The sequence below is a fragment of the Balaenoptera ricei genome, chromosome 5, assembly GCF_028023285.1.
Source record: "Balaenoptera ricei isolate mBalRic1 chromosome 5, mBalRic1.hap2, whole genome shotgun sequence".
Taxonomy (NCBI): Eukaryota; Metazoa; Chordata; class Mammalia; order Artiodactyla; family Balaenopteridae; genus Balaenoptera; species Balaenoptera ricei.
The window spans coordinates 66207522-66279610 of NC_082643.1; the positions used below are offsets into that span (position 1 = coordinate 66207522).

General features: G+C 42.1%; 1 protein-coding gene across 1 annotated transcript; it reads left to right on the top strand.

Moving 5' to 3' along the window:
- Positions 1-29375: 29375 nt before the first annotated feature.
- HOPX (HOP homeobox) lies at positions 29376-36695 on the top strand. The gene is made up of 2 exons (XM_059924084.1): positions 29376-29705; positions 35900-36695. Exons 1-2 carry the CDS (start codon positions 29562-29564, stop codon positions 35975-35977), a joined length of 222 nt encoding a protein of 73 aa, XP_059780067.1. The 5' UTR covers positions 29376-29561; the 3' UTR covers positions 35978-36695.
- Positions 36696-72089: the final 35394 nt, after the last annotated feature.

The window sequence follows — 72089 nt, forward strand, 5'->3', positions numbered from 1 at the left end:
TCCTCACAGCAAACCTGTGAGATAAGTGTCATTATTCCCATTTTACAGCTGGGGAAACTGAGTCTGAGAGAAGTTACACAACGTTCCCTGGATCACATGCATGGTAAATGGCAGGGGTGGGGCTTGAATCCAAGTCTAAATGATTCAGAAGCCCATACTCTTTCCTTTCCACCATTCTTCCAGTCACTCGGCAAAAACTTATTTTTTTTTACCAACTCCCAGACATTGTTATTTCCTTGTGGAGCGTAACATCTAGCTCACCTCATCCTTCATTCTAATTCTCTTGATTGTAACAATTGAGAAGAGAATTCCTGAAGCTCACCACAAGGAAAAGGTCTAGAACAGCGAAGAGAAGAAAGTAATTACCTATCTGCAGGTGTTAATTGGAAGTTTGTTAACCACCAGGAGAAAAAGAACTATGTGAGAATTACTGTATCAATCATATATTTCTAGTTCACACATCCCAGGCAGTAGCTGGAGCTCTCAGGCAGAGACAGATGCAAACATGTAGGATTATGTTATCCACCGAAATATAATAGACAAGAGGAGGAGCAGGAAAATGAACCTTAAGCCCCTATAGCCTGTTTTGCAATCTTTTATAATTAGTTGCAGTATTAGACTTGATGTTTCTAAGAAGTCAACAGCATCATCAATCCCATTTGACGCAGGAGAAGAGGAGAGGCTGATAGATTGTGTGCTATTCCTTGGATATGCAGAAAATCAGTGGTCATATAAAGACCTCAGATCTAAACCTATAGAAAAAAATCACTGTGGCCAGCTACTTCCCTTATTTGTGGGTTGATGAAATAGTTTTAATTTTGCTGAGAGCCAAAGCGCTTTCGCACTTAAAAAAAAAAAAAAAGCACACAGAAATTGAGAACTGATATTGTGAAACCCAATTTTTGAGACCTGGATTGGTGCCTAAGCACTAAAGCTGTTTAGGTTATCATACTTTAAAGGATTTCTTGGATTGGCAGAACTGTTGGTAGCACTTCTCAACTACCTCCCTATTAACTGAACCCTGATTTTGTTTAGATATCAGGGAAATTTGTCTGGGGAATGTGGAACCTTTTCCTGGGCCCATGAGATGAACCTTGATCAGTGTGATTCGTTTTCTCTTTGCAGATGATGGATTTAGCCAATGTGGTGGTCATTTGATCCACTTCTCGGTAAGGAGACATAACTGGAAAACTGCTAATGTCTTCTGGATAGATTTTCCTCTCTAACAAAGAGAGATACTAAGGAGAAGGCCTACATCCCTTCCTACCTGTCTTTGAATGTTCCTTTTTAAGGATGTAATGTACTGAGCTACTGCAGCAACCTTGCCACCATGAGGAGAGGCAACACTGCCACTCTGGGGGCTACAAAGTGAAAGATAGAAAAAGCCTGGGTTCTTGGTGACCTCATTACACCACTGGACAACCTGAAACCACATACCTGCAGAGTTCTTAATTGATGTAAAACTGCTCTATGGTTCTAGCCACTTTTAGTTTCATATCCATGATACATGGATAAAGAGAAACAGCTTGAAGCCAATGCATTATACAAGAGCAAAAGAAATGTGTCTGAAGCAAGATGAGACTCTGCTGATGTCAGACCCTCTGTCTGTTGGTTTGCACAGCCTTCAAAGGAATTTAGAAACTGAGCAAATAGCACATATTTATTGAGCAAACCCTTACTATGTGCCATACACTGTGCTGGGTGCTGGGGTTACAAGAGTGGACAAGTAGGCAAGGTCATTAAGGTCATGGAAATCACATTCTGGGAGACCGATGATAAACAAGTAAGCAAATAAGAATAGGTGAAAACATTCTTAGGCAACTTTCAAAATATTTCTTCAAATCAGTCCTGAGTATAAACCTAGACTCTGGAACCAGATAGATCTGGATTCAAATTCTACCCCTACCACTTGCTGTGACCTTGGGAAAGTCATTTAATTTTTCTGAGTATCAGTTCCCTCATCTGTAAAACTAACTCATAGGGTTGTGAGGATTAAATAAGCAATAAGAAGCTAACTCATAGAGTTATGAGGATTAAATAAGCAAACTCTGTAAAGTGTTTTACACAGAACCTGGCGCGTAGTCAGTTTCTCTAGATTCTAGATCATCATTATCATCGTCATCCTCACCGTCATTGTCATAATAATTTGTGCCAGGCACTGTGGGTGTCAAAAGATGAACAAGACATAGACCCTGCATTCAGGAAGTCTGGGAGGCAAGAATCCAGATTTGGAAGTCCAAAGTTAGGCAATGAATTAGGCAGAAACAAAAGAATTCCTCTGGTAACCAGGGTTGGGGTAGGCTAAGCCCCCTGTCTCTGCTTTTCTCCCACACATGTTTTATAACCATTATCCCCTTTTCCAAGAGAGAAAGAAATATTCTGAATGATTGCTGCTCTTCTTTCACATACAGCTGCTGTTCCCAAGAGAATCAAGTGGGCCTTTTCTAGCTCCAGTGAAGTGAAAAATATAGGATGTGTATATCTGGGTGGCACTTACCAGTTTGTGCTGTGTACCAGCAAACACACCCAGATACTCCCATAAATGATCTCACCAAACCCTCTCTCCCTTCCTTCATCCTCTTAAAATCAAACCCACTTAATGTGTTTAGTGTCGTACAATTGACTGTTGACTGATGTATCTAGCTGTAAAATCCAGATAAACACTGACTAACCGGTCCCCACGCCCACACACATACCCTCACCCTTAGGAACACTTCCTTTGATGATCATACAAGCCACTGAACACTTACCCTGAGAGTGCATCTTCCCACAGCCTTGCTCACACACTGGCTTTTTATTTGAGCTCTCTTGGGGAATCTTGCAACTCTCAGATAGGAGTTTCATTAACAAAGGAAGGGGAGGGGCAATTGGGAGGAAAGTCCAGATGCAGAGGGAAAGAAATTAAAATTGCTTTCTAAGGGGACCTAAAATTGTATCATCCTAGCCTGATCCTCCCTTATAACTATTTGTACGTTCTGTGCCTGGAAAAAAAAAAAAAACAACTTTTCATTGATTGGACAGTTGTCCAGGCTCTTAGCTTGGCATCCAGCCCACAGAGCTGTGAAATCAACCTCACCAAGCCTATGCTTTGAAATGAGGCAACATCTAACTGGAAGCCCACTCAAAATAAGGAGCACAGCGCAAGGGTCCAGGGCCCGGCGTTTCTTCCTTCTCTTAGCCGCACATCGCTCATCCGATCTTGGTGAAGAGATCTACTCGGCTAAGAAAGAGATCAGGGACAAGAAGGCAGTGCCAAGAAAGTTCCATGAGACTCTCAGAAGTCTCCGCCTGAATACTAAACCTGAATAACCAGGAGAGATGGAACTCTCAGGTGCTCTCCTCTTGCCCATGCTGCAGGTTTTTCAGGTCCCTGCTTAAGTGTGAACTCACAGGCATAAAAAAACGTGCTACCCACAGCCTGCATCAGCCAACCCAGCTATTTAAGCAGGCTGGCTTCAGTCAATTTAGCTTCCAAATCCAGGGCTTGCTGTTGCCACTTCCACGTAAGTAACTTTCAGAGGTTTGTTTTCATGCAGAGGAATTAACTTATATAGAGATTGGACTGAAATGCTGTCATTACCATGTTTGCTATTCTGATGGGAAAAGGTAGAGGTGAAAGGGAGAATGAAAGTTAAGAGCCGGCCCCAAGCGGGGAGCCAGAGAATGCTGCGGGGTGTAAGGCATCAGAAGCTTGAGAACCTGCATGGGGTGGATTTGGAGCAGGGGGGGGAGTCCATGTTGGCCTTTGGGCCAGGAGGTGAGATGTCTTTCTTGCTCTCTCCTATCTGAAAGACACAGTGAAACCAGCGCTTATATGACTGTGCCAGATGCATATGAATTTCTGTCATTTAGAAGTCGATATTGCTATTCTACTTCTTACTGTAAAATCAGACATAGTATCATTTTAAAATATTTTTTGACCCAGAAGGAGTCAAAACTCCCAGAAGGGGAGGTGTCTCTGGATTGATTAGAGGTGGCTCGACTGAATTTGCAGTGCTATTTGTTGTTACTTCTGGTTCCCATAATGCTTAACAGTTATAACAACGAAAACATTGGTCTTGTTTAAGGTGAAAAGGAATCCCATGCTCTGGGGTTTTGAGGAAATATAGGTTTGTGATATTTGAGCACCAGGTATCCAGGTAAGTTGTTAAGTAAAGTGGAATAAGAATTAAAGGCACAACACGCTGCAAAGCTTAGGTGAGAACATCTAAAAGGTAAGAGGAATGCAAAAAATTCCCAGGTAGCACTGACAATCAACAGGGCCCTGGAGTGTATTTAGTTAGTAGGGTTAAGTATAGCCAGAGCCCAGAGAACAAAACAAAGGTACTGGGGACTGAGGAAGGAAAGAGTTGGGGGAGCAGATAGTAGAAGGTTTATAATTAGACATCATATTCATAAAATGTAGGACTAGAATAAGGAATAAAGCATGGCATGAATTCTATAGTTCCTCCCTTTGGGTCAAGAATCTGGCAATTAAGAATCTGGGGAAATCCGAGAGCTTTTCCCAGGTTGTTCCCCCGCCCCCTGCCCCCAACACTCATGTTGATGCTCATTTTCTGAACCCCTAGCAGTCCATGATGCTAAATGAAGACCTCTGGTTTAAACAAATGCATTATGTTTTGACTGAGCTGAAACTGCTGACTAGGAAGCTACAGAGAAGTGGGGAGTTGAGACCATTAACACAGGAGGCACTTCTTGCCACCAAACTGAAGCTCAGTTGTGAGGTCATAAAGGTCTGATTTCCATTAAGCAAATAATGATTAAGGGGCTTCTCTGAGCAAAGATAAGTTGGGGGCCAGGAGGAAGAGAAAAGAAATAAAAGGTGGCTCTTGCTCTTAAAGAACTTGAAATCTCAAGTACAAGGACATCAGTAATAAGAAGCCAGGCAAAAAAATAGTACATACTGTATGGTATAAAATGATAGAAAATGCAAACTAATCTATAGTAACAGCAAGCGGGTCAGTGGTTACCTGGGGAAGGGGAGCGGGAGAAGAGGGTTATATGGATTAGGAGGGTTTGGGGGTGATGGGTATATTCACGATCATGACTGGGCAACCACTTCTCATACGTGAAAAGTTATCAGATTGTACACTTTAAACGTGCAGTATTAGATGCCAATTATACTCAACAAGCAATACTTTAACAATCCATCTTTTTTAAACAATTAAAAGCATTTCTAAGAATTCGCCTATGCAACAGACTGAAAATGAAAAATGAGTATTTTTTGGGAAAAAAAAATCCATTCAAAAAATAAAGTGGAGGATCAGACCATCAGGACTGTGGACTTTTATAGAATTGGAAGGGTCCCAGAGATCATCTAATGCAGTGGTTGCACACCTGGAGAACTGTTTTTAAAAATACTGAGCTCCGCCCCAACTAATTAAATAAGAACGCCTGGGCGGGTGGCCCCCAGCACTGCTTTTTAAAGCTCCGCAGGTGATTCTAATGTGCAGCTGGGGATGAGAACCGGTGACAGCCAAACCCCTCACTTGACACAGAGAGAGGGCAGGGTCTGCCCTTAGCCACACGACCACACAACCCCCGACCGACCGCCCTGTCCCAGGGCCCAGGGAGGACAGCAACAGGACCTCAGAGGACGAGGGATCCCCAAGACCATTACTTCTAGGTCCTCAACACCACATTTCCAACTCTAGCTAGGATAGGGTATCCGGCGCATCTCCAGCAAATCCTTAGAACCCAGACATGCTCCCGGCGGCAGGCGGGAGGAATTAGAGCCTCAACGGTACATCATATAAGGATTGTGCTAACGTGTGAGAAGGGATGTTTCAAAACTAAAGCTTCCTTTTGTTTCCTACATAATATCTGGTCTAAGCCAGAAGATTATAATTGTTGAAAAGAACCGCAGCGGACGCACCAGGCGCCCTCCTCCGGGGGACTCAGCCAGGTGGTTCTTGGCGGAGCCAGCCCGGGGTTCTCAGCACTGGGATGGGTTGATTCGGCACCACAAGGTTTTTTCATCGTGATTTCCGGGTCAGCACAGGCAGAAGCATGAGTGGAGTGAAGTTTGTGGTTTCTGTTCTTCCTGCCTGTCCCTCACCTTGGCGCGTGTGCCCCTGCAGGTGTGGCTGTAGGGCTGCCCCTGGGGCCACAGCGCCTCACCTGCTCTGCCTGGGCCAGCTGGTCATGTTTCAAGTGACTTCCCATCTCTCCTCCAAGTCCGATAATTTCTAGTGTCTCATCCCCTTAGGGCTATTCTTACCCAGCTCTGGAAAACTAATTAAAGTTATAATGTTAATAGACAATAATTGTTTAATGAGTTATGTCCCTCCCTGGTATATTACATAGGTTCCAGCAAGATAATGTTTATCTGGGAGTTCTTTGAAATGTTATATAAATATCATTACCATTTGGAGTAATCAGGAGAATCAGTTTTAGGCAAAATTTATAATCCCTACTAGTCAGAATCCCAAGCAGCTTGCTGGGGGAAAATATACCAAAATTGGAAGTTTTCAATAGAAATCCTCAAATCACATCCCATAGGGAACTCCCTGCACACTGTGGGCCCTGAGAGATTTCTTTTGCTGAATCAGTCTATTCTTTGTTAAATGCATTCGTCCTCATCGGAGATGGCTGCATTTCATTTATTTTTCTGAGAAATGGAAAGTCACATTAAGGTCACTACAGTAGAGATAAAAAGTCAATACATTCTGCTCACAGGGCTTTATAAATATTACCTGCTTCCTTCTGCAGGGCAGAAGGCTGGCACTGGCAGAACAGCTTGCCCAGGCTTCGTGACAAGGGGCTTCTTTCCTTGAGGACCGAGTCCTGCAGCTTGGGTCCCCTTAGTTCCTGTGACTCCGACGGCCCTTTCTTCCATACGGAAAGCTCAGATTGCTGCAGCTCTTGTTGGCAAGTGGCAGCTGTACTAGGTAGGTCCAGCCTCTGAAGAGGGGTGTGGTCAGGGGTGTACTTAACCTCCCTCTGGGGAAGTAGAGTCTGCAGGCTGCGGGGAGCCAGGTGGCACAGAGACCTCATTGGTGAGAACAGCAGTGAGGAGGGGAGGGGGAAGGTGAGCATTGTCCTGGGTCCCGGGGGACCAGGAGATGGGGACCCAAGTTCTGGGGGAAAGGATTAGGCTGTTGCCACCAGGGCGACACCCCAAAATTGGTTTAATGCTGCTGTTCAGAAGCCAAATGTTCCTTCTTCTTGCCATTCAGAGTTTCACCAAAAAAAAATATTTTTTAATGAGTAAATTTAAAAAAATTTTTTTTTGCACCGCTGGTGAAATAGGGTTGTAAAACAGCGACAGAATTTCTGCCTTCTTTGGATGACTTTTTAAAAAACATTTTCCCCTAATCTTTGTTTCCAAATTCTCTTAGTGTGGAATGGCTTATTTCCCTTGGGCACATTTTTTTAAGATTGTGTCATGACCTAACACGGATTAGTTTTTTGATGTTGTTGATGGCTTCCTCCAACTTTAAAAAAGCCAGGTGAACAGGGCTATGCAATGATGAAATTGTTAGAACGATGGCCTGTGGCCCAGAGTGATTTATGAAGTACTAACCTGCCCATTAAAAACCAACACCTGAGGAGGGACTTCCCTGGCAGTCCAGCAGTTAAGACTCCACGATGCCACTGCAGGGGGTGAGGGTTCGATCCCTGGTCGGGGAACTAAGATCCCTCATGCCACGTGGTGAGGCCAAAAAAAAAAAAAAAAAAAACCCAACACCTGAGCATCCCAAGGCAGCCCCTGGATCACCCCATCCTGTCCCCAGGCCTTGGGCCAGTGGAGAACAGGTTTGAGGCTGCAAATAAAAGGGGCTGTCCTGACACAGGGGCTGCCTGCATCTGCCCTCTTCCTGGCCCTGGCTCCCTTGGCCTCCCCTGCCTTTCAGTGACCTTGATGTGGATTTGGTGTTCCACTGCTGTTGATTCTGAACACAGGTGGGGTTTGGGATGTATGAGTGCCTGACCAAGCAGGTGCAGGTCAGGCTGTCCTTTTTAATTGCTGGGAAAAATGCCTTCATTGATTTTTAGGTGATATGGTGAACACTCTTCCAGAGAACTCCAGTATAGACAGGTCCTGGCAGTGTAGACAGGTCTACAGTCCCATGTAGACAGCCTAGCCTGGGAAGCAGAGTAGGGGGTCTGGTGGTCAGGAACCCAGTCCTATTTTCAGCTCTACTCCAGCTATAATGGAATTTTAAAGCAGGAGGTAAAAGCCTAAAACATCACTTGTCCCAGTGGATTATTAATAGTGCCCCTTTTCATTCCCAACAATTCCTGGCCATGAGCAATATACTCTATGGTCACCTGTGATTACAGTATATGAAGGTACAAGAGAGTAAAGAGAGTTGCCCTGTATCTTAGGACTAGTTGGAGGCTGAGCTGACTCTGAGCCCAGGCCTCCCCATGCCTCATTCTGGTCTCTCTGCCGAGTCACTCACTCCTGCTGTGACTCAGGTTCCCTGTGGGAAGCACTGTATCCCTCCTGCCCAGACAGAGAGCTGTTTATTTATATTGGCTCACCAAAAAGAAGTTCAGTATGAATGCTGGGCATTCAAGGATTCAAGGAATCGTTAATCACAAGGTCAGCTTACTCAGATATTTGCTTTAGGCTGTTGTTAGCTTATGGCCATGTTTAGGTCATGATAGAAGCTCTTTTGAAAGTAGGGAAGTTAACTTTTACCCACCCTCATATAATTTCTTGTAATTTACTTCTGGTGGTTTTGATAAAATGTGACCAAACATAAAAATCCTGTCAGATCTTTCATGAATGAACTATTCTATCTTTACATGTTAAAACAAAAACAAAGTCATAAACAACGTAAGGCAGACATTGATCAGCTCTAATCTCTTAGAGTACACTGGGCAGAAAACTAATGGTGGTCATTCCAGCCATTAGATCTAGATGGATCATGATGGAAATTTCCTGTAATTCTTAAGGGCATGACAGATCTGCTTAGATAGTCTAGTCTTTGTTGATGTCTTTTCATTTCCTTCCTGTGAGGTTTCTCCCTGAGGAAATTTACATAAACAATTTTCCCTAGGGTTTATATTCCCTGCCTCCTTTCCAAATTTCTAGTCTATTGGTTCAGGAGTAGAATCTGTTTTATAAAAATCTTTAATTCAATAATTTATGCCCAGAAATGTCTATCACTTTATTGTGTATTCTTCACACTCTTTGTGGATAGTATTGGGTTGGCCAAAAAGTTCATTTGGGTTTTTCCATACGATCTTATGGAAAACCCAAAATGAACTTTTTGGCCAGCCCCAATAGACTAGCATCCTTTGGAAATGACTAGAACTGAGGTTTTTGAAGCAGGAGTGAAGAAAGAGGGAGGCCTCTTCTGCCTTCATTAGCATGGTACCCGGTTCAGGGTTCCACAATTTAAAAGGGAGGAGAGTCCTTGGAACTAGCTAAAAAGAGCTCCTAGATGACTAACTAATTTTTTCAAAGTCTATAAAGAGTGGCAAAAGGACCTGGTGTTATTTAAATTGGATAAGAGAAGGCTAGAAAGCTATTTGATGATGGTGTTGAAAAGCATGGAGTACGGTCATGCAGGACAATGAGCTATTCACCTTGCCCTTCGGGGAAAAAAACAAGCCCAGGGGTTGGTGTAGGCTGCAGCATGAAGGGTATTAGGTGAGCCATGAAGTATTCCCTCATTATGCAAAAAATACCCTGGAAAGAATTATACAGACAAGCTCTGAAAGATGGGGCAGTCCAACAGTGTTCTAATTTTTAAAGTCTTTTTTTTGGTCTTCAGGCTCACGTTGAGTTAACACATTCCTTAATTCATAGTGCACACAAGACCTTTCTTAGGTTTTACATCTCATTCTATTTCTTCTGCTCTCCCACTCTCCCTCTTTCTTGCTCTCTCTTTTAACTCAACACCGTATTTTTATGGTCTACCTACATTGCTGATTATATTTCTAATGTTTCCAATGCATTACTTCTAACTCCATATATACAGTAACTTTGCTACTTATATACACTATTGGCTTATCTAATCCTCTAGTGTTGGGCATTTCTTCTGCCCCCAGTTCTCACCAATGATGCCATAATGAATACACTCACACGTATACTCAACCACCCTTTAGATCTGGTTGGTGGGAGACAGGGGAAGGGAGAGGTGTGGGCTAGATGGCCTACGCTTTCTTTAAGCAATATGGAATATTGAACTGTCCATAAGAAATGGAGACACATGACATCATAAGTTCTAGTCTAGTATTTCTAACATTTAGGAGCTTCTCTGTGTTCCTTTACTAAGACTTTAAAAAGTGACCGAAATAATTTTCTGGAACTTAAAGAGTGTGATCTTCAGCAATCTCTCCTTCTCAATGTCATCTTCTTAAACTTGGCTGGTCAGTTTTAGAAGCATTTAATTTCTCCGTATTGGTGACTGATTACTGGACAAAGCAAATGAAATGTTCTAAGAAATCTTTTTAGGCATAATAAGTTTGATGAAGTTTCTACAATGTTTTGCTACACTAATGGTTACAAAACCGAATGTTTTTAGTTGCCCAACATTATGTCCTGAATCACTGGGAAAGCTGGATTAGAACCTTAATAATGGTATCTTGTATCTATATACTGTTTATAATTTATAATGCTATTCATAAACTTAATCCATCTCACTGAATCCTCCTACAACCCTGTGGGACAGGTGGAGTAGGATTACAGCTTCAGTTATAGATGAAGAAATGGAGATTCAAAGCAATTAAGTGAGTTGTCCACAGTCACTTGGGGATTTAAGTGCTACTGCTGGAAGGAGAGTGTGGGTCTTTTGAGGCTCCATGCAGCCTCTTTCTGCAACATTATGTCTGATGCTCAGAGAAAGGATCTACTGTAGGTTCAGAGGTAGCTTTCTGGTGTTATCTGTCCTTTTCAATTATTTTGTGATGTTAATGATTAGGCTAGAGCAGCACGCCCTCTGTTTATCCCATTAGTTGAACACCTGTTCATAAAAACCACTCAATGGCGGAAAAAATAAGGTCCATATAACTGAGTATCATGGCAACAAGCAGCATGCATGGCTGGACTTTGGCATAACTTGGAGCTCTACAAAGAACCAGTTGTGTGTTATTTTATCCATTACTTAAAGTACAGTCATAAAATAAGAATGGTAGTTGGACCATAAAAAATAATAATTGATTCAAGTGTATTTGTGCAAAGAGAGAATTCCATTCTATCAAAGAGTCTTTTCTGCAAATGCACAAACAACCCGAGGAAGTTATGCCTGCTTGCACTGGGCAGGTTTCAAAGGCCTATGAATGGGCACCCTAAACATCTACTGATCATGCATGTACCATCCCATGAAGGTCCCCAACTGCTGTTCCTTACTAGGTAATTAGGGCTCAGGCAAAAATATTGTAGAACCCAGAATACATTTTCAAAAACAATAAATCATGATGACATGTCCCCAGAATTACAAATGAACAGCCCTTTTCAGAGTCAGGCACTGGAATGAGAACATTTTCAGAAAGAAACTAATTTTTTAACATTCTACAGTGACTGAATGGTCACAGAGAAATATGACAATTCTACTTGATTCTCAATTATCTGTGTGTGGCTTATAGGGACTAAATTTTTAAAATATCAGACTGATTTCCATCATCAGCATTTAAGTTTTTGAGCATCCCTCCTTTTCTATGCAACAAACACACACACCTCCCTAATGACTTAATTAATATAATTAATGTTCTCCTAAATAAAACATAATTAGGAAGCTAACTGGGTCACACAAAAATTAATAACATACTCTAAAACATAAAAAGAATATTTATTTGCCATTTTGACTTATTTGTGCCACTTTTCTTCTCCACAAACTCTTTAGAAATTTGATCTTTTTGTTACTTGCTTCTAGGTTTAGTAGTGCAAATTTCCCTTTATGTTTAATGGTTTTCTTTAGAAATATTGAGACACCGCCTATGCCCCAACCCCCCCCCCCCCAATAACAGAACTCCGTCTAATTTCTTGGTGTATTAGGGAATCAGAGATTTTCAAAGAGGAGAGCTGATGATTCAATTTACTTCACAAGTCTCATGCTTCCTGTGTTATCTGGTTTGAAAAGCCCTGGCTCTGCATCATGGAAATCTCTAGTACAAGCCGGTTTTGTTCCTTTGTTTATATTTGATCATAGGCCCAAACTCTGTTTGATATGTAATGGGTATTCACACTTACTAAGCCTTAGTACAACTATACTAACAATACCCAAAGCAGGCAGAAGCCCAAGCATTATTCACCCTACCAGATAAATTTCTATTCTATGTATTCAAACTGCAATAAAAATGAAAGGTCAGGAAATTTGAAGCTATAGTATATCCTCTTACCTTCAACCACAGAGCTGCAACAAGTATGCTTCCTTAAGAGCAAAAAGCAGCCTCCTGTTCATTACTTTGGATAGGTGTATGTCGTTCTGTCCTCTAAGAGCCTAATAGACCTGCATCTTACTAACAGCAGCTCAGATGCCTAAATTCAACACGTGCATTTTTACTCTCCCACACCTAAGTGAAAAATTTAACCTTTTACATATAATAAGGGGACCAGATATCAAGGTTTGCCTGGGACATTTCTGATGTATGCCTGTTGTTCTGGTGTAATTATTCACAGCACCTCTTTTACACTTAAGTGTCCTCACTTAAGTGATGACAAATTATATGTCATGTTAATTTAACAGATAGGCTGAATATTAAAAAGCACCTTGGTTCAAAATATTTTATGGGCCCCTCAGTTGTTCTTTGAAGTACAAACTAGGCACAAAGTGTTCAGCAAATCAGGGACATAGGCTAAAATAGGCCACTGTACTCCCCTTTCTCAGGTCAATGACATCAGTAAACTGTTGATGAAGAATAACATGATGATTTGAAACCCAGACCATTCTGATCATCAGAATAATAAAAGAGAAATGATCTCAGAGGTCATGTGGCCCAATAGCTTCACTTTTCTGGCTGAAGAAATAATCATAACACTTCCGGAAATGTGTATGTTATTTTACAGTTTTCTAAATTGTTTCATGAGCATAATAATCTCACTGGTTCACAAGTGGAGTAAATAGGCAAGGAAGGAAGTTTTTAGTCACATTTTACAGAGAATAAAACTAAGCTTCAAATAAGTAAAAAACAAACAAACCGTGGATTGGTTCAAGATGGCGGAGCAGAAGGACATGCTCTCACTCCCTCTTTCGAGAACACCAGAATCACAACTAACTACTGACAAAAATCATCGACAGGAAGACACTGGAACTCACCAAAAAAGATACCCCACGTGCAAAGACAAAGGAGAAGCCGCAATGAGACAGTAGGAGGGGCGCTATCACAATAAAATCAAATCCCATAACTGCTGGGTGGGTGACTCACAAACTGGAGAACACTTATACCACAGAAGTCCACCCACTGGAGTGAAGGTTCTGAGCCCCAGGTCAGGCTTCCCAACCTGGGGGTCTGGCAATGGGAGGAGGAATTCCTAGAGAACCAGTCTTTGAAGGCTAGCAGGATTTGATTGCAGGACTTTGGCAGGACTGGGGGAAACAGAGACTCCACACTTGGAGGGCACACACAAAGTAGTGTGTGCACTGGCACCCAGGGGAAGGAGCAGTGACCCCATAGGAGAATGAACCAGACCTACCTGCTAGTGTTGGAGGGTCTCCTGCAGAGGCGGGGGGCAGCTGTGGCTCACCAAGGGACAAGGACACTGGCAGCAGAAGTTCTGGGAAGTACTCCTTGGCGTGAGCCCTCCCAGAGTCCGCCATTAGCCCCACCAAAGAGCCTGGGTAGGCTCCAGTGTTGGGTTGCCTCAGGCCAAACAACCAACAGGGAGGGAACCCAGCCCCACCCATCAGCAGACAAGCACATTAAAGTTTTACTGAGCTGTGCCCACCAGAGCAACAGCCAGCTCTACCCACCACCAGTCCCTCCCATCAGGAAACTTGCACAAGCCTCTTAGATAGCCTCATCCACCAGAGGGCAGACAGCAGAAGCAAGAACTACAATCCTCCAGCCTGTGGAACAAAAACCACATTCACAGAAAGATAGACAAGATGAAAAGGCAGAGGGTTATGTACCAGATGAAGGAACAAGATAAGACCCCACAAAAACAACTAAATGAAATGGAGATAGGCAATCTTCCAGAAAAAGAATTCAGAATAATGATAGTGAAGATGATCCAGGACCTCAGAAAAAGAATGGAGGCAAAGATCGAGAAGATGCAAGAAATGTTTAACAAAGGTCTAGAAGAATTAAAGAACAAACAAACAGAGATGAACAATACAATAACTGAAATTAAAAATACACTGGAAGGAATCAATAGCAGAATAACTGAAGCAGAAGAATGGAAAGTGACCTGGAAGACAGAATGGTGGAATTCACTGCTGCGGAACAGAATAAAAAAAAGAATGAAAAGAAATGAAGACAGCCTAAGAGACCTCTGGGACAACATTAAACGCAACAACATTGGCATTATAGGGGTCCCAGAAGGAGAAGAGAGAGAGAAAGGACCTGAGAAAATATTTGAAGAGATTATAGTCAAAAACCTCCCTAACATGGGAAAGGAAATAGCCACCCAAGTCCAGGAAGCACAGAGAGTCCCATACAGGATAAACCCAAGGAGAAACACGCCGAGACACATAGTAATCAAATTGGCAAAAATTAAAGACAAAGCAAAATTATTAAAAGCAGCAAGGGAAAAACGACAAATAACATAAAGGGAACTTCCATAAGGTTAACAGCTGATTTCTCAGCAGAAACTCTACAAGCCAGAAGGTAGTGGCATGATATACTTAAAGTGATGAAAGGGAAGAACCTACAACCAAGATTACTCTACCCAGCAAGGATCTCATTCAGATTCGAGGGAGAAATCAAAACCTTTACAGACAAGCAAAAGCTAAGAGAATTCGGCACCACCAAACCAGCTCTACAACAAATGCTAAAGGAACTTTTCTAAGTGGGAAACACAAGAGAAGAAAAGGACCTACAAAAACAAACCCAAAACAATTAAGAAAATGGTAACAGGAAAATACATATTCATAACTACCTTAAACGTGAATGGATTAAATGCTCCAACCAAGAGACACGGACTTGCTGAATGGATACAAAAACAGGACCCATCTATATGCTGTCTACAAGAGACCCACTTCAGACCTAGGGACACATACAGACTGAAAGTGAGGGGATGGAAAAAGATTTTCCATGCAAATGGAAATCAAAAGAAAGCTGGAGTAGCAATACTCATATCAGATAAAATAGACTTTAAAATAAAGAATGTTACAAGAGACAAGGAAGGACACTACATAATGATCAAGGGATCAATCCAAGAAGAAGATATAACAATTATAAATATATATGCACCCAACATAGGAGCACCTCAATACATAAGGCAACTGCTAACAGCCATAAAAGAGGAAATTGACAGTAACACAATAATAGTGGCAGACATTAACACCTCACTTACACCGATGAACAGATCATCCAAACAGTAATACTAAGGAAAAACAAGCTTTAAATGACACAACAGACCAGATAGATTTAACTGATATTTATAGGTCATTCCATCCAAAAACAGCAGACTACACTTTCTTCTCAAGTGCACATGGAACATTCTCCAGGATAGATCACATCTTGGGTCACAAATCAAGCCTCAGTAAATTTAAGAAAATTGAAATCATATCAAGCATCTTTTCTGACCACAACGCTATGAGATTAGAAATCAATTACATGGAAAAAAACGTAAAAAACACAAACACATGGAGGCTAAACAATACATTACTAAATAACCAAGAGATCACTGAAGAAATCAAAGAGGAAATCAAAAAATACCTAGAGACAAATGACAATGAAAACACGACTATCCACAACTATGGGATGCAGCAAAAGCAGTTCTAAGAGGGAAGCGTATAGCTATACAAGCCTACCTCAAGAAACAAGAAACATCTCAAATAAACAATCTAATGTTATATCTAAAGGAACTAGAGAAAGAAGAACACACAAAACCCAAAGTTAGTAGAAGGAAAGACGTCATAAAGATCAGAGCAGAAATAAATGAAATAGAAACAAAGAAAACAATAGCAAAGATCAAGAAAACTAAAAGCTGGTTCTTTGAGAAGATAAACAAAATTGATAAACCATTAGCCAGACTCATCAAGAAAAAGAGGGAGAGGACTCAAATCAATAAAATTAGAAATGAAAAAGGAGAAGTTACAACAGACACGGCAGAAGTACAAAGCATACTAAGAGACTACGACAAGCAACTCTATGCCAATAAACTGGACAACCGGGAAGAAATGGATAAATTTTATACTTTCCAAGGTTATACCTTGGAAGGTATAACCTTCCAAGACTGAACCAGGAAGAAACAGAAAACATGAACAGACAAATCACAAGTACTGAAATTGAAACTGTGATTAAAAACCTTCCAACAAACAAAAGTCCAGGACCAGATGGCTTCACAGGTGAATTCTATCAAACATTTAGAGAAGAGCTAACACCCATCCTTCTCAAACTCTTCCAAAAATTGCAGAGGAAGGAACACTCCCAAACTCATTCTATGAGGCCACCATCACCCTGATACCAATACCAGACAAAGATGCTACAAAAAAAGAAAATTACAGACCAATATCACTGATGAATATAGATGCAAAAGTCCTCAACAAAATACTAGCAAACAGAATCCAACAACACATTAAAAGGATCATACACCATGATCAAGTGGGAGTTATCCCAGGGATGCAAGGACTCTTCAATATACGCAAATCAATCAATGTGATACACCATTTTAACAAGTTGAAGAATAAAAACCATATGATCCTCTCAATAAATGCAGAAAAAGCTTTTCACAAAATTCAACACCCATTTATGATAAAAAACTCTCCAGAAAATGGGCATAGAGGGAACCTACCTCAACATAATAAAGGCCATATATGACAAACCCACAGCAAACATCATTCTCAATGGTGAAAAACTGAAAGCATTTCCTCTAAGATCAGGAACAAGACAGGGATGCCCACTCTCACCACTATTATTCAACATAGTTTTGGAAGTCCTAGCCATGGCAATCAGAGAAGAAAAAGGAATAAAATGAATACAAATTGGAAAAGAAAAAGTAAAACTGTCCCTGTTTGCAGATGACATGATACTATACATAGAGAAGCCTAAAAATGCCACCAGAAAACTACTAGAGCTAATCAATGAATTTGGTAAAGTTGCAGGATACAAAATTAATGCACAGAAATCTCTTGCATTCCTATACACTAATGATGAAAAATCTGAAAGAGAAATGAAGGAAACACTCCCATTTACCACTGCAACAAAAAGAATAAAATACCTAGGAATAAACCTACCTAGGGAGACAAAAGACCTGTATGCAGAAAACTATAAGACACTGATGAAAGAAATTAAAGATGATACCAACAGATGGAGAGATATACCATGTGTTTGGATTGGAAGAATCAATATTGTGAAAATGACTATACTACCCAAAGCAGTCTACAGATTCACTGCAATCCCTATCAAATTAGCAATGGCATTTTTTACAGAACTAGAACAAAAAAATCTTAAAATTTACACGGAGACACAAAAGACCCTGAATAGCCAAAGCGGTCTAGAAGGAAAAAAACGGAGCTGGAAGAATCAGACTCCCTGACTTCAGACTATACTACAAAGGTACAGTAATAATACAGTATGGTACTGGCACAAAAACAGAAATATAGATCAACGGAACAGGATAGAAAGCCCAGAGATAAACCCACACACCTATGGTCAACTAAGCTATGACAAAGGAGGCAAGGATATACAATGGAGCAAAGACAGTCTCCTCAATAAGTGGTGCTGGGAAAACTGGACAGCTACCTGTAAAAGAATGAAATTAGAACACTCCCTAACACCATACACAAAAATAAACTCAAAATGGATTAGAGACCTAAATGTAAGACCAGGCACTATAAAACTCTTAGAGGAAAACATAGGAAGAACACTCCTTGACATAAATCACAGCAAGATCTTTTTTGATCCACCTCCTGGAGTAATGGAAATAAAAACAAAAATAAACAAATGGGACCTAATGAAACTTCAAAGCTTTTGCACAGCAAAGGAAACCATAAACAAGACGAAAAGACAACCCTCAGAATGCGAGAAAATATTTGCAAATGAATCATCGGACAAAGGATTAATCTCCAAAATATATAAACAGCTCATGCAGCTCAATATTAAAAAAACAAACAACCCAATCCCAAAATGGGCAGAAGACCTAAATAGACATTTCTCCATAGAAGACATACAGATGGCCAAGAAGCACATGGAAAGCTGATCAACATCACTAATTATTAGAGAAATGCAAATCAAAACTACAATGAGGGATCACGTCACACCAGTTAGAATGGGCATCATCAGAAAATCTACAAACAACAAATGCTGGAGAGGGTGTGGAGAAAAGGGAACCCTCTTGCACTGTTGGTGGGAATGTAAATTGATACAGCCACTATGGAGAACAGTATGGAGATTCCTTAAAGAACTAAAAATAGAATTACCATATGACCCAGCAACCCCACTACTGGGCATATACCCAGAGAAAACCATAATTCAAAAAGACACATGCACCCCAATGTTCATTGCAACACTATTTACAATAGCCAGGTCAGGAAGCCAGGAAGCAACCTAAATGCCCATCGACAGACAAGTGGATAAAGAAGTTGTGGTACATATATACAATGGAATATTACTCAGCCATAAACAGGAACGAAATTGGGTCATTTGTAGAGCCGTGGATGCATCTAGACACTGTCATACAGAGTGAAGTAAGTCAGAAAGAGAAAAACAAATATCATATATTAACAGATATGTGGAACCTAGAAAATGGTACAGATGAACCGGTTTGCAGGGCAGAAATTGAGACACAGATGTAGAGAACAAACGTATGGACACCAACGGGGGAAAGTGGCGGGGGCTGGCGGTGGTGGTGTGATGTATTGGGAGATTGGGACTGACATGTATACACTGACGTGTATAAAATGGATGACTAATAAGAAAAAATAAGTAAATAAAAAATAAACATAAAAAATAAAGTAGGCATTTACAGTTAGAAAAACAAAACAAAACAAACAAACCAAAAAACCCCCAAAAAACTACCTCAGCCAAGGTCATGTGACTATTAAATGGAGAAGTTAAAGTTGAAATCCAGGTCTGACTCCTTTCCCAGTGCTCTTTCCATTATTCCATACCAGTGTAGTGATTTCACTCATTAATGAGTGCAGAATAGTTCCTACATATAATTTATCTATTAAAGATACATAAACATTCCCTCTGTAATTAATGCTATATACTCAAAAGAACTTTATTTCTGCTTCTCTTTCCCCTTCCACCTACAAAGAGCTCTGGCCAGCAACTAAACTGTTCTTGTCTGACAGCGCCACTTAGGGGCTGGCTCAGGAAACATGAGGCACAAAATCTTTCCTACCCTCTTCTTCCTTATCCCTTGGGTAGAAGGATGAGGAGAAGACCATGCAAAGTAACCTCTGGCTTTTTCTTTATCATTCACATTCACATCATTAATCATATCTCAGACGACCTACTTTTCACATCAGTACTTCTCAGCATTCCCCTTCTTTCCTTCTTCCTCTTTCCACCTCCTTATTTCATCTATGACACACAAAAACTACAGCTCTAATTATTATGCCTTTATATCAAGATAAAGAAAAGTCATACTTCTTGAAGTGAAAATAAAGTTCAGTCAACATGCATTCAGTAAGTAGGCACTGCACACCCAACAGTGTGCCAGGGACTATTGTGCATACTTGGCATATATCGTAGCTGTGCTATAAGCCTCTAATATTCTCAAAAGCGCCCTGAAAACCCCTTTAGTATCTGCACCAAAACCTCACCTCTCTAAGTCAAATTTTAATTATTGGGCTGGCCAAAAAGTTTGTTCGGTTTTAAGTAAAACTAAAAGACCCATTTTTCATTTTCACCAAGAACTTTATTGAACACCATATTCATTAACCGAAACAAACATTTTGGCCAACCCAATAAAACTGCTTTTTCTTAAGCATTACTTTCAAAATAAAGAAACAATTTCTTATTACATTTCACTAGGATATTTCATCAGGATTATTTTCTACTTTTTTCCAGTTATGAATACATAGCATTTCAGTTACACTCCCTTTTGTGGGTTAGCCTGGGATTCTATCTACAATTTACAATGTTCTTTCTAAAGGAAAGATTTTCTGAATTCTTAACAATCATGTGGAGACAGACCTTTGGAAAAGCGACCTGTTTACAAGATGGAGATCTCCTCTAAGGAGATTGTAGAAATGGGATTGCTCACTTTCATTTGCCCATTTATTTCTAAGAAGGTAGACTAAATGCTCCACTTATTTCACAGAAGAAGTCTAAGGTTTTATTATTGGCTTTCGTCATTTTTCCATGTTTCCACATACAAATCTTTGGATTAGAACATGAGCTGGGTTATCAGTGAAAACAACTCAGTGTGCACGCAAAGAATTTTATGTCCAGGGTTAATTAATGATTAATTCACTGCTGGAAGTCAGTCACGGACACCCTCCCTTCCAATAGCTTTTCATAATATCTTGCTATTTTCTGTAAGTGGCTGTAAAAAGACTAAACCACTGACGGGTTTGTTCCAACAATAGTTTTAGGAGGTTCCCTAATCAAGTCAACAAAACTTTGTACATGTAGGGATTAAAACAGCAGCAGTAGTCACTAAGATCCAGCTGGTTTGGTTGAAGCCAACTCTTCTATTCCATTCTGTCAGATGCTGTAACTTTTTCTCATTTGTGTACTGTATTATTCACATAATGTCATCTTTCACTTACGTCTGTACCAATTAAAGAAGAGCATGTGGGGAAAAGAGAGCCAGCCTGGCTGGTGGTGCTGGTGGTATTAACTGAAATCACTAGCTAATCCATTTAGCTGGGTCAGAGCCATGTCTGGTCACCAAGGTTGAGAATCATGTCACAGGGAGGGAAGCTCTGCTCCCAGACTAGCCCTGCCCCACAAGGAAGCCGGAGCAGACAGAGGACACTGCCTGATCCTGTCCCAGGTGCACCACTCAGCTTTACTGCCCCTTTTCCACTACCACCCATCAAGGCTCTTCTGTCTACATAGCTACTTGGTACACAGAGGAAATGCAGTGTAGTAGTTAAGAACATGGATGCAGAAGTTAGACTTTCTGGGTTTTAATGCCTACTCTGCCACTCACTTGATTTGTGATCTGGGGCAAGTTATATACATCTCCTTGGGGAAGGTATATGTTTCCATCAGTTTACACATGTGTAAAATGGAGACAATAGGCATGCCTAACACAGTGTTACTGTTCCTCTAACGATTAAATGAGTTAATATGTCTAAGACATTTAGGACTGTGCCTGGCACATAGCAATTAATAAATATATGTTGTTATTGTTATAACAGGTGAGGTTTCTGTATCTGATTCAAAAGTAGGAATCAGTTCTGTGTTATTTGAGGCAGTGAGGACCAAAGGGTATTAGGAGGCAAGAACGTTATTTTTTCCAATGTTATGTTTTGGTTTTGAATATGGCAGTTCCTGGGTGTTGAAAACACAGAGCACTGTCTTCCAAACTTTTGTCCTAAATCAAGTCATGCCAGATGCCACTGGTTACATTCAGTTCAACAGACATACAATGAGCACCTATTAAGTGGTGGAACTCTTAATGAATGCTGGGGAGATGGAAATGTATAAGAGACGACACATCTACCACAGGACAGCATATAATTTGGTAGGGAAGACAAGCCCATGAACAAATTATTTCAAAACAATTAGGTCATTATTCTCATAGGCCAAGGTGGCCTCAAAAAATCTACTCACCAATTCATAGAATAATTGTTCCTGCTTATTATTAACTTCCTCACTATTCATCTTCTGTCCTAGTGATGCTTCCTCAGTAGTAGATGAGAGGAAAGTATAAGTTAGGGAGTGATGCTGAGGAGTGAGCAAAGAAACAAATATTTTAGTGAAAATGTCAACAACTAAGTTCAAATCAACATACAATGTGTAGAATTTTGCTAATGAGAAAACCTGCCACCCCCATGTGTTAGGCTTGAGAAGCTCCATCCAGAGACACATCTTTCAATGAAGCAGTATATACAGCATTTGATTTTTTTAAAAAGGTTCTGATTTCAATCATTGTGCGTTACCGTTCCAGAAAGATAAAAAAAGGGATTGAAACCCAGAAAGAGTGAAACTTACAAACGATTCTTACCAGTTTGCCACCCAGAAGACGCCCTACTGCACTCCTTGCTCATGGTCATTTAAAGAACAATAGTATCAGTATCTTCCACAAGCAAGCACTTTACAGTTTAGAAACACTTTCCCTACAGTGGTATCATATGAACTTTACAACAGAGCTGTGAGCTAGACTCAGGTGTGTATTATTATACCCCTTCTTCGCATGAAAGAAATGGAGGCTCAGCAAAGTGATATTTCAAAGGATTAGTATTCAGGATTTCTAATTATTTAACCTTTTAACTACATTAACTCAAACTTCATCTTACTCTTAATTCTGCTGAGTTTCCTAAAACAGAGCGGCTTCTAAGCCAAGAGGAAAGCAAGTCTAAAGAGGAGGACCTGGAAAGTACTAAGCTGAATTGGTAATTACACAGAGCACATATAAAAGCGCACGTCAGATATGCAAACCTTAAAAGAAGGCAGCACTTCATATATTTTTTTTTTTTTTAGAAGGAGGGAGCTAGTATTTTTTTTTTAATAAAGTCTCTTTATTCTTTTTTTTTAAAATTAATTAATTAATTAATTTATGGTTGTGTTGGGTCTTCGTTTCTGTGCGAGGGCTTCCTCTAGTTGTGGCAAGTGGGGTCCACTCTTCATCGCGGTGCGCGGGCCTCTCACTATCGCGGCCTCTCTTGTTGGGGAGCACAGGCTCCAGACGCGCAGGCTCAGCAATTGTGGCTCACGGGCCTAGTCGCTCCATGGCATGTGGGATCTTCCCAGACCAGGGCTCGAACCCGTGTCCCCTGCATTGGCAGGCAGATTCTCAACCACTGCGCCACCAGGGAAGCCCAGCACTTCATATTTTTAAGCCTTGACTTAACTACTAAGAGATATGCAACCCCTGAGCAGGGCTGAAACACTGAAAACCAAATTGATGACACCTGTGCCTGACAAAACTGGGGGAATGAGAGGTACTTGGGATGGTATGGTCACTGGCGACCAGTTGGAATGGCATGAATTCAAGCACTAGTTGGCATCTCAGCCTTCCTGCCCCATGGAGTCAAGTGCAGCATGTTCTGGGAGAACAGCGTGCTTGTCATTGTGAGATGGCGGGTGGTTCTGTGTGTGCCTGTAGCTGTTACACTGGGTCAAAAGTTAGGAGCTCAGATCTTACCAAACTTGAACAAATTTCCCCAATGTATCTGCACCTCAAAATGTGGAGTCAGAACAAAACTTGAAAGGGGCCATCCCATTCTCTCTGTTGCCTTGGGGTCAAGTAGATACTAGGGCTTTCCCAGGAGATGTGAGGAGGTCTGCAAGAGTGCTGGGCTGTGGCAGCCGCTAAGGGAATGAGGCTGGAGACCCCACGGTTGGTCAGCAATGGCCTGGCTGCCCCAGCCCCAGTTATTCACTAAAGTGACAGACTATGACTAAAATTAGAGCTCAAAGATCCAAGTAGGGCATTCAGTGATATCTTAGAATTTCTGACATCAAGAGAGCATAAGGAGACTACATTTTGGAAGTAGGCATCAATCTTGATGCTCATGACATCAAGAGCTGCCTTTACAGCTGTGGCCAGAATAAAAGAATTCAGAGTCTTCCTTTGATGCTGTAGATAAGTTAGTTAACCTTTCTCCACCACAAAACAGGACTAATTCCATTCCGATTCCTAAGAGAGAACTGTGAACGAAACTGAAAGAACTAACGGCGACCTGCTTTTGAACTAGAACTCAGCACCCCCATGATCACGGTCTTGCAGTTCAAACACTGAGCACATTATTTGACTTCACATGTTTATATCCTATTTTAAGCTCACAGCCGAATAATCTCTCTCTTTTACACTTCCTGTCTATCCCTGCATCCTTTCTTCTTCCTTATTCAGTCATTTTAAATCCATCTCTGTGGTTTTCATCTGGAGACTTTGATATTCGCTTTAAGGGCGGGGGACAATAAATTGATATGGTTACACATTTTTTAAGTGCAGATTCAAGTCCTGACTCCCAGGAGCTCTGTAGAAGGGAAGAGAGTAACATCTTTAGCATTATACAGACAAAAGGTCTGCTGTACTTAGTTTTACATATATCTTCCGTATGGCTCTTGGTGACCAGTGGAAATAACAAGCTAGCCTGGAGACAGAGTCTAAACCCTCCAAAAATACCTCAAATCTCCTTCTGGGCTGGAACAGGAAATACGTTTTTACAGTAAATAGTAAACATATGGAACCTTTTAGCCTCAAGAAGTTAATCAGGATGGAAACATAAATAGCTTCAAGTAGGTTTAAATATTATTCATGGACAAAAAGAATATATAACAATTTTGGAAAAAAATTAAGAAGTTTGACAATCCATGCGTTGATGAGAATGTAGAGCAAAGGAAATGCTATATACTGCTGATAGGAGTATAGTTTTGTTCAACAATTTTGGAAAAGAAGTTGGTATAATGTTGTAAAGCTACTAGTCACATACGTTATGACCAGTTCCACGCCTAGAGAAGCCTTCCTAGATGTGCTTCAGAGGATATATACAAAAATATTCAGAGAAAATTGTTCATAATAGCAAAACACTGGAAACAATCCAAATATCCACCAACAGGAAAAGACATAAATACATTGCAATATATTCACTAAATGGAAATAGCACAGAATATGAATGAAGTTCTCTGCATGCTGAGATATGAATGAATCTTGGAAACATGCTGATGAACAAAGCAATAACAAAAGAATTATATACAGTACAATATAATTTTTATGTATCTCAAAAATACAAAAACTAAAAAAAAAGGTCTTTTAGGGATCCATACATATGTGATGGAACTAATCTAAAAAAGGAATAATTTTTTAAGAAAAAAGTTTTAATTTCTAACTTCAGGGTAGTAAATGTGAAAAAACAGAACAATAAAAGAAGAAAAATTTTAGGTCATCTGTAGTCTCACTATCTAGATATAAACACTGTTAACATTTTGTTGTATTTTCCTCCAGTTTTTTTAATATGTAAAACTGGAATCAATATAGCATTAAAAAATGTTTTTTCCTATTTAAATTTGGAATCTTGTTTCTCTGAAGACAGCAATGACACTATGTGTATATGGTGTATTCATAATCTAATGTTCATTTTTAAGTTGTATTATATAAATTGTCTATATAAATAATAACTTAAACTTTAGCATTTCCCTCACTGGAAAATTTAAGAATTTAGAGGACAATCATTTGTCAAGGTTGGCAAGTCTCTTCCACTGTAATTTTTAGCTTCTAAATCAATTATGAAAATTTGTATGATAAGGTAGAAGGAATTTTTCTTTTGATGACCTGCTTTCTTAAACTCTGATCTCAACAAAAGAATGGGTTTTTCTGAAAAAACATTTAAAGAGTTTTATATTATTTCTGAATTTTTGAAAGCATGGGGAAATTTCTCTTAATAATTCATAATTTTAAAGACAATTTCCACATTCCTGACCATATATACAAAAGGTAAATAGCATAACGTCTAAATTTCCTCTCCAATGTATATTTTTAAAAGCTTATTCTTTTAAAACTACCTCAACATACTGTCTACTCAAGTGTTGAGATGATATACAGCATCAGAGTTAGAAGATATTTTAAAGCATCCTAACGGTATAAGGTATAAGAAGCTCTAAACATTTACAGTTGATTTTAATGATTAAGTTGCAAACTCTTGTGAGAGCTGAGATACTTTTTGTGTCTCCCCCATGCTGGATTCCTACAATGTGGTTTTGGTTCAGGAGGTCAACAGTGTGCTTGCACATTTCTACAGGTGAATCTGAGGCCCAGCCATGGCATGAGAACTATCCTAAGCTTAAGGATATTAACCACCAGGTTCATATTTAAAGAACAAACAAAAACAAAAAAATCCTTTCTTTTAAAACCAGCCTTGTTGTTAACCTGGGGAAGCAGATCAGTATTCCACTCCCATTTGTCAATTTCTGAGAGACACTGACAGCTTGGGTGATCCCCCCCTCAAACCCCATCCAGAGTAGTTCAGTCAGTGACAAGTGAGGAAACTCTATCCACTTCCAAAGACCCACCACTTCTCTTGGGGAAATGGTGCTATATTATTTTTCTCACTTAAGAAAACACAGAATACTTCAAGAGCCCACTGCTTCCAGAAAGTCCACAGTGAGCATAAAGGAGATTCAGGCTAAAGTAAATTGGGAGACACCCCTAAAGAATGATCCATCTGCTTTCTTTGCTTTTGGGCAGCTCACCATGGGATTGTTTATGAGGAGTATCTGCCACTGATAATCTTCTTGTCTCGGTTTGGAATTAGCGGCATTACAAAGAGGTCAGAATGGCTGGGTTGGGGAGGAGAAGATGGTAAATGTGAGCCCAAAGAGAGTTCTGCAGGTTCCAGTTTGTAGCACTCTTCGTGAGCTGGTTCATATAGGTAGATACTTTTAAAATAAATGACTACAGGATTAGGGGACAAAGGTAAAGCTGTCATATTGGCACACATTATCTACCCAGGCATTGGAATTTAGAAAAAAGCCAGCAGTTTTCATTTAATCTCTCGAAAATGTTTACGCATTGTCTTCCCCCAATCACAAAAGAAAACACAACCACAGGACAAATTACTCTTTGAATGTTTCATAAGATATTAATAACTACAGCAACAATAGAGCTTGTGCTCAGATTGAAGTTTAAGAAGCTTTGAAATATTTCTAGTTCTTTTCATCTGACATTGTTTAGACTACCTTCAGAGATACTTTTCAACAGTTTCCTTACTGGAAAGAGTTGAGAAGTTTTATAAGGCCAAGGTTACTAGGGTGATTTGATTTGTAAGTTTCCTTTGAAAGAAAGAGAGGGAGGGAAGAAATGAAGCAGCAGCAGCAAACACATGTCAACCAAAGAGGGCTGAAATAACAGAAGCTGAGTTTTGTGGAGAAATAACAGGTAGATATCTCTATCGTGGTTAGATCTTCCATCCTCATTTCTAGAAGTCAAGTTTGTTTGTTTAGTGTACCTTAGAGAAGTAGGTACTTTCAAATGGTCCTCCCACAAGTCTCCTTAGCAGCCAACCAAGTCCAATGGCCCTCAGCCAACTAACCCAAGGAGTACTTTAAAGTCAAGTGGACCTTTCCATGAAACCTCATACAAAGAGAGCTGCAAAAATGTAAGAGAAAATGCACCTGATTAAATGTAAGAACATGAGTCACCCATGAATTATATAATAGCAATTAAAAAACCGAAAGAGGGAAAGAAGTACATGTAGAACAGTCCTTGAATCTGAGTCCAGTTTAGAAATCTGTGCATGTGATGAACACTTCTGAAGGACTGGGGAGTCTACAAAGCAGTGGCAAAAATTTTCCTGGAAGAGCCAGCATAACTGTGTAACTGGAATTAGATGGAACCTTTCTAGGGCAAGGAATAAAATCAGAGGCAGCAGTTTCCCCTCTCCTTTGTTTTTTCAGGCAAAATGCGCAGCGGTGGGTGGTTCCAGTGGGCAGCTTTGGCTGGAACTGGTATCCTACGAGGGCAGTCAAAGCCCATTCAAAACAGCAACAAGCCCCTGCCTGCATTTACACGGTTGCCCTCCTGATTTTTTTGTGCCAAACTAAAGACAGAATGGCCCGCTGAGAAGGGTCTAGAAGAGCACAGGACTGAAACTGAAGCCAAGGCTTTCCATTCTCAGTTGCTGGTCACCAAGGTTCTTTCCAGCTCTGAAGTTCTGTGTCAGAGAAAGGGGGAGATGGTGCCAACAGGAGAAGAGGCATTTACGACCTGGCTTGACCCCGTCCTTCCTCAGCGCTGTGACAGGAATCACGGGGACAGATTAAGCGGGGATGCACAGAACTCCCTAAAATCACGAAGATTTCACTATGACCTGACAGCTGGCTTAAGCCCAGAATCTCTCACAGTAGAATGGCTTCTTGTCTCACCTGAGAAGCCTCTTCAGGTGACCAAGAGGAGAGGGAAAGACATTTATTTAGGGAGCCCAGGGTGCAGGTCACATTTGAAAAGGTTGCCACGGCATCGGGGACATTATGCAGGCAGATCAGTGGAGTGTGGCTCATCCCCAGGCACAAACCACATCAAAACCTACTCAGGATTGCGCTGGATGATTTTGCAATTGTTTGCTAAAACAACAAACCAACGTGATTCCCACACTTGTGCTTGTCTTTTACCGTCAGCAATGGCAAGAGCTGACCTGTCTCTACCAAGTGCTCAGCCAAGAACTTGAAGACTCTAACTTCCTATACCTCAATACATCTTAAATTGGGGGGAGGGGAGGGGTGCACATCTGCCATTTTTTGGTCCCATTTCAGAGGCTACTTAGGTATGAGAGATGTAGCAGGAAGTCATGTTGCCCCAGATCTGCTAGAGTAATGTTTGGCTCTAAAGCAAGGAAATACAAGAGACCTTGAAGCTGGTAACCGGCCAATTCTCTTGACTTTACAGTTAATTTTAATACAGCTAGAGGGGATGTCTGATTTCAGAGACAGCTGCTGTAGATCCTCAGTTGGGTTTTGGCTCTATCTTGGAAGGCCTCTTCTAGCGAGGAACATAGTGAAGTGGACTCTGGTGGACCCTGTGGAACAATGTCCAGGCCACGCTGGGAAGTGAACAGCTGAGTTGGCTGGAGGCCTCTGACTCATGGCTTTAGTTAGAAAAATCGGGGGTGAAGGGATGGAGGAGGAGGTTGCAGATCTTAGAGTGACTCACACAAGCCCTCAGGTGGAACTTTCTCCTGATGCTCAGTTCCCGGCCTTAGGAACTGCAGGGGTAAATCACTGCGGACCTATCTTCACCTCTGTAAAAGGAAGAGATTAAAAGCGCCGCCCCCATTTCCCCAACTTTGAGAAGTAACTTCTGTCCTGTGGGTCATTTCCTTGAAGGAGGTGTAGGGGTGTGCGGCCCTCCCTGGCGAGGGCTGCAAAGTGCTAAACTGCTTTAGAGGCGGCAGGGCGCGCACGGGTGAGGCGTCCCCGCCGCGGACTCGGGGCTGCCCAGCCACGCCATCTGTCAGCACTGTACCCAGGGCAGCTCCTCCCAGGAGGAAGCTTTGACGACGGCTTTTCAAAATCACCGCCGCGCTTCCTCCACTCCTTTCTTAAAGGCTCACGGCCGGGAGGGCGCGGCGTCAGCTTCTTCCCACCACCCCAGACCACTGACCCCGGAGAAACTTGTAAAAATTCGGGGCAGGAGCGCAGCCCAAGGACGCGCAGCTCAGCGGCGGGACCCCTAGGCGCGCGCCCCTGGAAGGAGCCCGGGCAGGCTCCCGCAGCAGCCTGCAGCGCCGGGGACCCGCGCGCCGTGCGACCGCGGGCGGGGACAGCCCCGGGGGCTGAAGGTGCCCGGCAGCGCCCCGGATCGCCGTTCCTCCCTGCGTCCCGCCCGCCCGGGGCCTCGCTCACCCCGCCGCTTCTCCCTCTCCCGCAGCCGTGTCGGGACCATGTCTGCGGAGACCGCGAGCGGCCCCACTGAGGACCAGGTGGAGATCCTGGAGTACAACTTCAACAAGGTCAACAAGCACCCGGACCCCACCACTCTGTGCCTGATCGCGGCCGAGGCCGGCCTTTCCGAGGAGGAGACCCAGGTAAGCCCCCGCGCGCGCCGGACTCCTGCCCGCGGGGACCCGCCGCGCCCACCCTCGCCTGGGCGATCTCGAGAAGGTGGGGGGTCGCCCTTGCCCTCGGCTCCCTCTTGGCCTCCTTCCCCCGGCTCTTTCGTCGCTTCTGCCCGCACCCCGGGAGCCCAGACCTGCATCGCTCCCACCGCAGCATCCCAGCTTCCCGGCTCCACGGGCGCCAGGTCTGTCCCTCCACCCCAGCCCGGTGGCTCCCGCGGGAGCTGCTTAGAAGCCCCACGCCCACCCTCCCTTCTCCTTGCTTTCCCACTCTCCCCTACAGCTCGGGATAAACGCTCTCTCCTCCCTCCGGGCTGGGAGCAGCGTCCCTTGGCCCACTTTTGTCTCGCTTTCCCGGGTTTATTTTCTCCTCTGGGCTGGAAGCGAAACCTTCCAGGAGAGGTGCAGTGTGCGCCCTCTGAGCCCAACGCCCTCAAATCTATTCTCAGCGGGAGTGTCAGAGCTGGAAGGGATCTTAGTGATCAGCTATAAATTCAGCCCTCAGGTTTGGTAAACGAGGAAACTGAGGTTCAGAGGGAGAGACTTGCCGTGATGGCACAGGTCATTATGCACGCTCTTTGCATCACATCGCGCTGCAGCTTCCGGTTAGCTGCAGAGCTAAAATTGCACGCAGCCAGGGAGATTTGGTTCCGGTTTTTAAAAATTCCACGGCTCTAAGGTTTAGGGTCCTTTTCTGGAGTTTTCTGAGAAGGTAGACATCTGACATTACAACTGAAGGAAGTGGAAAAAGATGTCACCATAAGTGCATTGATTTATTTATCTATTTTAAAAGCTCCTCTATTATCCTGAAAATTGTTTAGGGTAGAGAATGCAACACTGCCCATGATTTTTAACCACTAGGTGCAGAAGGTGCAGTATTGGCTCCTTCACCTTTTTTTTTTTTCTTAAACCCCTGTCTAAACTCTGACTTCTATTTCCCCTTTGGTCATGGAAAGACAAATAGTTCTGCATGACTATGCCACTTGGAACTCCTCTAGCACCTCTCCTCCCATGGGAGCCCAAAGCAATTCACACCTCTAGCCGCAGGTCTAAAGCAGAGACTTTCTTATTCTTCCCATCTTATAGACCAGAGCATTCAGATATTTTGTTCTCTCCTCACCATGAATCATACTTAGCTGAGGCTTAAAAGCTTGTAATGGGAGCTCCAGTGAATGCTAGAACCAAGACCCCAAGATCCATTTTGGATACCAAGTCCAAAATGATTTTTACTAATTAAGCCTTTGGAGAACTTGCCCAGAGAAAATCCTCCCTCTCCTAGGTCAAACAGAAAGTCCAGCATATCAGTCTTTTGCAAAGGGAACAGATATCTGGCTAGGCAGAACCAGAACTTAATGGAAGGTGATGTACTTTAACCCAAGTCTAACAGCTCATGTTTCTCAGAACCCCAGCTCTCCCCAGGAGGCAGCCTGCTGAACTGTTGTCATTTACAATCCCACACTATATTTAGAAAAGAGGAGTGATCACAGAGACAGTAACTCAACTTTAAGGCTGTGGGTTTACCATGGGCCCCGTATTAGCCTGATTCTCCCTTGGCAAGTGACTGTCATTCCCTTACCTGTAAAGCAGAATGATTATGCTGGCCTTTGTAACAGATGACACTTGCCGCCTATTGCTCCAGGTACTCTCCGAGTATTAAATCATTTATTTGCCACAACAATGCTATGAGATGGGCACTCTTGGCCCCATTGTACAGAAAGCTTAAATAACTTGCTGAAGACCACCATTGGGGAGTAGCAGCGCTGGGATCTGAACCCCGGCAGTCTGGCCCCCTGGCCCAGACGCTTCACTACCATGCTGTTTTGTCTCCACAGAAAAGGAATGGAAACAACTGGGTGGGGTGGGAGGGAAGCACTGAAAATTCAATTTATGTTCTATTTCTTCCTGAAAAAAAATCCATGCAGTAAATGAGTCATCTCAGCCTATATTCAATCTTTCCTCAAGATTCACCTTATACGAGAGAACTGAACTGAGATCAGGTTAGGGGCAGGAAGAAAGAGAGGGCACCCTTCTATAATTGAGGTCAGCCAATTCAGACCCCTAGAGAGCAGGTTCCTCTGCCCCATTCAGGCAGCCCTTCTCCCATCCCCCCCTCTTCTCCCATCCTCAAATGAGCAAATGGTAGACTCAGCCCTGAAGTAAGCATTCGGGGGAGTGAGTCAGCCTCAGAGCAGGGCTCCTCGCTTCCTTTTCCTGCCGCGAGGCTAACACCTTCTTCTTCCCTGAGATTGCCACGGCTCGGCTTGCCCCTCTGTCTTCTGGCATCAACCACAGGGAAGCATCTGAGACCCAAGAGCTCAGAGAGAGGCAGAATTTAGCAGTTTCAGGGAAAGAGGCTTCCTAGGTAACCCTCCGTCATCCCTTACCAGATTGGATCTCATCTTCCAACTTCCCATCCTTCCCTCCCATCCCCTTAACCCCTTCCCAACCCTCTCACCCCCATGTCACTGGTGGGTGAGAATGGTTTCCCCGTAGGGACCCTTTAAATAACTGATGGAGGCCAGGTTTGTTGGGCCTAAACATAAGCAGTGTCTGGTATCAGCACTTCCCCTGTTTCTTTTACTTGTTAGCATTGCCCTTTTCCATGAGAAAAGGTCATCAAAGCCAAAATAATATTTATTTCCTATGCTTGGTCCCTTATGCCTAATACCACCCACTTCCAGAATTGGATTCGTATTCATTTTCCTAGAACAAGTAACACTAGGAGAAGAAAAATAAGCATGTGATGCTCCTATGAGATAGTTAACTCAAGCTGATTCACACTGCTGATACTTTGGCAAAGGCAAGAGGGACTAAAATGTTGACATATTCTCTGACTGGGGGCTTTGACCTCTTTATAACTGTCCCACTGTAGGACAATGTTCTCTACTTGGGGTGGTCGGGGGAGGGACACCTATAGGAACCCAGAAAGAGGTGAAGGATGCTCTAATGGAAATAACTTTTTAAGGTGCATTTACTGGGATCCTAGAATGGGTTTTTTCTCATGACAGTAATTAGATATCTCCTATATTTAAATTAGAGAAACCTTACAGAATCCCGATCCCTGTGTCTTTTATCATTTTGAAGTCAGTGTGAGAAGGGGCTGGGAAAGCTCTTATCAGCCCCTTGGGAGGTTAGAATGATCTTCCATTTTCTATTATCACTGATTCAATCCCAGTGTAGTTGGCGTTGGTTCTTAGATTGGTTTCCAGGATTTTTATCCCCTCTTGATGTCCTGGGACTCTTTCTAGAACCCTGGTTTTAGTTGTTAGATGTCTTATCAGTGGAATAAAGACCTCTAAAGGTCTCCTCCTAAAAAGAATGAAATGTTAGTTACTAGAGAAAAGGACAGGAACAATATTATTTTGCCTCACCCCTTCCCCATCACAGTGTCTAATTATCATCTGTTCTCTCAGAGTAAATAAATCTCCATCAATGGGCAAGGCTAATGAGGGCATCCATTCATAAGCAAGCAAGGGATGAATGTCTTTCCCAGGGGATGACTGAAACAAAGAAGAGAAGGAGAAAGCCAGGTGGAAAATTAGTATTGATGTGAGTGAGATGTGATAAGATTCAGCTCCGGAGGTGAAAAAAGCAAGCAAGGTGTTTAATGATTTTTGTTGGAGAGCAACTGGTTTGCTAAATTATTATATACATATGTGATTTAAAAAATATATATCTGTGGAAAATAGTTGAGCTTTTCTTGAACTTCCTCCCATCCCCCAATGCTAGGGTTCAATTTATTAAGCATTTGGATGCCAACTCACCGATTCACAGATTTGGTCATTGCTGAAGTTATTTTCAGTAACTGTACGTTAATATTTTGCTTCATTACTAGTATAAAGATGTGGGTGGCTCTTCTGAATGAAGCCAGCTCAATCATTTTGTCTTAAATGAATCCTGATAGAAAATGAGCCTTTCCCCCTCCAAGTTTTAATTAGTCAGTCTGTAAAACTCTGCCATTTATTCAGCTCTAGAAACTGGAAATTCTGTTTAATCAGACCTTGTAGCCTTGAAACCCCTGCAGAGCTACCTCATTAATGAAACTGGAACTATGCTGCTCTCACACCAGATTCCAGAGTTAACTAAATACACACATGGATCACAGAAGCAAATATGCCCACCTTTAGCAGTAGAACGTTGGTTAAAGCCACCAAAGATACATGAGCTCTGTATTCTCCTTAAGGTTGGAGATCCCCAGGAGTGAACTATGGCACCCAGAGAGCAACCCCCAAAGAGAAGGCTTCCCTACGAGTAGTCTGCTGCCCCTGGCTTTAGATTACTTTTCTCTGCTGCCACCCCACAGTACAAAGGTATATAAGACAACTGATCTTGACAGCTGTTAGGCACTTCAGTGTGTAAACTGTTGAACAGTTAGGGAGAGTTATAGGCATGGTCCCTTGCTGTTCAGCCAGGTGAGCATTGGTGCAGAGCCCTAGACCGTGCTGTGGGCTCGCTCCCTTCTAGCTCTACAGACCTTGAGCCTTAGAAGCACTCCTTCCCCTGTGGTTCTCCCCCTTTCTTCTCATGTTGGGCTTATGCTGAAATGCCTTTTGACTCCCTAGATCTCCGCAGAGATGAGGTCTTCCCACGCATGGCCCTAGAACCCACCCGGTTTGTTCAGAGGTTGAATCTGCATCTGGCTGTGCTAAGTCAGAGCCCTCTAGGTGTTTCTCACCATACCATCTCCATCAGCACATTCCAGGTCTGGCATCTATCCCACAGCTGTGTTCTTTTTGCTTCCTTTCTGTCCCCTCATCTACTGACCCCTAGAACAGGTAAATTTTAGAAACACTACAAGGGATGGTAGGAAGCCCCTAAGTTTACCTCTTCATTTACAGTTGAGCTGACTGGCGCTCTAACTTCCTCAAGTTCTCAGAGCCAGTTGGTTACAATAGAGCTTCCTGTTGGCAGGGCCCAGGAAGCCCCCAGTGGTCACCTACAGTATGACATGAAAACGTCTTCATTCTCAAAGTGGGCCATGATGTGTGAAAGGTTGGGAAGCACAGGAGAATAAAGCCTGGAGGTCCTGCCTTCCCACACAGCCCTCTACTCATCCTCTCCCATGTGGATTAATGCTTGCTGCTTCTATTTCTTCACTATTGCCTCTTCAATGTTGTTGTTTAAAAATCCAGATTCCTCCTGGCCAACCTGGTTCATACCCCAGACTATTCCCCAGCATGGGTCTCCTTATCTCCACTTTGCAGAATCCCCTGCCCTTCAGGGGTATAATAAAGGCAGATCTATATGCCTTTACATACATTTTAAAATGCATAAAATATGTTTTAGCCCTCACATGGTACCTTGTCTAGAAGTATCCCATCTGGGGCTTTTCCTAAATCCATGGTCACTTTTGCAAGGTGTGAATATTTGGGTCACACAGAGCTAGATTTTGAGTAAACTGGGAATCCCACTTGCTCTTTTCTCACTGTTCAGTGGCCCTGGAGCAGGAACGATTGGTCTAGACTACTCCATGGATCCTCAAAAAGGAGTGCCCCAAGGTTGTTCAGTGCTTAGTTTTTCATTCATTTTATTCAACAAATTCTTACTAAGTGCTACTGATGACCAAGGCCCTTGAGATTATCACACATTGATGGGGTATAGCAGCCATACAGATTTATCTGGGGCATCAAGGAGATGCTTCAATTTCTTTTATTCATTCAACAAACATTTATTAATCTCTGTTAAGCCCTTATGCTAGGGGCTAATGATGGTAAGATATGCAGACTCTGCTTTCATGGATCTCATATTCTAGAAGGAAATGTAGATTAAAAACAAGTGAATACACAAATAAATTAATTACAGATATTAAAAGTTCTGTGAAGGTAACAAAGTATTAACATAGAGAATAGGAGATGGATGGAGAATCTACTTTAGATAAAATGGTTAGGGAAGGCTTCATTGAGAAGGTTCTATTTAAGCTGAGCCCTGAGGATTATTTATCATCAGATAAATAATGAAGGTCAGATATTCTAAGCATAGAAAACAGTATGTACAAAGGTCCTGAGGCAGAAATATAAGTATCACAATGAGAAGAACCATCCCCAGGGACTCAGTTCTTGCTTTCCTCTTTTCCAGCTGGGCCACAGAAGCTACTTTTAGAAAGGGAATGGACATTTCAGTTTTTCAGTATGTGACAGGTAATTTTGCACATTTCCCTCCTCCAGAAATGGTTCAAGCAGCGCCTGGCCCAGTGGCGGCTATCAGAAGGCCTACCCTCAGAGTGCAGATCCGTCACAGACTGAGGAGACGGTGGTCATTGGCGGCTTCCCTCCATGAAGACCATCTGCTGTTTCTCTCCTTGGCTTAATCAAGCTCTTTTGGTTTTTCAGTGTAGTGTCATATGCTCCTCTGTTAGCTGTCCTGCTATTTAACACAACGTTGGATTTTTTTTTTAATGTACATAACTAGAAAAGAAAATAACAATAGGAAGCTATGGGCAGCTTCTGTGTAAAGCAGTGGCTTGGCTGGAAGTGGTGTGGCTTGCATTTCCTTTGGGTCATGATGACAGATGGTGTGAAAACCATCTAAGTTTATTTTTTGACCATCACCTCCCAGTAACAATTTACTTTCACCATCCATTTCAGAACAGACAAGGCCTCTGTTGAAAAGATAGCATGACCAAGAGGGAGAAACATTCCTTCTAATTCTACTTCCCTAAGTCATTTTCCTTGTGTTTCATTTAATACATTGAGATTGAGTGAGAATGCAGAGGGAATTTGAGTTATTCAGATTCCATAAAGCAGTTCCTTGGATTATAGCTGAATTAACTTGGAAAGCACTCAGGCTGGAAGACAGAAACTTCCACTGGCAGAAAATCAAGTAACTAAGGAAAAAAATCCACAAAAGTCTTGAATTTACCTTATTTAAATGCATTTGTTAAATTCATTTTGCTAAACAAAATGAACTGCTTTTTGTCTCTAAAATGATATTCTAAATAAAACCTTAACATTTTGTTGAAAATGCACTGAGTCCTCTGCAGATTTTTAACTGAATAATAAGCATATCAAAGAAAAACAGAATAGCTCAACATAGAAGCCACCTGACAAAAGAGCTGTCATCTTCTAAATCCTTGCTACTCAAAGAGTCGTCCAGGACTGGCGTCATCAGCATTAGCTGCAAGCTTGTGAGAGGTGAAGAATCTCAGACTCCAATCCAGACCTACTGAATCAGAATCTGCATTTTCAACAAGCTCTCCAGGTGGTGTCTATGCACGTGAAAGCTTAAGCAGCACTGCTCTAAAGGACTCTACAGTCGATTTGCATCCATTTTCTATCAGAGCACATTAAACATCTTAGCAGTCCATTGGTTAAGATTGTGTTTGATTGCATGGAGCAGTAACTTGATTACAATGGATTAACCAAATAGGCTTTTTGTATGTTTGTTTAATTGATTAATTATTTTTACATAAGAAATCAGCAGGTAGGTTGCTCCCTAAGATTGCCAAGAACTTGCAGACATTTTATCTTCCTACTTTCCTATCTTTAGCATGTGGCTCTTGTGTTTATGGAGACAAGATGGATGCATTTCAAGTAAAAAAGGAAAAAGCAAAGGGAAATGCCAGCTAAGACTTTTCCCTGTAAAAAAGGTTCCTGGAGGCCCCCATCTAGGGACTTCCCCCTACATCTCATTGGCCAGAACTGGGTCACATGGCTACTCCCAACTGCAAGGGAGTTGGGAAGGTGAGTCTTTTTAATTGGACATAGTACTGCCTTGAGAAAAATTAGGGTTCTGTTGGTAAGAAAGAAGGGGAGGATGGATATTGGAAAAGCCACTAGCAGTGTCTGCCAGCCCAGCCCAGAATGATGCCGGTGTGCACTTCTGAACTCTTACCTACAATGCAGGCACAGTCTTTTCAGTTCTTTAAAATAAAGAGCCCAGAATAAGAAATACTAGTGGTTATGCAGAATACAAATGTTTACAAGACCCCATTAAACATCCTTGGCACGCTTCCTCGTCCTCTACCTTAAAACATTTCTTCTCTAAACAGTACACAGTGAACCAGGGTCTGAGCAGCACAGCCTCATCTGGCTTGCTCCTCTGCAACCTAATTGATGGTGGTCTGAGAATCTGTCAGCACAGGGCTGGATACTGACATCACTTTCTGGAAAGAAGGAAGGGAGGAGGTGGGGACAATACAGGAATGTGAGCACATCATACATACCCGCATAGAGAGAGTATTCTTTACCTTTCAAAGCACTTTCATAGACACAGACTAACAGAGAGAAAAAAAAAAGTGCTGTTAATATGACTGTGGGCAAAGCAGATCCAGACAGAGCATGGAGATTTGCCCATGTCAGGCAATGAGAGAGATGCTAAACCAGGTCTAAGCCCCAGCACAGAAGTCTTTCCAGCACACCAGAGACATGATTCTAGAATAAGCCATTCGGGACAAGAAGAGTTAACCAGCTGGGCAGAGAGTGTGCCTTTAGCTGGGAGCTGAGAAGCATGTTTAGGACAGAAGGATCACTTCCTGTGTTTATCAGGCCCAAGAGTCAACAGTCCTTAAATAGCAGGTGCTGGAAGGGAATGAGGATCAGGTATCCTTTAACTAATTAATTATTCAATTAATATATATGTTTAACTAGAGCCAAGTTTTTTATTTGTTCATTTCTTGCATTTGAAGTACTCCTGATGATACCATAGTCCTTAACCACCACTCAACTTCAACCAACCACTTTGCCACATTTTCCTCTGTCAGTTTTTCAGAGGCCTACCCATTGCCCTAGTTTCTCATTGTCATCAACCTTAATTAGGTTGATTTAGTGTTCAGCAGGTGGAGTGAAATCTTAAATGTACCTGAACCTCCACCTCTGCACTGCTGGGCGGCCTCAGGGAAAGAGTCAGTGCCCTTTTAAATGTAAATTTGTTACCAATATTAACCTCCGTGAGTTTACTTTTTCAACTGTAATACAAAGATAGCAATACTCTACTAAAAGAAAAAAAGCACTTTGTAAATAGTAATAATAATTACTATTGCTAGTACTCTAGAGCTCTCTAACTCTAGATCAAAATCTTTTTTTTTTTAATAAAGTCTCTTTATTCTTTTTTTTTTAAAATTAATTAATTAATTAATTTATGGTTGTGTTGGGTCTTCGTTTCTGTGCGAGGGCTTCCTCTAGTTGTGGCAAGCGGGGTCCACTCTTCATCGCGGTGCGCGGGCCTCTCACTATCGCGGCCTCTCTTGTTGCGGAGCACAGGCTCCTGACGCGCAGGCTCAGTAATTGTGGCTCACGGGCCTAGTTGCTCCGCGGCATGTGGGATCTTCCCAGACCAGGGCCCGAACCCATGTCCCCTGCATTGGCAGGCGGATTCTCAACCACTGCGCCACCAGGGAAGCCCTCAAAATCTTTTTAGAGCCCCTCTAACTCTAGATCAGCTCTCTTTAGAGCTTGCTGTGCAGTCCAGTTTGGTAGCCACTAGCCACATGTGGCTATTGAACACTTGAAATGTGGCTAATCCAAATTGAGATGTGCTGTAAAGTGCCCACCAGATATCAGAGCCTGAGTATGAAAAAAGAAAATGTAAAATATCTCATTAATAATTTTTCTCTTGGTTACATGTTGAAATCATAGTGTTTTGGATACACTGGGTCAGATGAAATAAATTATTGAAATTTGAAAAAAAAAAAATTACTACTGCTACAAAGTACTAATGAGGACAGGGAAAGGTTCATTTTGATGCCTGAGGTAAGTCTTAACCAGAACCCAGAGCTCTAACTAACTTTTAATATCAGGAGTCTCTTCTGGACACCCAGGGTCACACACCAAAGTGGTAATACCCACCCCAGGCTGAGAAAAACTGCACAATCCCCTCTTTCTTTGCTGTGTGTCCTAGTTCTGTTGCTGACACTGTTGGTTACTTAGCCTGATAATTATTCCCAACCCCTCTCTCTGTTACCTCCTTTCTCTACCAAGGCTGCTGAGGCTGGAAAACCAAAATACAATACTACTCCTGTTTTCATCCTCACGCGGAGCTGTGGTCATGTGACACAGTCTGGCCAATGAGGTTTAGGTTTAAGCGCGCGGTGGGGGGAGGCGGGGAGGCAGTGTTAAAAGGCTTTGGGGAAGAGTTTTTTTGTTTTTTTTTTTTTGCCTGTGTAGGTCTTTGTTGCTGTGCGTGGGCTTCCTCTAGTTGCGGCGAGTGGAGGCTACTCTTCGTTGTGGTGCGTGTGCTTCTCATTGCAGTGGCTTCTCTTGTTGCAGAGCACGGGCTCTAGGCGCGTGGGCTTCAGCAGTTGTGGTGCGTGGGCTCAGTACTTGTGGCTCGCGGCTCTAGAGCACAGGCTCAGTAGTTGTGGTGCACGGGCTTAGTTGCTCCGCGGCATGTGGGATCTTCCCGGACCAGGGCTCTAACCCGTGTTCCCTGCATTGGCAGGCGGATTCTTAACCACTGCGCCACCAGAGAAGTTCTGGTGGGGAAGAGTTTTGTGTTTCCTGCTAAAAGGTACAGAAGCAGCAGGCTCTGTCCTCTTCTCTTGTCTTGAATGGCACCAGTTTCATTTGTTAATTGTAGAAACAGATAAGCAAAACAAACCCCAAACAAACATACAATAAAACAAACAAACCCCATAAAAATTAACCATGATCTCACCATGCAGAGGTAACCCTAATATTAACCTTAATATTCTTGAGGGTAGGCATGTTTCCAGTGCATAAATACACAGGGAGCTGGGAGAAGAAACCATTTTAGGAGGTAGCTGCTGCTTGAACCACTGCTCTGAGAGGATGTATAAATGAAAAACGCTTGTTTTTCTCTGCTACAACACTCTACTCAGAATATTTCAGTTCTGACACCAGATAGGTGGGGTTTTTTCCCCCCCACATGCAGCGATTCTGTGACACCAATTGGATGTCTTGCAATTCAATTCGGTCTGACACTGTCTACCTGGACTTAGCCTCAGATCCCACAGGTTAAGGGCTCAGTCCCACAAGACTGCCCCCCACTTCAGATGCCAGTCGCAAGCCCAGGTTGTTACCTGTGCTTCTGATCGATTGGCTGTAAATTGGAGGTTTCCAAGACCCCCTCCTCGGATTGGATTGATTTGCTAGAGCAGCTCACGGAACTCAGGAAAAGTTTTCTTACCAGATTGCCAGTTTATTATAAAGGATATAACTCAGGACCAGCTAGATGGAAGAGGTGCAAAGAGCAAGGTGTGCGGGGGAAGGATGTGGGGCTCCCAGGTCCTCTCTGGGCACAGCACTCTCCCAGCACCTCCACCTATTCACCAACCCAGAAGCTCTCTGAACACTGTACTTCAGGGGGTTTTTATGGAGGTTTTTGATTGATAAAATCATTGGCCATTCACTATTAAATTCAAATCCCAGCCCCTCTCCCCCCCCTGGAGGTCAGAGGTGGAGGGGTGGGGCTGAAAGTTCCAACCCTCTAATCACCTGATTGGTTCTCCCGGTGACCAGTCCCCATCCTGTGGTTATCCAGGGGCTTTCCAAAAATCACCTCCATGACATAAATTCAGGTGTGGTTGAAAGGGGCTTGTTATGAATAACAAGATGCTCCCTTCACCTTTCTCACTCTGGAGCTACTTCAGAAATTGGAGCTATTTGAGGGCAAAAGACCAGATACTATAACAAAAGATGCTCAAGTTACCCTTATCACTTAGGAAACTACAAGGGTTTTAGGAGCTGTGTGCCAGGAGTAAGATGAAGAGCAACATATGTATTTCTTATTATTGATTGCAATATCCTTAGAAAGATTCTTCCTAAGGGAGAATTTGCTCTTTTGTTTATGAAAGCGTCCTGATGAGTGTTTTTGGCTATAAAACATAGGTCTAGAAGGAGAAAAAAAAAAATGAAGAATTCAGTGGCTGTGCACAATAAAGTAGCAGGAACTTAGGACTGTGTCCCATGGATGCTCAGGTAGGAGGCTAGCTGGGGCCCTCAGGCACTGAGAGGAGAGATGGAGAAGAATGATCTGGTATTGGAGTGCAGGCTCCAGCAACGAGTTGGCTGACCCAGAAGGCTGGTGGAGTTGGCTCAGAGACTTCAAAATGTCAAATATTCATTTTAAATTAACACCTGTACAATGCTGGTCCACTGCTGCCATTCTGTCACTGCTGTTTGTTATCTTCTACCTTTAGGAAAGCACTATTGCACAAAATAGCCGTGCATTGGTGATGCTTTGGGAGCCGGGAAAGGAGCTGCTTGGGCCACATTTGTGGCCCACAGTGGACGGCAGAAGCTCTGTTTCTGCCTGCTCTCTTCTTATAAAGGGGTTAACACCACTCCTTTACATTTGGGGAACACCTCCCACTTCATGTGGTCCTGGTAGAGCAGTCAATCACAGTGTCCCAGGTTCCCCACTCTACTCAGAATTAGACACACGACCCAGACTGGCCAATCACAAAGCCACCTCCCTTCACACACGGGGACTGAACCAAGGTATGGGCACTTGACCTAAGCTGAGCCAATCAAAATCCCTCACCAGAGTTTTCCCAACTGGACCGGGAGGGGCAGTTCTCTATTAACCTCGTGCATGGAGGGTTGTGAGGGTGGAGGCCTGGGGTTGCAGGCAGCCATCTACCCAGCCACGTAGAGAAGGTTACACTGTAATGAGAGACAATGGAGGCAGGTAGAGATGGAAGTTAGAAAAAGAGAGAGAGAGACAGACAGACAGAAGCTAGGTCCACTCTTCCCTCAGGCCATCCCAGCCTTCCTAGCTCTGTGAACCAGTGAATTCCCTTCTTGGTGTGTCTGTCATTTGCAGCAAAAAGAATCCTAACTAATGGGAGAGTGAAGAAAGGAAGAGAGGAGTGCGTGGAAGGAGGAATATTGGCCACTAGGGGAATTATGAATCCAGGAGAAGCAGGAGCTTAGAGTAGAAAAGAGCCAGGAATACATAGGCCAACAAACCCTGAAAGTAATTGGACAGAGTACCAGACATTTCTCAATCGCTGCGGACTTGAGAAAAAAGATTATTTTTCCATATTAATGGAAAAGATTACTAACAGGTAGATAATATTTGGATAATAAGTACATACTTTTTTGAATTAAGTGCAAATATATGGTAGATATGATTTTGTTACCTTCCTGGGGACATCTGGCTACTCTCCCTCAACCCTGGCCATCTCCATGTAGAAATCTTGTTCCACATATTCCACTGTCCACTAAAGGGCCATTTTAAAACCTCACACTGTTTCAAATGTATACCTGCCCAAATTCAATGTCAAAGTCACTAGCAATAATAATGGTATAATTTAAAACTTCATATTCTCATCCCATGATGGAAGTACTAGGGGGCAGTGGAGCACACGTAAGTCAGGCAGGGATGCAGGACATGAGCCACTGTTTATGTCGACAAGGAAGGACAATAAGATTTCTTGGTTTTCAGAAGGCTGGTGCTTTGATGGTGTGGGCTCTGTGAACAATTATAGGCATGAAGAAGCAAAGGTTTCTAGAGAGCTTCTCTCTTCAGCTTCACCATCTGCTGTATTCTGACAAATATTTCAGCACTGCTGCACTGGGGATGTACTCCTGTAAACATAAATTTCAATGTGGCTCCTTGTAAGAGTTTACCACCTAAACTTAGAAAAATATGAGAAACACTGGACTTGAATCTCAATTTATGTAAGTCATCCAACTACCTAGATACAATGACCAACTGACTCATAGTTTCTATGACTCATCCTTGGAGTTCCAGATGAGCAATGCAGAAGGATTTTCTTTCTCTTTCTCCCAGATGGAGGCTCCCTCTCCCCACCCCTTTTTTAAAAGAAGCTTTCTACTTTGGAATTTGGCACTGCCTGGGAGTGAAGAAGGCAAGTCTCTGGGGGTAGTGATGCTGAGGATAAGAATCCTCAGGGCATAGCATAGGAACCATAATCCAGAAGCTTAGAACCTTTTCAAGATATAGAATGTGTGTTCATGTATGAGAAAAACTGTATATATATATACAGCTATATATATATATATATATATATATATATATATATATATATATATATATATATATATATATCCCCTTTCTCCAGAGGGGGAGAGCTGAGGCAGAGAATTCTGGTTGTCCCGTTAGCCCTTCTCTCTTTCTTTTTGTAATTTTTATCTGAGGAGAACGGCTGCCCAGCTAAAGACTAAATTTGCTCACTTCCCATATAGTTATAGCCAGCCTCCAATGAGCTCTGCCTTCTGGTATTCACACATTTGCATAGGCCCTTCCCACACTGAACAGGGGTTGGTCTGTGTGACCCAGTAAAAAAAAGCAGAAATGATGATGTGTCACTTCTGAGATTAGTTTCTAAAAGACACTGCAGCTTCTCTCTCTCTCTCCCTCTCTCTCTCTCTCTCTCTCTGGGATTAGTTGCTCCAGGGAAAGGCAGCTGCCATGTGGAGAGGTCCACGTGGCAAGGTACTAAGGCCCCTGAAAACAGCCAGTGAGGAAAGAGGTCTGCCAAGAACCCTGTGAGCGAGCTTGGAAGTGCGTCCTCCAGCCCCTGTCTAGCTTTCAGACAACTGCAGCCCCTGAGCCACAAACCACTCAACTAAGCTGCTCCTGAAATGGCTTGATAGAATAAAGGTCTGTTGTTTTAATCTGCTAAGCTTTGGGATAATGTGTTAGGCAGCAATAGATAACTAAAGCTCTGGATGTGGTCCGTGAAGTGATGTGTGCTACTTCCGTGTCATGCCCCTAAAAAACCAAGTGTGTTCTCTTGTTTCTCCTTCCCACTTCCCATGAGCTAGAATGTGACTATGGTAATTGGCTGTCTCATATCATGCAGATGACCGCAATCCCTTAGGTGCTGGAGGGCAACAAAACAGAAAAAGCCTGGGTCTCTGTATTAGTCAGGAAATAGCAGGTTTAGCTGCACTAACAACCAACTTCTGATCTCAGTGGCCTAAAAGCAATGCTTTATTTCTCACTTCCACAAATCTGCTGCAGCTCTGAGAAACTCTTCAGGATGGCTGTCCTTCATATCAATAGTGCTTCCACAAATTTCAGTGAACAGGGAAAGGAGTGCGAAAGCCTTGCGTTGGCAACTAAGTGCTTCTCTGACACACCTCACACTCACTCACTCACATTTCACTGGCCAAAGCAAGTTGCATGACCACAACTAACCCCAAGGGGGCAGAAGAGCACATTTCTTCCTTATTTCCAGAGGAAGAAGACTGGAAATACTTTTTTCAGCAGAACTAATAATCTACCAAAGCACTCAGCACCATCAAGTCATTGCACCAACCCTGGACTTCTATATAGGACTATACCTGATAGAGAATAAAGTTACATCTTGATTAAGTCACAGTGTTGGGGATCTCTTATTATAGAGCCTAGCCTTTACCCTAAGCAATAAAGGCATATAGATTAAAGAATGGATCTAGGATCTGCCTACCTACTAACTGATTCTAAAGTTATTGACAAGGAAAATGAAGGCACACAAATGGATAGTCCTACTTGTCCTTCCACATCCACTCGGCATCCTTTTCTACCTGACTCTGTGGCCAAGGAGGGTGACATTACAGATACCTCAACCAGGCTCCCTTGCTCCCTGACTTCTGCTGGGGTTTAGCCAATGATAGTCACTAGCAGGAGATCAGAGGATAAGAGTAGAGTAAGATCAGGGTATTTTTTCCCAGTCTACGTCCATCCAGAGTCATGGTTTGACAGTGACTATGTTCTTCTAGCCAAGGCCACAGCCTCTGTCAGGGGGCCCTTTCCACAGCTATAAGTCTCTCCAGCTTTCAGTAACCTCTTCCTCTCCTTGACCTATTCTAATCCTAGAGGTAGTAACGCTTATTAGCCCCAGTGTTTCACTACCCTTCTTGATTTCCCTTAAAACTCAAATCTTTGTAGAGTCCTTTCATTAAATTGTCTTAATTACTTCCGCCATCTATTTCCTGTCAGTACCCTAACCAATGCAACACTTCTCCCTTGACTGATAGCTATTAGTCAAAACAACCAATGACATAAGAAATAGGCAGACATGATAATCCCAAAAGGGTGGTGATGATCTTTTAGATCAACAATGTAATAATGAGATCAAATAGGCATTAGCACCCAAATCTCACAGCGCATGGGAAAGATGTCCCCTGTACTGGCATCATCAAAACAGTGAGAAGCCAAGTGGCATCTTAAATATTTGCAACTTTATGCCAAATCGTTCCAGCAAAAGCTTGTTGACATACTTATTCCAAAATTAAAGCTTATCCCCAAATATCTCCATTATTCATTTCAAATATCACTGGCTTACCAACTCAATTCCTTAGCTGGAGTTCCACTGAGTTCAGCCAGGAAGCTTTGAATTAGAACATGGAGTTTGCCAGGTTCATGTTTGAACAAGATTCAAGGAGCCTCCAAAAATCTCACAGGTCAAAGAGAGTACAGCTCACAGCCCAGCTCATCTGTGGTAAAAGAAGGAAAGAGAGAGAGAGAGGTGGGCTGGGGAAGAAGGGAGGGAGCAAATTTAGGGAGGGAGGCAGGGAGGAACGAACCTGCCTATCAAGTTCACAGGAAGAAAGATGGTTCTTCAAATGAGAAGATGTTTCTTCCACATTAAAAAACCCAAACACCCTCATATCGGAGTGCTCCCCAAGGGGCACACATCTAGGGGACCTAGAAGAGAATGTGGCTTTGCTGCCAAACACGTCAGCTTCCAGTGGGGGGTATCTGCAGTGGCAGGAGGAGACAGATCAAGGAAAATGACTTTTATCCATAAAGATGTCTGGGATATAAAATCCTCCATGATCAAACAGGACAGCTGAGAGGAAAATAAAAAATATCAGAGTCTTCATCCATTTATTAAAATATTCACTCATTCTAATCCAAAACAAACAACGCCAACAAAACCATGCGTATTTGTTAGGATGATTTTGGCTACAAGTGAGTGAATATCCAACTGAAAGTGTCTTATCAGGTTTTCTATTTTCTCATATAAGAAATGTAGGTGATTTCAGGTTTGGCTAATTTGACCACCTAACTAGGCCAGAGCTCTGTGTCATCCTCCCTGAGATTCTCTTCTCTTTCTCTTGGTGGTCGCAAGATTACTACTCCAGTTCCAAGCACCACATCCCACATTAACACCGCCCACCGTCCAGACACAGGAAGGAAAAGCCCTGCCTTTCTCTTCAGGCAACTCTCATTTTATTGTTTTAGGGAGGAAAAGCCTTTTCCAGAAGCCCCCCAACAGTCTTCCCCTTGCCCCTCACTGTCTGGAATTGCACCACATGTCCACCCCATGCTTATAACTATCAAAGATAGCCAGCACTTAGAACAGACTGGCACATAGCAGGAGCTCATTAAATATTTGCCAAATGAATGAAAGGTGAATTGGACTACCATGGTTGCCTTAGACTAATTCCAGCCCATTTCATAGAATCCATTTTCCTAGAACACACTGTTGTTTGATAGCTGAAGAAAATTTGCATTTTCTTTTCAAAGAAGAAGGAAGGAATAGCTTTTGAGCAGTCAGCCAACAGCATATGCCACATTACGCCATTTCTTTTTTCTTTTTCCTTTTTGGCCAAACTGTGCAGCTTGCGGGATCTTAGTTCCCTGACTCCCCGACCAGGTTGATCCCGGGGCCCCAGCAGTGAAAGCACCGAGTCCTAACCACTGGACCACCAGGGAATTCTCACACCTTTTTTTTTTTTTTTTTTTTTGCTTTGTGTATTTCTGTATTATCTTTTTTTTTTTTTTTACATCTTTATTGGAGTATAATTGCTTTACCATGTTGTGTTAGTTTCTGCTGTAAAACAAAGTGAATCAGCTATATGCATACACATGTCCCCATATCCCTTCCCTCTTGCATCTCCCTCCCACCCTCCTTATCCCACCCATCTAGGTGGTTGCAAAGCACTGAGCTGATCTCCCTGTGCTATGCAGCTGCTTCTCACTAGCTATTTTACATTTGGTAGTGTATATATGTCCATCCTATTCTCTCACTTCATCCCAGCTTATCCTTCCCCCTCCCCGTGTCCTGAAGTCCATTCTCTATGTCTGTGTCTTTATTCCTGTCCTGCCCCTGGGTTCATCAGAACCAGTTATGTTTAGATTCCATATGTATGTGTTAGCATACCGTATTTGTTTTTCTCTTTCTGACTTACTTCACTCTGTATGACAGACTCTAGGTCCATCTACTTCACCTACAAATAACTCAATTTCGTTTCTTTTTATGGCTGAGTAATATTCCATTGTATATATGTGTCACATCTTCTTTATCCATTCATCTGTTGATGGACATTTAGGTTGCTTCCATGTCCTGGCTATTGTAAATAGTGCTGAATGAAGATTGTGGTGCACGACTCTTTTTGAATTATGGTTTTCTCAGGGTATATGCCCAGTAGTAGGATTGCTGGGTCATATGGTAGTTCTATTTTTAGTTTTTTAAGGAACCTCCATATTGTTCTCCATAGTGACTGTATCAATTTACATTCCCACCAACAGGGCAAGAGGGTTCCCTTTTCTCCACACCCTCTCCAGCATTTATTGTTTGTAGAGTTTTTGATGATGGCCATTCTGACCAGTGTGAGGTGATACCTCATTGTAGTTTTGATTTGCATTTCTCTAATGATTAGTGATGTTGAGCATCTTTTCATGTGTTTGTTGGCATTCTGTATATCTTCTTTGGAGAAACATCTATTTAGGTCTTCTGCCCATTTTTGGATTGGGTTGTTTTTTTGATATTCAGCTGCATGAGCTGCTTGTAAATTTTGGAGATTAAACCTTTGTCAGTTGCTTCGTTTGCAAATATTTTCTCCCATTCTGAGGGCTGTATTTTCCTCTTTTTTAATGGTTTCCTTTGCTGTGCAAAAGTTTTTAAGTTTCATTAGGTCCCATTTGTTTATTTTTGTTTTTATTTCCATTTCTCTAGGAGGTGGGTCAAAAAAGATCTTGCTGTGATTTATGTCATAGAGTTTCTGCCTATGTTTTCCTCTAAGAGTTTTATAGTGTCTGGTCATACATTTAGAGCTTTAATCCATTTTGAGTTTATTTTTGTGTATGGTGTTAGGTAGTGTTCTAGTTCAATTCTTTTACAGGTAGCTGCCCAGTTTTCCCAGCACCACTTATTGAAGAGGCTGTCTTTTCTCCATTGTACATTCTTGCCTCCTTTATCAAAGATAAGATGACCATATGTGTGTCAGTTTATCTCTGGGCTTTCTATCCTGTTCCATTGATCTATATCTCTGTTTTGTGCCAGTACCATACTGTCTTGATTACTGTAGTATAGTCTGAAGTCCGGGAGCCTGATTCCTCCAGCTCCATTTTTCTTTCTTAAGATTGCTTTGGCTATTCAGGGTCTTTTGTGTTTCCATACAAATTGTGCAATTTTTTTGTTCTAGTTCTGTGAAAAATGTCATTGGTAGTTTGATAGGGATTGCACTGAATCTGTAGATTGCTTTGGGTAGTACAGTCATTTTCACAATGTTGATTCTTCCAATTCAAGAACATGGTATATCTTTCCATCTTGTTTGTATCATCTTTAATTTCTTTTATCAGTGTCTTATAGTTTTCTGCATACAGGTCTTTTGTCTCCTTAGGTAGGTTTACTCCTAGGTATTTCATTCTTTTTGTTGCAATGGTAAATGGGAGTGTTTCCTTCATTTCTCTTTCAGATTTGTCATCATTAGTGTATAGGAATGCAAGAGATTTCTGTGCATTAATTTTGTATCCTGCTACTCTACCAAATTCATTGATTAGCTCTAGTAGTTTTCTGGTGGCATCTTTAGGATTCTCTATGTATAGTATCATGTCATCTGCAAACAGTGACAGTTTTACTTCTTCATTTCCTATTTGGATTCCTTTTATTTCTTTTTCTTCTCTGATTTCTGTGGCTAAAACTTCCAAAACTATGTTGAATAATAGTGGTGAGAGTGGGCAACCTTGTCTTGTTCCTGATCTTAGAGGAAATTTTTCAGTTTTTCACCATTGAGTATGATGCTTGCTGTGGGTTTGTCATATATGGCCTTTATTATGTTGAAGTAGGTTCCCTCTATGCCCATTTTCTGGAGAGTTTTTATCATAAATGGGTGTTGAATTTTGTCAAAAGCTTTTTCTGCATCTATTGAGATTATCATATGGTTTTTCTCCTTCAGTTTGTTAATATGGTGTATCACATGGATTGATTTGCGTATATTGAAGATTCCTTGCATTCCTGGGATAAACCTCATTGATCATGGTGTATAATCCTTTTAATGTGCTGTTGGATTCTGTTTGCTAGTATTTCATTGAGGATTTTTGCATCTGTGTTCATCAGAGATATTGGCCTGTAGTTTTCCTTTTTTGTGACATCTTTGTCTGGTTTTGGTATCACGGTGATGGTGGCCTCGTAGAATGAGTTTGGGAGTGTTCCTCCCTCTGCTATATTTTGGAAGAGTTTGAGAAGGATAGCTGTTAGCTCTTCTAAATGTTTGACAGAATTCACCTGTGAAGCATCTGGTCCTGGGCTTTTGTTTGTTGGAAGATTTTTAATCACAGTTTCAATTTCAGTGCTTGTGGTTGGTCTGTTTATATTTTCTATTTCTTCCTGGTTCTGTCTTGGAAGGTTGTGCATTTCTAAGAATTTGTCGATTTATTCCAGGTTGTCCATTTTATTGGCCTAGAGTTGCTTGTAGTAATCTCTCATGATCCTTTGTATTTCTGCAGTGTCAGTTGTTACATCTTTTTCATTTCTAATTCTGTTGATTTGAGTCTTCTCCCTTTTTTTCTTGATGAGTCTGGCTAATGGTTTATCAATTTTGTTTATCTTCTCAAAGAGCCAGCTTTTAGTTTTATTGATCTTTGCTACTGTTTCCTTCATTTCTTTTTCATTTATTTCTTATATGATTTTTATGATTTCTTTCCTTCTGCTAACTTTGGGTTTTTTTGTTCTTTTCTAATTGCTTTAGGCGTACGTTTCGGGTGTTTGAAATTATTCTTGTCTCTTGAGGTAGGATTGTATTGCTATAAACTTCCCTCTTAGAACTACTTTTGCTGCATCCCATAGGTTTTGGGTCATCATGTTTTCATTGTCATTTGTTTCTAGGTATTTTTTGATTTCCTCTTCGATTTCTTTAGTGATCTCTTGGTTATTTAGTAGCGTATTGTTTAGCCTCCATGTGTTTGTATTTTACAGTTTTTTTCCTGTAATTGATATCTAGTGTCATAGTGTTGTGGTCGGAAGAGATACTTGATACGATTTCAATTTTCTTAAATTTACCAAGGCTTGATTTGTGACCCAAGATATGGTCTATCCTGGAGAATGTACCATGAGCACTTGAGAAGAAAGTGTATTCTGTTGTTTCTGGATGGAATGTCCTGTAAGTATCTATTAAGTCCATCGTGTTTAATGTGTCATTTAAAGCTTGTGTTTCCTTATTTATTTTCATTTTGGATGATCTGTCCATTGGTGAAAGTGGGGTGTTAAAGTCCCCTACTATGATTGGGTTACTGTCGATTTCCCCTTTTATGGCTGTTAGCATTTGCCTTATGTATTGAGGTGCTCCTTTCTTGGGTGCATAAATATTTACAATTGTTATATCTTCTTCTTGGATTGATACCTTGATCATTCTGTAGTGTCCTTCTTTGCCTCTTGTAATAGTCTTTATTTTAAAGTCTATTTTGTCTGATATGAGAATTGCTATTCCAGCTTTCTTTTGCTTTCCATTTGCATGGAATATCTTTTTCCATCCCCTCACTTTCAGTCTGTATGTGTCCCTAGGTCTGAAGTGGGTCTCTTGTAGACAGCATATGTACAGGTCTTGTTTTTGTATCCATTCAGCCAGTCTGTGTCTTTTGGTGGGAGCATTTAATCCATTTACTTGTAAGGTAATTATTGATATGTATGTTCCTATTACCATTTTCTTAATTGTTTTGGGTTTGTTTTTGTAGGTCTTTTCCTTCTCTTGTGTTTCCTGCCTAGAGAAATTCCTTTAGCATTTGTTGTAAAGCTGGTTTGGTGGTGCTGAATTCTCTTAACTTTGGCTTACCTGTAAAGGTTTTAATTTCTCCACTGACTCTGAATGAGATCCTTGCTGGGTAGAGTAATCTTGGCTGTAGGTTTTTCCATTTCATCACTTTAAATATGTCCTGCCACTCCCTTCTGGCTTGCAGAGTTTCTGCTGAAAGATCAGCTGTTAACCTTATGGGGATTCCCTTGTATGTTATTTGTTGTTTTCCCTTGCTGCTTTTAATATTTTTCCTTTGTATTTAATTTTTGAAAGTTTGATTAATATGTGTCTCGGCATGTTTCTCTTTGGGTTTATCCTGTATGGTACTGTGTTTCCTGGACTTGATTGACTATTTCCTTTCCCATGTTAGGGAAGTTTTCAACTATAATCTCTTCAAATATTTTCTCAGACCCTTTCTTTTTCTCTTCTTCTTCTGGGACCCCTATAATTTGAATGTTGGTGCATTTAATGTTGTCCCAGAGGTCTCTGAGACTGTACTCAATTCTTTTCATTCTTTTGTCTTTATTCTGCTCCCTAGCAGTTATTTCCACCATTTTATCTTCCAGCTCACTTATCCATTCTTCTGCCTCAGTTATTCTGCTATTGATTCCTTCTAGACTATTTTTAATTTCAGTAATTGTGTTGTTCATCACTGTTTGTTTGCCTTTAGTTCTTCTAGAACCTTGTTTAATATTTCTTGTATTTTCTCCATTCTGTTTCTGAGATTTTGGATCATCTTTACTATCATTACTCTGAATTCTTTTTCAGGTAGGTTGCCTACTTCATCTTCATTTATTTGGTCTTGTAAGTTTTTACCTTGCTCCTTCGTCTGTAACATATTTTTTGTCGTTTCTTTTTTTTTTTTCTTTTTTGATGTGTGGGGCTGTATTCCTGTCTTACTGGTTGTTTGGCCTGAGGCGTCCAGCCCTGGAGTTTGCAGGCAGTTGGATAGAGCCGGGTCTTGGTGCTGAAATGAGGACCTCCTGGAGGCCTCACTCCAATTGATATTCCCTGGGGTTTGAGGTTCTCTGTTAGTCCAGTGGTTTGGACTCAGAGCTCCCACCACAGGAGCTCGGGTCTGACCTCTGGCCTGGGAACCAAGATCCCACAAGTTTTGTGGCACAGTAAAAAAAAAAAAAAAGAAAGAAAAAAAGGAGCAGTACAATATCAAAGAATAATAGGAAAAATAAAACTATAATTGAAACAACTGCAACAAGGTAAAATAAAACCACAACAGAAAAAAGAAAAGAAAAAAGGTGGGGCGGGAAAGAAGCCAAAAGGAGAGAACAGTAACAAAGTATAAAGAATAAAATTAGAAAAATAAAAGATTTATTAGGAAAAATAAAAATATAAAAGAATCAACTACAGTGAATCAACAAGGTAAAACAGAACCCCAATCTAAAAGAGGAGAAAATAAAATAAAATAAAATAAAATAAAAAAGCCTTGACTATGGGGGCAGAGTTTAGGCGGGGGGTGGAACTTAGGCAGGGGTGGGGTTTAGGGTGGGGCGGGCCCTAGGCAGGTGGGGGGGTGACGTTTGAGCATGGGGCAGGGCCTAGGCTCAGTACCCACGAAGCCAGAAAAGGCTTTGGGGGCGGGGCCTAGGCGGGGCGGCATTCAAGCGTGGGGTGGGGCCTCTGCTTAGGACCTGCACAGAAGGGGAGAGGCAGCACGTGGAAAGGAGGGCCTCCGGAGTGTGGAGTTCCGGAGTTTGGAGGTAGGGCCCTGGGTGAGGGTGTGTGGGTGGGGTTTAGCCTCAGCGCGTTGGAGGGGGTCTCTGAGTGTAGAGGTGGGGCCCTGGGAGGGGGTGCAGGGGTGGGGCTTGGGCTCTACACGGCAGGAGGGAGGCTCTGAGGCCCAGGAGCCCAACAGGCTCCCCAGTGCCTAAGTGGACAGGGAAAGCGCTGGCACTGTTCTCTTCCATTCCTTCGTGCCCCTCCCCCCATCTCCCCCAGGGTCTCCCCCCGTCGCCTCTGGACCCCCTAACCATGGGTGGGTCCCGCTGGGTGTAGGAACTCTTCCCCTCCCCCAGCCGCCCCTCAGGGGTACCGGTCCCGGAGGTCTGGCCTTTACTTTTGCTCCGCCTTCCCTCCCCCCCACTCCCGCAGGACCCGCCCAGCTGGAGGGGCCCTCAGTGGGCAGAGGATCAGGCCCAGGATCTCAGCAGGCTCTGGGGGGCCCAAGTAGGCAGGGGAAGCCTGGCCACACTCCCTTTTGATCCTCTGCCCTCCCAACGGTCCCCCAATTTCCCCCTTCGGGTGTGGGATCCCTTCCCCTCCCCTAGCCGCCCCTCAGGGGCACCAGTCCCGCCTGGCCTCCACTTCTCCTCCCCCTTCACTCCCCGCATGCCTCACATCCTACCTGGTCACTGGAGGTTCCTCCTGTCCCCTTAGGCGTCCATGGTCCCCCACCAGTGCCTTGTAGGTGCCCTAGTTGTGAGGAGACACGAATTCTGCATCTTCCTAGTCCGCCATCTTGACTCCGCCCTACCATTTCTTCTTAAAGCAGAGAACAAGAGGAACCCAAGAAAGGGCTTATTATTTTCTAATGGTTACTTTGGGAAAAAAAAAAAGGTTTTTGGATTTAAACAAATTGTTCATGCAAGGGAGTAGTATCTCATTAGGGGACAAGTTACCATATTCTAGAGAGCAATGAACTTTTTTTCTGCCAGCTTAGGCATCAGTTCCTTCAGGATATTCTCTGCCCAGGTTCAGTATGGGTTAGGTGTCTCTCCTGTATATTATCAAGCACCCTTTACCTCCCCATAGTACAGCACTTACCACACCAGATTATCCTTCCTTGTCTACCCCTGCAGTAGAGACTGTGTGTGTTCACCAAACTCGTTCCTTTCTCTTCTGCATACTCAGCTATGTTTCCCAACCTCCTCTGCAGTTAGGTGTGGCCACATGACTCAGCCTGGTCAATGCAATGTGGGTAAAGTGATGTCTGCTACTTCCAGGCTTGGCCGTATCATGAAAACTACCCGTGCAGTCTCCTAACTCTCTTTCCAATCTGCTGGCTGAACGGAGAGGGCTCTGTGGACATAAAAGAATGTGGAAGGAGCCTGGGACCCCGAAGGACTGCATGGGGCAGAACACCCATCCTCTCATCAGCCCAAATCAGACTGAGACGAAACGCGTGAAGAATCCATTTTTTATTGAGCTAAGCCACTGAGAATTAGGTGTCTGTGTGTTTTTGTTAGAGAAGTTATCCCACCCTGACTAATACAATTCCCCCATTAGAACGCAAACCTCTTCAAAATAGAAACCTCCTCTATCTTTTCCACCACGGTATTCCTTGCTTTGGCATAGTGCCTGTCACATAACAGGCACTTAATATATTTTTTAATGAAATAAATGTAATTTTCTCAACATATGTCAAGTACCTACTATGTGCCAAAATAGCTTTAACTTTGCAATGATGTATCAGTAATTTTTGATATCTCCTCAGTGCTCTACATTGAGACTAACAGTAAATCCTTTTAAAAGGGGATTGGGGTCACCTAGGTTGATCGTCCTCCTTGGCAACAAGGAAGGGAGGAAAGAAGCCGACTCTCACTTTTAAACCTTGCATTACTGAGAAGAAGACCCCCAGGGGGGCAAAGTGAAAGGTGGAAGCTTTCCCCCAATTTTTTTTTTTTTAAGATTTTTAGAAACTTCATGTAATGTAATGTAATTTTTATGTGTTTAAAAGAATACTCAACAAAACATTTAATGGTTTAAAAAGGTCAGTGTCAGTAAGGTGCTATGATGTAGAGTGAGATGGGACTATTCTTACTTTTATCCCCAGCACACATTATGTGCTAGCATTGCTGAACCTCTAAACAATGTTTTGGAGTAGTTTTTGAAACACCAGTGATATCACCTGGGATATCTCTTTAAAAATGCAAATTCTGTATTTTTAACCAGAATTCTCCTGCCCAGTAAAGTATGAGGAACATTGCTACCTACCCTGCTTTTTTTTTTTTTAATTACTGTTTTTCAACATGTTAATTGGAAACAACTTTAGCATCTCCCTTTCTATCAAATCCCTTTCCCTTTTAACTAGCTAATGTCCCTGCTAGGAAACTACCCCAAAATAGCTGCAGGGTTTCCTTCCTGCTGGTACTGGTTGGGGTGGGACAGTTACAGGCCCCTCCCTGGCCTCTGTTTTTATTGTTTTTCTTTCATCACTCAACTGCAAACCATGGATAGTTCATATGCCAAATTTTATGCTGCCAGGAACTTGGCCCAGGTTAAGGTATTTGCTGATTTTCTTTTCATCTCAAAAACCACCACTGGAGTTCTCACTGTTAGTGAAAGTGTGAAATGATACAACCACCTCTGAAAAACTGTTTGGCACTATCTACTAAAGTTAAACATATACCTACCCTATGACCCAGAAATTCCACTCCTAGATATATCCTCAAGAAAAATGAATGTGTATGTCTCTGAAAACGCCTGTACCCCCAATGTTCATAGCCGCTTTATTCAGAATAGCCCCAAACTTTAAACAAGCCAAATGTCCATCAACAGAGGACTGGATAAGCAATATGGCATATTTATATCATGAAGTACTACGCAGCAATAATAAAAAAACAAACTATTGATACACATAACAATACGGGTAGATCTCAGAAACATTATGCCATGCAAGAGAAGCCATATACAAATGAAAATATGCTATATGATTCCATTCATATGATGATCAAGAAAAGGCAAAGCTAATTTATAGTGATATGAATAAGAATAGAGGCTACTTCTGGGTGAGGAGAGGAGGCTACTGAGCTGGAGGGGGCATGAGAGAGTTTTCTGGGAAGATAGAAATGTTCTAGGTATTGATTTGGCTGGTGGTTTCATAGGTGTATATGTGTAAAAATTCACTGAGCTATATACTTAAGACTTGTGCACTCTATTTAATTCTAGAAAGATGGCTGATTTCTACTACCTTCAAGGGGCAGATCCACACGCTCCTGCTTGTTACTTCCCTGCCCTTTCTTGTCTGGGTTTCCTCCACTCCACAGGCCTCTGCAATTTTTTGTGTTCTTGCCAGAAGTTTTCGGCAGTTGCCAGTCTCTGATCAGTCTCCCTTCCAGAGTTTTCTCTCGGTGTCCCTGTGAGTGGTGCCAGAGCTGATCCTGTGTACAGCTGTCCCTTGGGATCCTTGGGCGATTGGTTCCAGGACCCTCTGCAGATACCAAAATGCTTGGATGCTTAAGTCCCTCATATAAAATAGCATAGTATTTGCAAATAGTCTGTGTACTTCCTCCTGTATACTTTAAATCATCTCTAGATTACTTATGATACCTAATACAATGTAAATGCTATAGAGATAGTTGCAAATACAATGTAAATGCTATGTAAATAGTTGCCTGCACATGGCAAGTTCAAGTTTTGCTTTTTGGAATTTTCTGGAATTTTTTTTCAAATATCTTTTGTTCCATGGTTGGTTGAATCTGCAGATGTGGAACCCCGGGGTACAGAGGACCAACTATATTTACCCCCATCACCTACCACCAGGGTGGGTTACTAGCTAAAACCTCACTGGCCCTCCTGTAGCCTAAAGTAGCTGTTACTGATCCTTTCTTTATGGCTTTTTAAAATCATCTAACTTCTTTTTTTTTTAAACCCATTTCCATCTTTTTCACAAATTGGCTTCAGCTTCTGGGGACAAACGAAAAAAAAAATTAGTACTTTGACTGGTGGATTTAACTAGGACCACTTGTGCTTTGGGACACAAGACCACATGGGTTTGCCAAATAGAATGAATACCACGCAGAAGCAGCTTGCTGTGCTGCTGGCAACGGAGGATTTAGGACACTAAAGGCTAAGGCTCTGGGAGGCCAGGAAGACGGTTAAATAAACTAAAGTATTACAGTTAGATGATAAATACAAAAGAGAGCACATAGGCCCAGTAAAAGTCCTCACATTTCTAGCTCGTTTCATCTTAGTTTTTTGCTCAGGACTTCATAAACTATAAAATCCAGGTTTTTCAGGGCAAAAGTGCCAACCCATTTGGACAGAATTCAACTTTTGTTCCAAAGTGGAACAAATGATTCTCTGCCCACAGCTGAATCACAGCAACCTAATCCAAAATGAGAAAAAAACTGCAAAGCATAAAATATTCCCTCTTTAAATTACTGAACATTCTGGGTCACCCACAGAAAGGAAAATAGTGGTGAATTAGGAGAAACTAAGGGGCCGTCTTGACTTGGAGGAGGATCTGTCCTTGAGGACAAGCAGCTCTCTTTGCTGATTGCTGTTAATGGAAAGAAGATAGGGTGTGAGAGTGGTCACCTCTTGAGGGAACCCAACTTGCTGAGGAGTCATGATGCTCTAGGCTGGCGGTTCTCAAACTTGGCCGCACGATGGAATTTCATGCGGCACCCTAAAAACCACTGAGGCCGGGATTCTACCCTAGAGATTCTGATTTAACTGGTCTGGGGTGTGGCCTGGGCATCAAGAATTTTAAAAGCTCCCACGTGATTTTAATGTGCCACTGAGGTTGAAAACCACTGACCTGGTTTCTAGAACCCAGACGCAGCAGGGTACTTAGCAGGCTACCAAACATTCAGTAAATATTTGTTACCATTGGTCATAGTAACTTAAAAAAGAATTCTTATTGAGATAAAATTCACAATTTTAAAGTGTACAATTCAGTGGATTTTAGTGTATTCTCAGAGTTGTGTGACCAGCACCACTGTATAATTTCAGAACATTTCCCCACCTCAAAAAGAGACTCTGTACCTCTTAGCAGGCAGTCCCTATTCCCCCTTCCTCCAAGCCCCTGGCAAACATTAATCTGTTTTCTGTCTTTACAGATTTTCCTATTCTGGACATTTCATATAAATGGAATCATACAGTATGTGGCCTTTGCTGTCAGGCTTTATTCAGTTAGCATAATGTTTTCAAGGTTCATTCATGTTGTAGCATGTATCAGTGCTTCATTTCTTTTTATTGCTGAGTAACATTCCATGGATATACTGCATTTTGTTTTTACATTAATTAGTTGATGGACATTTGCATTATTTCCATTTTTTGGCTATTATGAATAATGCTGCTATGATCATTCATGTACAAGTTTTTTTTGTGAATGTATATTTTCATGTCTCGTGGGTGTACACATATGTAGGAGTGGCACTGCTGGGTCATGTGGTAATTCTATATTTAACTTTTGGAGGAACTGCCAAACTGTTTCCACAGTGGCTGCACCATTTTATACCTCAGTGTGTGAGGATTCCAATTTTTCCATATTGTTGTCAACATTTGTTATTCTCCATTAAAAAAAATATAGAACATGGATGGACCTAGAGATTGTCGTACTGAGTGAAGGAAGTCAGGCAGAGAAAGACAAATATATGATATCGCTTATATGTGGAATCTAAAAAACTGGTACAAATGAACTTATTTACAAAACAGAAATAGGGTCACAGATGTAGAAAACAAACTTATGGTTACCAGGGGGAAGGAGGGGGGAGAGATAAATTGGAAGATTGGGATTGACATATACATACTACTCTATATAAAATAGGTAACTAATAAGAACCTACTGTATAGCACAGGGAACTCTACTCAGTACTCTGTAATGACCTATATGGAAGAAGAATCTAAAAAAGAGGGGATATATGTACAACTGATTCACTTTGCTGTACAGCAGAAACTAACACAACATTGTAAATCAACTAGACTCCAATAAAAAATTAATTAAAAAATAAAATAAAATAAAATATAGTATGTATGAAGTGGTACTCATTGTGATTTTGATTTGCATTTTCCTAGTGACTAATGATGCTGAGCATCTTTTCATGCACTTATTGGCCATTTGTATACCTTCTTTAGAGAAATGTCTATGTAAATCTTTTGCCTAATTTTAAATTGGGTTATTTGTCTTTTTATTGTTGAGCTGTAAGAGCTTTTCATGTATTTTGGATATTAGACCTTTATTCCACATGTGGTTTGCAAATATTTTCTCCCATTCTGTGGATTGTCTTTTCACTTTCTTGATAGTATCCTGTGATATGTAAGTCTTTAGATGAAGTCCAATTTACCTGTTTTTCTTTGGTTACTTGTGTATTTGGTGTCATATCTCGGTGATACTCATTTTGATAAGTAAAAAGTCACTTTTCTCTCTTTAGCTGGGGTAGGCAGCACCTAAGATGGCTTCAAATCCCTACACCCGATATTCATGCTCTTGTGGAATCCCCTCCCCTTGACTGGGCTAGACCCTGTGACAAAATTGATGGGGTGTCACTTCCAAGATTAGGTTACAGAAAGACAGGCTTCTGTTTGCTCCCTTTTGCTCACTCTTACTCACTCTGAGGGATCCTGCCGCCATGCTGTGCACTGTCCTGTGGGGAGGCCCACAGCTCAAAGAACTGAGGGAAGTTTCTAGTCGACAGCCAGCAAGGAGCTAAAGCAACCACCTAAGCTGCACCCAGATTCAAGGCCCACAGAAACTGAGATAATAAACACTTACAATTTTAAGCCTCTGAGCTGTAGGTTGGCTTGTGACACAGAAATAGATAACTCATATGATGACTTTCTGCAAAGGCAAAATGAGGAAAAATTATAAACTAAACTAAAGCTTGGCAGTGAAGCACTCTCGCCTCTGAAGTAAGGCAACTGGAATTCAGGTGCTTAACCAAATAGTATTCACTGAGCCATCACAGCACAAGTTGTCTTATTTACTAAAGGGACTTCCAATTAAATATATATAATTTATATTTAATATAATATACATTATATGTTATATATTAATATATCAAATGTAAAGTAATATATTTATCAATAAAGTAAATATATGTTCATATTATATTAATGCATTATATATTAATAGAACACATTAAATTTAATATAATGTATATACTTATATATTATATTAATATATGCTATGTAATGGAAATAATATAATAAAATACAAATGACTAATTTTAGATCAGTAGCACCTATATCTCCAAAACATTCATTCAGAACACCTGAACCAGTTTGTCTCTTCCCGTCTTTCTCTTACCCACAACTGTTTGCCATACTTTCAAATTGGTGTGAGGTTACAGAATACAAGTAGTTATAATATCTGTCTAAGCAAAACAAGTTTAGGCAAATGACTTCGTTAACCAAGTAATATGCAATATACATAAAGTGACCATACAGCTCACTCCCAGGACAGTTTTGATTTCAAATCTCCTTTCTTACATGTCCTGTATGGGGTTCGGAGAACAGTTTGCCACACATATACCACAAGGTCAAACAGCAACCATTTAAAATCTTTTGCAGGTTTAGATGATTCAACTGCACTTCAACTAAGTTATTCCATTTGCACCAACAGTTGGGAGCAGTAAGGGTTAATGAACCAAGAATTCGAGGTTCTGTAATTAATAAATCAATCGTAGACCATCTTCAAAGCCCAGAAAGTTTCAAAACAATAGCAGCAACCTAAGAGGTCCTGTTTATGAGTTTAGCTGAGTGTAAACAAGGATAATAAGCAGGGAACTTGCCTTACACAGTCTGGGGAAAAGCCACGGCAGGATCAGGTCTAACACAAATCCCAGACAGAAGGGTTGTTTTGCTCCAAGGAGCTGAGCAGCTGGCCAGAGGGAAGAGAGGGCCTTTGATATCCCCATCCTGGCCACCTCGGTCATTCCTTTCATCTTCTCTCATCAGGAACCCACTTTGTTGTCCAGTCCTGGTACAAAATACTTATTCCACAAAAGCACATGAGAGTCTGGTCTGAAGATAAGAAGGGGTCTTTCCCCTTCGCTTTCTACTCCTTTGCACGTTGCACGGAGAACAATTAGAAAAGCAAAGACAAAGAATTAGAATCACCTGAGTCAATTAGTAAACTCAATTTATCTTTTTCAGAGCCTGAGACTTATTTGGGGATATTAAAAGGCTTGGTGAGGTAGACCCAAATTCCACAAACGTGGACTAAATGCAGCTCATTTCAGTACAGTAAACATTGCGGGAGTGGCCTTGAGGTGGCAGACACAGGGCTGGGCTCTGGGGTGCAGGGGTGAATGAGGCCTGGACCCACCCTCACTAGATCGGCTGCTCAGCACCCAGCCTCAGCGTTTCATACAAATAGTGAGTCATTATGTTGCACACCTGAAACTAATATAATGTTAGCTGTCAATTACATCTCAATAAAAAATTCTTAAATTGATATAGCTGAAAAAAAGTTAATGGCCTTGACAAGGTTCAGGGCTGTGAGGGGCGGGGGGCGTGGAGAACGCCATCAGCCCTGGGCAGTGGAAGCAGGCGAGGAGAAGTGTTTGGAGCAAAGAAGAGCTTATTCCCCGTTCTCCATCAGCGTGGTGCCCTCCCAGTGGTGAGCCACCCAGGGCCCTGGGACTCCAGCCCACACACTGGAAACCCGGGGGAGCTAAATACCACAGCTGCAGGCTCCCTGCGGAGTTGAGGGGAGAATGAATAAAGCGCTCATGGGACAACTCACAAAAAAGAAAGTTGATGGGCTCACACACCCCCTTACCACAGATGCAGGGCCTACCCATCTTGGACAAAATTACAAACCTTTGGGTTGGTTTCTGAGACCCTTTCATATTCCATTTCTCACCCCAATCTCCCATGGGAGGCTGTGGCCTTCTCCTTTCCCCCTCCCACCATCTTTCATCAAAACTTACCTGTCCTGTGTCTCATTCCTTCAGGGTTTGCTCTTCAGTGAGTAACCAAGGTCATCTAAGAGCATCACCAAAGAGCATGTTTACGTTTTAAGACAGGCCTTCGGTGCCTCAGCCTAGAGGAGTATCTGATGTGAGGATTCTGGAGAAGCACTGTGGCATTTTGGGGTAGGAGACTCAATGTATTCAGGTTTCTACCCCTTCCCTCCCCCTGCCATAGTAATATGGTTATAACATTCACCATCCTCTTAATGATTTGTACCAAAGGTTTTCTATTTGATGAAAAACAGTTTTAAAATTTCACCTATTCTGGTGAACTGTGTTCAGAGGTATCCAATGTCTCCAAAGGTGGCCAAAAATGTAATAGCTGGCAACGACTAGGAAGGGAAGTCTTACGATGTAGCAGCGGGGATGTGACCATCACGACCCCACAGGAGCGCTCCAGAGCTGTCCTCAAAGCTGTTCAAGGCTAAAGGAAGAACCACCAGAGATTGTCAAGGGCACACCTTTTCACTCCACAAATGCTAGGGAGGACATGAGAAAACAACTCATGCTATCAGACAGTCTAAAATATACTAAGGGAGATAAGGCCTCCATACAAATAAAATACATGGCCGAATAATACTGTGAAATATGGGTTTCTTCCTTTTTCTCTGTAGGGCTCCTTTCCCTTCCTTCCATCCCAGCAGGCTCTGGCCTCATTGCCTTAAGGAAGGGATGTACAAGGGAGAAAACATATAGTTTGAAAGTATTTTTGCTTCTTGTTCCAAAAACTTAAGCCCTTAGGGAATCCTAGGGGTGGGGTGTTATGGAGAAGATTAAAGAAGAGAACCCGTGTCATCCCCACACTGGAAAGTGTTTTTAACAGGTGGGAGTCTAGAGGGAAAAATGAGAGGTCGTGGATTCCAGGAGCAGAAAAGATCTGTGCCTGGCTTTGCAACACAGTCACTACTAGTCACTCCTAAGGGAAACAATCCCAGAGAGAAAATGGTTGTCGAGGCAGATAGGATCAAAGGCAGCCCTGCCAAAGACTCCCACGTGCCAGTCACGAAGGAAAGCAGCAGAAAGCGGGAGGACCTGCAGGGAACATGTGAAGAGGGATGACATGTCTAGGCACTAACCTGCATGGACCATGGCCCAGAGGATCTTCCCTACCCCACCACTCAACATCTTGGCACTCAGAGGCTCCTGGAACCCCAGAAAGACGGGAGGCTGTTTTTCCACCAGCTAGGCAGAATAAAGCTTGAGGTTGGAAAACAAGCTGAGTTGGAGAGAATAAAGACATGTTTTTTTCATAGACCTGAGTTTACACCCATGATTCAAGGCAGAGAAGGTGGTGAGTGGCCAGAGGAGGAAGGATGCAAGTGGCTCCAGGGCTGGAGGAGACTGGGGTCTGATTGTGAGAACGAGTTTGAATTCTCTAGGATTACAGAGCTTCCACTGCAGAGAGGGGCTTACAGACCTCGTTCACCACCTGAGCAAAAGCTGTGTGTTCTGATGAAGTTAAATGTGTGATTGCTGATCAACAAGATACTAACAATAAAGCATATATGTTTGTTGATGTGGTGAATCCTGTAGTGAGAATTTCTAAGATACAGAGTTTACTTCCTAAATAAATTGAAGAAGATTTGGAACTTTTCTATAAAGGGTGAAATTTATTCCTCTGAGTAGATTGATTTAAGGTTCATGATAGTCAACCAAATGGGAAAGCTTATTTTGGCAACGGATGCAAGACATTCTATTGCTCTCATTTTGTTCTTAATCCTTACGCCCTTGCAAAATAAACAATGCACCTTTAAGCAAAGTAAATAAAGAACTGAAAGCATGTTTTAGCCTGATTCGTGTTGGATGATTCAAGATTTTCCCAAGAATCAGCAATCTCTTTGTCCACCAATTTAGTTTTCTTTAATTAATAGACCTTATTAATTGGGGGGCAGTTTTACATTTTCAGACAAATTGAATGGAAAGTACAGAGTTCCCATATACTTCCTCACCCCTACTCCCCACCCCCCAATTTCTCCTGCTACTAATTTCTTGTATTAGTGTGGTACAATGGTTATAATTGATGAGCCAATACTGATACATTATTAACTAAAGTCCATTGTTTAAATTAGGGTTCACTCCTTGTGTTGTATAGTCTATGGATTTGATAAATGTATAATGATTTATCGTTACATTTACATCCACCCTTACAATATCATGCAGAATGGTTTCATTCCCCTAAAAATCCCCTGTGCTCCATCAATTTATCCTTCCTCCCTTCCCCTCCCAAAGCTGGTGACCACTCCAGTTTGCTTTTATCATTAACATAAACAACTCTGGAGAAAATGAGGACCCAATGAATATAAGTACTATTTACATAGGTTTAAATTAAGTCCCCATCTTTATCAGTAGACAAGCTTGTATTTTGTCCATAGCTAAAATAACTGTACTATTTTGAATTCTATCAATAATTGTTTTCAATCAACATTATTTCATAGATCTATTTCTATGTGAACTATTTCTATGTGAACTATTTCATAAATCTATTTCTATGTGAACTCAAGCAGAGTTCACATACTTATCATCTCTGATCTTGTCATAATTTTAAGGATGAATTACTTTATAGTTGCCATGAGTTTGCAGAATTAATTGCCCTACAGTTTTGAGATGTTTGTTCAACTTCTAGCTCTTCTACATAAACAACTGCCATTGAATTGCAATTTGATTGTTTACTCATGAACTAAATGATGTCTTAGCTTTTGTCCACCCTCTTATACAGAGGTCATATTTTACTCAAGGAACAAGTTTTGGGAGATCTCTCATAAATCAAGCTCATTTTACCAAAGGAATAAAGAGTATGAGGAATGCATTTGTAGAGTACAAAAATCTATAACTATTGGAGCACATTTTTACTTTAATGTTGCTTTTAATTTTTAAGCACTATTTAAAATTTTTCCTATAGGGCTATCTCTTAAATTAATAGCATAGTATTAATTTGGTTGATTGGCCTTATTCATACCATTTTATCTAACTTTTATTCTGAACTTTTTGATTTATGGTTGTGTTTTTCAAGCCCTGATTTTAGCAATATCATAACCTGAATATTTTTATAGGATTTATAAAATCTTTCAAATTATAGTAACAGCATATGTGAGAATAGCAATGTAATAAATGCTAAATTTCAAAGAGAATTTCAGATGTCTTCAAATAACCATAGCTCTCCTGACACGGAGGATGAAGAGGATTACAGCTTGCCAGCTAAAGGGGCACTGCCAGGTGCTAGGCAGCAATAGAGAACAGCTTACAAGTCACTTCCTTATGCAGCAAGACAGTACTTCTGTCTCATACCACTATTGTGGGGACCTAGAGCTGATATGAAGATTATTTTAAGCTGAAGACATTTGAGATTCAACAGATGTGGAAAGAAGCCTTCTCAGAGCTTCCCTTATCTGACTAAAAGCAGCAACGTCTGGGAAATGAGGCTGCCATAAATCCGCTGTCTGGGGTAGTTTTATGGCTGCGTTGGGTCTTCGTTGCTGCGTGCGGGCTTTCTCTAGTTGCGGCGAGAGGGTGCTGCTCTTTGTTGCGGTGCGCGGGCTTCTCACTGCGGGGACTTCTCTTGCTGCGGAGCACCGGCTCTAGGTGCGTGGGCTTCAGTGTGTGGGCTTCAGTAGTTGTGGCACACGGGCTTAGTTGCTCCGCAGCATGAGGGATCTTCCGGACCACGGCTCGAACCCACGTGCCTTGCATTGGCAGGTGGATTCTTAACCACTGCGCCACGCCACCAGGGAAGCCCATCACCAACTTCCTTATCTCCCATTTGTTCTCCTAAAAATCCACTTGTCTTTCCTAAAGAAACCTATTTGTCTTCCCATAACACCTTTTTCCTCCCTCCCTTGTCCCTACTAAGTTAGTCTATAAACCTCTAAATTTAACTATGTAAAGAGCCAGACTACTGCTTTTGTTGGTTTTCATATACATACAAATAAACCTTTTTCTCCTGTAAATCTCTCGTGTCAGTTTAACTCACAGGCCCACAGACACTAAACGTAACAGAGTAGAGGAAAAGTTTTTCCTCTCTAACATTTTAGATTCACAAAAGTCCAATTTGCTTACAATGCATTTCCACAGCTAAATGCACCCCCTAGCCTGCCCTGCTGAAAGCCATGTGCCTTAAAAACACGAGAAGTTTATTTTGTTCCCTTAAAGCTGCAACTCATTTTATCTGTTCATCAAAAAAGAAAATTTGTGTGTGTGGAATATAAGCTGGTTTTTTTTTTTCTTTTTTAGAAAATTGAGGTGTAGTTGACACACACTGTATTAGTTTTAGGGGCACACATAATTATTTGATATTTGTATACATTGCAAAATGATCACAATAGGTCTAGTTAACATCCAAGTTATTTTCTTTTTTTCAACATGAAAAACTTCCAAGGAGCTGGACAACAGCAACTAATTTAAAGAGGTTTCATCCTGGCTGTGCAAGAATCAGTCTGATTCTCGGGCTATGACTTGATTTTCCTTGAGAAGTTACTTGGCGTAAATTGCAGGCAGGCTGTAGCTGTGGTCTGCCATTTCCCATGCAGGACTTACAACTCGCTGCTGCAGAAAGGCCCAGGGAGAGGCTTTGAAACAGCAGTTTTTCAGCTAACTTCTTACATTCATTTAGGTAAATGTAGATGCTGCAGAATCCCAGCCAGCCGGCCTTCGCTGTGACTCTTCAGTGCGTGCTAGTGCTGCCTATGATTTTATTCTACAAGAGCCACTCCATGTGTATCAAACCTATGTAGACTAGCTTTTTTTTTTTTTTTTTACAATGGAGTTGTAGGAGTTTTTTTTTACATATTTTAGAGATTAACCCCTTATCAGATTAACCCCTTTTCAGATACATGGCTTACAAATATTTTCTCCCATTCATTCTCTAGATTGACTTTTCACTCAGCTGATTGTTTCCTGTATTGTGCAGAGGCATTTGAGGTTGAGGTCGTTCCACTTGTTTATTTTTGTTTTTGTTGCCTGTCATATAGCCAACATATGGAAAGAACTTAAATGTCCATCAACAGATAAATGGATAAAGAAAATGTAGTATATTCATACAATGGAATACTCTTCAGCCTTTAAAAAAAAAAGGAAATCCTGCAATATGCAATAACATGGAGGAACCTTGAGGACATTATGCTAGGTGAAATAAGCCAGTTACAGAAAGAAGATTCTGCATAATTCCACTTATATGGGGTATCTAAAACAGGCAAATTCATGGAATTAAAGAGTAGACCGTTGGTGTTAGGTGTTAGGGGGAGAGGGAAATGGGGAGTTGCTAACCAACAGACATAAATTTTCAGTCCAACAAGATGAATAAGCTCTGGAGACCTGGTGTACAACATTGTACCTGTAGTCAACAATGAGGTATTGTACATATAAAATTTGTTAAGAGGGTAGATCTCATGTTAAGTATTCTTACCACAATAAAACAAATTTTTTTAAATGTTAACCTATTTTAAACTAAAACAGGGAAATGGGCAAAGGACAATACAGATACCTTGCCGTGGAACATCTCAGTTGGCTGACGAAGGATGGTAAAGGAAGATCTTAATATATGAAGATCTCCCGCAGCTTGGAATATTCAGCAGAAGGTCACAATATGGAGAAGCCTCATCTCCTTCTTCTGTGAAAAGACCTCATAATAGTCTACAAAGTCCTGGTTCCTGGCTATTTCTCTGACCTCAGACCTCTCTGTCTACCTCTCTACCCTTTGCTCACTTCACTCTAGAGGGAAGGGCAAAGAGAATTCAGAGATCTCATTAATATCAAAGGAATATATAAAAGAAGCCATTCCATTAGGGATCATATTTCTTATAAATGACTCTTTTTTTTTTTTTTTTTATAAATGACTCTTAACTGGTGAACCCATACTGTTTCTTTGATCTGTGGAATCTAGAGCCTTGCTACTCAAAGTGGTGGGGTCCACACACCCAGAAGAAACCAACCTTGCTGAAACCTTGATCTTGGACTTCTAGACACCAGAATTGTGAGAAAATAAATTTCTGTTGTTTAAGCCACCCAGCCTGTGGTCCTTTGTTATGGCAGCCCTCCGAAAACTAGTACATAGCATCAACATCACCTGGGAGCATCTTAGAAGTACTGATTTTCAAGCCCTAACCCAGACCTACTGAATCAGAATCTCTGGGGAGTGAAACCCCAAAATCTGTGTTTGAACAAGTCCTCTGAGTGACTCTTGTGCAGCTAAAGTTTGAATAGCACTGATCTGGAGCAGTGCTTCTTCAAGCTGTGTATCAGCATCACCTGGGCAACTTTTGAAAAAGAACAGTGCCTGGGCCTGACCTTAACATTTTGGTTCAGTTGCTTGAGTGTTGGATGGTCAGGGTTTGCATGGGCAGACCTGGTTTAGGTATTTTCTTAAGCTGCCCTGTTGACTCTAAGGTATAGCCAGGGCTAAGCTCCCCAGGTCTAGAGCCTGTTGGCACGATGTGGAAACCTGCAGAAGAGATGACGGAGTGTAGGCACTCTGGGTAAAGTGAGACAGCTTACTAACTCCCTAACCTAAGGAGCTTCACTGGTAGTGTGTGATTTCAAAAACATACCTTATTCCTTCTCTAGAGATAATGACGCGTCCCTCTTCCACCTGCAAATCCCCACCTCCTCTCTATGACTGGGTGATGGTTAGTTTTATATATCAACTTGACTGGCCATGGGGTGTCCAGACTAAACATTATTTCTGGGTGTGTCTTTGAGGATGTTTTCAGATGAGATTAACCATTTGAATTGGTGGACTCAGTAGATGGCCCTCCTCCATGTGGATGAGCTTCACCCAATCCACTGGGGACCTGAATAGAACAAAAAGCAGAAACAGGTGGAATTTCCTTCTTTTTTCGTACCTCATTGCTAGAGCTCGGACATCTCATCTCATCATGTCAAGCCCCCAGACTGGGATTTATATCATCAGCTCCCCTGGGTCTCAGGCCTTCAGACTCCAAATGAATTACACCACTGGCTTTGCTGGGTCTCCAGCTTGCAGACGGCAGATCATGGGTCTTTCTCAGCCTCCATAATCTTGTGAGCCGATTCCTCATAATAAACCCCATTTAGATAGATAGATAGGATGAAAGAAAAGAAAGAGAGAGACAAAAAGTGAGAGAGGAAGGAAGGAAGGAAGGGAGGGAGGGAGGGTGGGAGGAAAGAAGAAAATCCCCTACTGGTTCTGTCTCTCTGGAGAACCCTGGGCAAGCACAGATGCCAAGGAGGTAAGAGTATCTTACTAGATTTGAGCAGCCTGACACCAGATTGAAAGGGGGAAATTCAGATGTTCTGGACCTAGTGTTACTGTCCTTAGTCTTGCATGTAATTGGGCATGTGCAAGGCTCCTCAAGAACAGCTTAAGGATGTATGGGGCCATTTCTCCTAAGGGGTTAGTAAAGCTTATATTCTAAGCTTCCAGTCTTCCTGTTTAGGATTTTATAAACTTCTCTATGCTGAGGTGTAAATGCCTGATTAGGTTTAGTGAGGCACCCATTCTGCCCGTGTTTGCATTTTAAAAAGGGATAAAGCCTTAGGTTATGAGAAAACAATTCTGGAGGTGGAATTTTATGCACTAGCAAACTGGCAGGAGAAATGGGGGCTGGACTGGAAAATGATGCTACTAATGGCAATAATCACTGAATATTTATCAAGTGCTATGACTAAGAGCACTTCATCCACTGTCTCATTTAATCCTCACAGCAATGCTGGAGGTAAATTGGGAGAACTTGAACCTAAACCATCTGTGCCTACACAGATCACTGTCTACATTATTAGCATGACTTTTACCCACTGCCTTCAGTAATAGGTTTTTGGAAACTCTTGCCCAGGAAGATGAAGTTACACACAACTTTTGTTATTGTCATGAAAGTATTCCACTGGTCTCATCAATTCTCAAAGACTCCTTTGGAAACCGTCACCCTGCTGTGTCTGTCAAGCCTTTGCTCAATCCTAAACAAGCCCCAAACCTATAAATACCCCACCACTGCCCTCTCTTTACTAGATGCTGCTAAAACTCTGTTGAGGTAGGGATCTCCCTTATCTCAGTGAGTTATAAACTCAGCTTTGCTTTGTCCACAAGCTCTTTGGTGGTGCTTTGGGGAGCAGCATTTGACAGCACTATTCTTAGCTCCATTTTGCAAGTGAGGAAATTGAGGCCCAGAGGAGTTAGTTAATTTATCCAAAGACACAGAGCTAGTAAGTGGTGGGTCCAGGGTTCAAATCCTGCCATTCTGATTCCAGAAAGCACATTCCCAGCCATATCTACACTGCCTCCCTGTATTATATGAAATCATATAATACAGTCACTTATTCTTTCTCTACCAGCGATCAACCAAGAAAAATCAACACAAACTGTGAAAGAACGTGTGCCTTCAGGCTCCCTCTCCTTACTGCCTGTGCTATGTCTCTGCTGTCAAGGGTGGTCATAGGCCAGGACCTCCTCAGATAGGTCCTTAGTTGCAAAACCCTCTGGGAGGAGGAGGGGGAAGTTAGGTAAGGTGGGAGGCTCGGCTCTGTCAGTGAGCAATGCACTCCTCCGCCTCAATTCATGCAGCTTCTTACTAGACAATCATGGGTCACTTAAAAATCCCAGAGAAGCCATAACTTAAAATGCCTCCCTGACCTAGGCCATGCTTTAAGCTTTGCTGAAGCCAGGAATGTGGTGATTTTAAACTATCCAAGCCCCAGGGCACTCCTGCCTGCTTAGATCATTACAGAAAACACGGTGTATTACCTGGGGTCTGTTACTGCTTTCCTCTGATGTCCATCTGCCCAAGCCTCAATCACCCTCTCCCTGTTCACAGAGCAGCTGCCCGCCCACTGCCATCGTGTCCCTGGTATCCCGGGGTGAATTTGCTCCCCACTTCACACTGAAGACCAGCTGCTTCTTTCTGCTCCCCTGCTCCCCCAGCCCCCTTTCTCTGTCTCCAGCCTTCTGCCTGCCCTGTCTTGCAATCCAGCCTAGGATGCCCAACATCCTGGAAGTCTCAACAGACCACGCCCTGGCAACAGAGAGCAGGCAGGCAGGCAGATGCATGCTGCTAAGGGTGGGGAACTTTTCCCACCTGGCAGCACCTCCCAGACTGAGAAGAAAAACCAACACAAACTGTGAAAGAATGCATGCCTCCCTCTCCTTACTGCCTGTGCTATGTCTCTAAGGGTGGTCATAGGCCAGGACCTCCTCAGATAGGTCCTCAGGAAGCAAAGCCCTCTGAAGGAGGAGGGGAGAGTTAGGTAAGGTGGGAGGCTCGGCTTTGTTAATGACCAGCCCACTCCTCTACCTCAATTCATGCAGTTTCTTACTGGCCAATCAGGGGTCACTTAAGTTCAGGTCTGCTGTAAGTTAGTTCACACAAGTTGATAAAGGCACTTAAAACAGCTAATTGAGGGAGAAGTGTGTGCCTGCTCCTTTAGCAGACCCTAACCAAGTACTTGCTCACAAACCTATGCAAATCAGCTGGCTGCAGTCCGAACCCCTTGCTGCCCGCCCTACCACCCACGGCTTCAGTCTCTTGCTCCACCAGCTTACTAACTGTTTCAGTTCCATACCGCTGAATAACAAACCAACCCAACACAGGAGCTTAAAACCATCATTTTCTTTCCTGACCTTTCTGTGGGTTGGCCGGGCAGTCCTTCTGCTGGTCCTGCTGGCTCACTCACACGGACGCATTCAGCAGAGGGCGTGCTGGCCGCCGGGCTCAGAGGGGAGGTCTGGACTTGTCTTGCTATGAGGTCTCTCAAGGAGGCTGGGTTTCTTTCCATGCAGCTCTGGAGCAGCGTTCCAAGAAGGCAAGGCTGCTTGGGGCCTGGACTTGGAAGTCATACAATGTCACTTCTGCCACCTTCTGTTGGTC

Bases quoted from the DNA above. Each gene is read 5' to 3' on its own strand.
- HOPX (XM_059924084.1), top strand. From the start codon at position 29,562: ATGTCTGCGGAGACCGCGAGCGGCCCCACTGAGGACCAGGTGGAGATC. The intron at 29,706-35,899 runs GTAAGCCCCCGC...TCCCTCCTCCAG, and splicing joins TTTCCGAGGAGGAGACCCAG to AAATGGTTCAAGCAGCGCCT.